The 72,089-nt window shown below is 36.5% G+C and overlaps 1 protein-coding gene and 1 long non-coding RNA gene across 2 annotated transcripts; one reads left to right on the top strand and one right to left on the bottom strand.

Annotated features, from left to right (window-relative positions):
• The first annotated feature begins 15,343 nt into the window (after positions 1-15,343).
• On the top strand, positions 15,344-48,669 carry LOC117666109 (uncharacterized). The gene is made up of 3 exons (XR_004591624.3): positions 15,344-15,647; positions 15,771-15,885; positions 47,995-48,669. It is a non-coding gene; the product is annotated as an uncharacterized LOC117666109 (long non-coding RNA).
• On the bottom strand, positions 20,467-25,607 carry LOC148116420 (uncharacterized). Its single transcript, XM_087892755.1, has 4 exons — positions 25,496-25,607; positions 24,755-24,805; positions 24,111-24,117; positions 20,467-21,226 (listed from the first exon to the last, which is right to left on the bottom strand). Exons 1-4 carry the CDS (start codon positions 25,605-25,607, stop codon positions 20,467-20,469), a joined length of 930 nt encoding a protein of 309 aa, XP_087748881.1.
• Positions 48,670-72,089: the final 23,420 nt, after the last annotated feature.

Genomic DNA, 72,089 nt, shown 5'->3' on the forward strand with positions numbered 1-72,089 from the left:
AAAGGTGGTCCCTATTTTTCTACTTGCATTTTTTATGTGCTTTCGAACTGCTAGGTTGGCAGAAGTTGGGACAAATAACAGGAGCTCACTCCATTACACAGCACTAGGGATTCAAATTGCTGACCTGTCGATCAACAAGCTCAGTGTCTTAGCCACTGAGCCACCATGGCCCTCTGGCCTCATGTAGTTACATTCAATATACTCTTGTTGTACATTCTCAGAATCCTTCATTTGTCCCTCCCAGGAAATCCCTTTTGCTATGATGAAGCAGCATGAGAGGACAGCATGATAAATGTACCATCTACCAATTAGTCATATTTTGAAAATGGAACCCAAATACCGTGCTTCCCTATCATTCACTGCCTTTCTATATAAAACACAATTGCTCTGAACTGTTATGAATTGTAGAAAGTTTGTATAGATTGATGTACAAAAAGGACAAATTTTATATTATGATGTCACAATACTGTATCAGTGAGATGAATGGCATAACAATTTAATAAATAAATAAATGCACATTATGATATTTGCCTCCTGTTGTCTTCTCATGGACATTGATGAATAGAAGATGAGGAAATGTTATGATATTTGATGCAAGACAGGTTTATGTGTTTCTATGGATAGAAGTGGGCATAGATATCTGATGAAAATAGATTGATCCATAAGGAAGGGAGTTAATCAGCTGAAAACATTTTTTTTTCCAAGTTATAGTGTGTGTGATACAGATGGTCTTGGCAAAACAAGATCAAGGCCCAGGAAGGATTTATACAGTGTCCTATGGAAGTCATCATAAACTTTTCCCAGGTGGGGAAAGTCACTCTGATCATGATATAAGAAGGATTGGACCTGCTAGTTTAATTCTTTGTTAGCTTCAACTCATCCTGAACTTAAGTATTTTTACCATTAGCAATACAATGCTGCTAAAATCACTTTTCCAAAATGATCTTCCTTTCACCTCCCATATGGTTTGTTTTCAAAACAGATTTCTAGTTTTCTAAGTTAATCTTTTTTGAGCAGCCATTCTGGCTTCCTACACAGTCTTTCATTTTGCCTTCTTACTGAAATGCTTTGAGCATTTCTCCCTGCCATGGGAGATGGTAGGAATGCACAACAGTGGTGGTATCCAGCTGGTTCAAACCGGTTCAGGCGAATTGGTAGCGGAGATTGTGGGTGGGCCTGCCCACCCACCCCAGTGCTATGCTGTCCTATTTAGCCACATATTTTAGGCTGGAAGCATGTGCAGAAGGCATGCGTGAGAGCAAAAAACATGTGTGGAAGGCGTGTGCGTGCATGAAGCGAGTGTGCACGTGTGGGGCAAACCGGTGGTAAAAATATGTGAACCCCACCTCTGATATACAACCATCTTGAACTCCTTTTCCTACCAGCTTCTTCTGTCATGGAATTTTATTTATTATTACTCTGAGAATATTGAAAATTATTTCTTTGATATTTGAAATTATTTTTTAACTACAGTCTACATTAGCCTCCTTGAAAATTTTCAGCATCATATAACCAGTTTCTCAATTTTATTGCTACCCCCTCTGTGTCACAAATTCATAAACAATGTCATTGCCCTCTAGAGTCAACTTACCGTTGTGACTAGAAGGTTGACTTTTTCAAGCTATATTCTGCAGTTGGTCACCACCTGTTGACCCTACTGTAAAAGTGTTTATTTTATATCTCTAATAGTTTAAATGCAAGCTTATCATAACATATACCAATAAGCAGGCACCAAAACTGCTTGCTGATTGTAATTCTTACTTTCATTGAATTCTAGTGAGCCTCTCTCTACAGTTTCCATGGTAATGGCTACTTAATAGCCTGTGGAGTGTTGAGCCTTGCTACATTCAGTGTTTCTTTTTTAAATCTGGTTATGCATTTTCTGTACATTAATAGGGGCAGTCTCCCCTAACTCCATGTCCAGATTTGTTCTTATTGGAAAATCATTCATATAATTCCCTCATTCATTGCTATATTAGTCTCTTTTCATTTAGGGCCATTTCACACCTTACATTCCCAAAGCACCTTTCACTTCAATTTTTCAGGGCTATTAGGCTCTAAGGACTGTAATTTTCTGGTCCTCCCCTTAAATCTCTTTTAAAACATTTGCTGTTACATTGACTATCTTATTATCTCCTGGTGAGGAGGTTGACTTAGTGACAAGTTGCATACTTTTGCTAAAAGAGAGATACAAATTCCTTCTTTATCATTTCAGTTTTATGTATATACTTTATAGAAAACCCAAAACTGGTATAAAAGAGAAAGGGCTTTAATCTTAACCACCCCAGAAAGTTGTTTCATTCCCTATTCTGGCACTGTCTATGGTGCACTATAAAATAAGGCTAAATCAGTCTGAAATCGAAAAACGGTTGAAGGGTCCATCTCATTTTTCTTCAGTCTCATTACAATCCTGGTAGCATGTTCCTCCTCTGTTTCCAGTAAGAAAAGTTCTGATAGGATCATAGGTGAAAAGAAATCAAACTGGAAAGTGATCTTAAGAATGAGTTACTGTATCTTTTATTAATTGCAAATCAAAGTATGGTCTCAATGTTAGCTTCATACAAAGACATTATGTTCTTCAACTACCAACATAATTTGCATGTTAAAATAAACTTTGTTATCCCAAATCCCAATACTTATTTTATCCATTAGCATTTAAAGTTAGATTTTAGAAACATATAACTTGAGACTTCTAAGTATCATTTAAAAAACAATGCATCTGGATTTTTTCCCCATTGGTCGGGTTTTATGATTGGCTACAGATTTCCAGTGTCTGCTATTTATCTACATTTTCTAAATAAAAATCTGCATAATTTTGGCCCAGTTTTTCCCAGTAAGTATTTTGTTCTTTATTATGTTATAATTTCAAATTCGTTTATAAATAGATAGATATAATAATGTATTGGATTAATAAAAATATTTTTTAAAAGATCTGTAAAATTGTCATAAATATAACAATCCAACATTTTGACTAAATTACTTAAAGTTCTGTTCCTTGCCCTATTAAGTATAAATACTACATACATTCGTACATACATATGTCGTTACTGTAAATAGTTAATAAATGTTGGCAACCCACATACATTAGCAATTTACTGCTACAAATTAATATGCATTTATCTTTTTATAATTCAGGAGAATTATAATAATTCTTTTGGCCATCCCCCTATATCATAGCTTCATCGGATCTCAGTTTAGAGGAAAGAGGGGAAATTGGAATCTGAACCATTTTACAGGGAGGGCGCAGTCCCCTCCAAATGAGTGGAGAGTCCAGGGGCTGAGGACAAGGCAGTCCCAATGCCATTGGGCAGTGTGGGGGGGATGGCTGACTGGACAGAGAGCCACCTGATGGAGCCATCTGCAAAGGGCCAGCAGAGATAATAGGTTCCAGACCACCTCTGACAAGGGACAGCTGCCTCTCCTACTCAATCCATGGGTGAAGTGAGCAGAGTGGAGGGAGGCAGAGGCCCAGAGAAGATCAGCAAGGCTGCTTGCAAGGAAGCATCCCCGCCTCTCCTCACAAAGAACAGCTGGGAAGGGTGATTTAATCAGATGCTGGAGAAGATGTGTTTATTGGGAACACCTGCTGGTTTTGATGGCTTCCTGGATCCTGTTTCTTGAATTTTTGCTGTGTTTATGGACTACAAACCTTAGACTTTGCTTGTGGACTTTGAAATTGCCTCTTGGACTCTGCTTTGGAACTCTGGACTTGTGGGTATTATTATTTCCCTCTTTGCCTCATGGGTCAACTAGGTTGTGGAGCTGGGGAATCTAGACTGAGGGAAAACTGAGAGCTGGAGTGGAGCTTCACTTGGACCTTTGGTGGGTCATTTGACACGGTGAACAATAAACAGAACCTACTTAACCTCCGCCTTGCCAGCATGACTTTGGTCAGAACACCCAATGTATCAAAACTTCCCATTTTTTGATAGCTTGAAATATTTAAAATACTATTATTCTAAGTTCAGGTTAACGATCCTGTTAAATTTTGATTCACAATGTGGTATTAATAAGAGGAATTAATGTTTCTGAATCAGACTACAATTAAATGTTGTATTTAAAGATTTACATTAACTAAGATAGTCTTCCCAGCTAATATTTAATTTCATTGAATTCTTTCAACTTCTTAGAAAATGAACTTGTTGCTTAGGAACTACTAAGATGTGTGAAACTGAGAAGACCAATAAGTTCAGGACCAAATAATTTTGATAAGGGACTTTTAGACGTTTTCAGTCTGCAGAGCTCATTAATACATTTTTTATCAGAACCCATAATCAAGAGGCAAAGTTCTAGGGATAAAAATCTTGATGCATTCAAGTAGATTTTTTTTTTTTGGTGGGAGAAGCTTATTTTTCATGGACCTCCATCAAGTTCTTGCAGAACCTTGCAGTTCCACAAGGCAGAGTTTGAAAAGGTTTGGTGGAATAATGAATGTTTAATTTGGATTAATTGCCAGGAAGAATTCTGCATTACATTTTAGTTTTAAAATTTCTAACATTTAACATCTTTTGAAGTAAGATGGGGGAAGTAGCATCTGCAGTCTTGCTACTTGCTCCAGAGTCCTCTGCAGTTGCAATCTTACCATTTTCTCAACAACAAGGTTTTCTAAAAAGGGTGAGGTTGGAGACAGATCAAAATGCCCACCCCTGTTGGGCCCAACAGTGTTTGTGGATATCATAATTTTATGATTCTATTAAAAAAATGGCCTTGATGGAGATTGTTGTTTGTTAAAAAGAGAGTATAGTTTTCTTTTTTCTACTTAATCAGTTGAAAACAAAGTGACTTTTGCTAGTCAAAAGACTAATTTAATGTGGCATTTAGTTGTTTAGATAAACAGCAATGCCATGTGCAGGTCAATCAAAAGCAATAAGTGAGATCCAATCTGAAACAATTGGTTAGACTGGAGCAGATCAAAGTCAATCCCTTCAAAGCAGATGTTGATTTAAACAGGGGAACACTAGAAATTGTATATCTGTTTGTGGTGGAATGCATGCATTGCTCTATTAAACAATTGAGGGCAGGGTGGTATAATAGTTAAGATGTTGGACCAGGTATTGGAAGGCAAATTCAAGATCCTTCTCAGAGTTATTGTTATGAGAATAAAATGAAGAGAGATCCCTTCATAAGCTACTGGAGTAAAAGTGGGATATACAATAAATAGAACTAGCACTTAGACTTATACACCACTTCATAATGTTTTATAGCCCTCTCTAAGCAGTTTACAGAGTCAGGATATTGCCCCCAGCTATCTGGATCTTCATTTTACTGACCTTGAAAGGCTGTAACGCTGAGTCAACCTTGTGCCAGTTGGGACTGAACTCCTGGCCATTAGCAGAATTAGCCGGTAATACTGTATTATTCTAACCACTGCACCAACACGGCTCTTATCGCTTTTTAAAAAATATATATATATAAACACTGAAATCACATGAAGAAATCTTATCTGTCTAGGAATTCCCTCCTCTAAGCATTACTCCTATAAAAATTAAGTCAAAAATTAAGTGCATTTTAAAGTTGGGGGACAGCTACATTTATAAGACCCTTCTGGGAAGGCTGTTTGGTCTCTCAATCTCAAGAAATAAAGGCATCTTTTGAAGCACAGAGTATTCTGTGATAAAGTTGTTAGGACTTCCTCTTTGAAACAAATTATATCAATATTCTTCTGAGAACAAATGAAACTTCCAGTGTTAAAAGAGTTGCCAAGTCTATACTTCTTATAATTCCCATCCAGTATCTGGAAGGCAAAACTGCCAAAGAAAAACCATACACAGATAGTATTATTGAGTCCAAAATTTCTGTTGCTAAATGAGACTTTGTTAAGTGATTTTTGCTTCATTTTATGACTTTTCTTGCCACATTTCTTAAGTAAATCACTGCATTTCTTCACTTAGTAACGATTGTTAAGTGCTCCAAAGGTGCTTTTTCAAGAAGCAACTGGATTTTCTGGTTCTTCTTTGAAGATGTTTCATTTCTTATCCAAGAAGCTTCTTCAGCTCTGATTGGATGGTGGGGAATGGAAGGATTTATACTCCTTGCAAACAGCTGGACATTTGCATTATTTTAGTGAGTCATTAAGGTCACCTGGAGATTTATCTGTGTCATCAGGGTCACCTGAGTGGTGCAAATGGGTGTGGAGCCTTCTTGGAACTGTTGAAAGGACTGTGTTGTAGATTGGAGATAGATGATGTTGCATCTCTGCCCCTCTGTTGAGAGAGGCCTGTTTAATTTTGACATAGATGGCCTCTTTGACCCCTCTTTCTTCTCTATCCAAAATGTGGACTTTGCTGTCTTCAAATGAGTGGCCTGTGCTTTTTAAATGCAGATGGACTGCTGAATTTAGTCCTGATGTATTTGTTCCCCTATGTTGTGCCATGCACTTATGAAGTGGTTGTTTTGTTTCCCCAATGTACAGATCTGCAGATGGCTTGCTGTATTGTACTGCATTTACCATGTTGCTCAGTTTATGTCTGGTGTTTTATCTTTGGAATGGACAAGCTTCTGCCTTAGAGTAATCTTGGGTTTGAAGTGTGGACATATGTTACATTGGCTGAAGATCCTCCTGTACTTTTCCAATATGCCTGTAACGTACGGAATGACAATGTTGCTTCGTTTATTGTTTTCTTCATTATCTGTTGTGGAGGAGCTCCTGTAGGGTCTTTTTTGAGATTTGATGAAGGCCCACTTGGTAAAGTGAATCTGGCTTCCCTGTTGACTTTGCTTGTCAGAAGGTCGCAAAAGGTGATCACTTGACCCCAGGACACTGCAACACTCATAAATATGAGTCAAATACCAAGCATATGAATTTTGATCATATGACCATGGGCACGCTGCAATGGTCATAATTGTGAAAAAAGGTCATAAGTCACTTTTTCAGTGCCATTGTAACTTTGAACAGTCACTAAATGAACCCTTGTAAATTGAGGAATACCTATACACCATTATGAGTGTTACCGAGAAGATAGTCCCCTTGAATTGTGCCAAGTTTTGCATTTAACTTTGGGAATAATTTTGTTGCAAGTTTTATACATCTTATATTACAAGCTAATTGAAAGCATTGGTTTAATAGGTGGTTATGGAAAATGATTTGTTGGTGTTCTACATAGAAACCACAATATTTACTAGCAATGGAGGCTGTAGTTAGGAAAATTAAATGAGCTAAATGTCCTCGTGCATTAACAAATATTCATCACTGTCTTGTATGCTTTCCAAATGTTTTAGAGTATAACTTTCTCTTTTTCCAGATGATATGACAATGATTCCGGTGGATGTTTGAAGACTAAGACTAAGTTCTATAAACATTAGGCTGAAGAATGTAATAAGAGCTATGTTTCAAGGTTGCCTCTGATTATTCCTAATTAATGAAGAACTAAAGAATCTGGCCTTTGTTTCAAAATGTGATCTAGTTTGTGGCCTTTCCCACAATTTTTCTCCCTTTTTACACCAGAAGCAGAAATATTCAATAGTCATGGAGGTATATCGTTCATTAAAACCATACTGGTTTAAAAATAGCCAGAAGGGTAGACTCTATTGATTAAATGTTTTGAAAGAAACATTTAATTTCTTATTTTTATTGATTCCAGAGTAATATATGAGTGATACTATTGATACATGCATGCTGCCTCTAAGCAGTAATTACTCTACGTTACTCATTGAAAGGGTGTTTTTAAGCAGATATATGGAATCCAAACTAATAAAAATGACTTTCAGTGATATACCTAACAACTTTCTCAATAACATTTTGAAACAATCTTAAACAATTAAACACCATTTGTTTAATCAACAGTATACCCCCTTCTGACGGCTGTATTTATGTATGTGTTTGTTTATTTAACTTAATTAATTTAGAAGGTTTATGTGGCCACCCATCTTAAGAAATATAACTCTGGGCATCTCACAATAGCAATAAAAACCAAAAACAGTAAAAAAAAAAAAAGTAAAAACCTGGTGCCTCAGCCAACCTCCTCCAAGTCATCCAAGAAAACTATCCCCAGGATCCAACTTCATTCAGTCCGGCAAAGGTTTTGAAGGTTTGCATTTAAGAATACTAAGATGATGGAGGCTGCCAGAACTCAGGAACAGAGGGTTAATGAAGGTTCCACAGGGAAGAAGTTGTCAATGGAAAAGGTCACACTAGATGGCAACATTTTAGGGAAGGGTTCTAGAGCAGTGGTACCCAACCTTACCAGGGACCAGTTCCATAAAGAGAGGTTTTTCCACGGACTGGAGGGGATGTAGTTTCACATGCTGCCTGCATTCTACAGATGGGGCTTCACTTATCTGCGTGGTACATTTTCTGGCATGCCATGGACCGATACCAATCCATGCACTGGGGGCTGGAGACCCCTATTCTGGAGTGTGCCTACACTATCGAATCTGATGGAATTAACAGATATCTTCTGGAGAGATGGTTCCACAAATAATATGCCCTATGCCATCTAGGGCTTAAAGGTGGAAAACAGTGCTTTGATTTTCATCCAGGAGGAGATTGGGAGCAATTGCAGCTCACATAACAGCATGTGAAATGATCCTGGAAGCAGCAGCAGCAGCAACAACAACAAAACCACCAATCTTTGATGAAAAATAACAAAAAAGAAAAGAAGAAGGGAAAAAAATTGAGTCAACTATTCATAAGATCAAATTCTTTTTTATGCGAATTAACCAGAAAAAGTCATAGAATTAATTTTGATATGAGAGATATTTGATTTCAGCTTTTCATTATTTTCATTATGAGAATAATAATTTCATTATAAAAATAATTATTTTCACAATTATTTCAAGAGCAAAGACACTATTTGGTTTTGCACCATGGACCCATTTACAAATCCAGACTCTGAAATACTACCCATGAAAGATAGTTGGCTTTTATAACTTTATCCGATATTATCCATCTATGCACTGCTTTTTTTAATGAAAAAGAAGCCCATTATCCATTGTTGCCTCCTTTTTTCTCTTCTTCTGATTTTTAGCAGCTAGTGAAGTTTGCATCTTTGCCCAAAAATTACAGAGTCCTCTGGTGCAGAAACCAGATTGAATTTCATTTCTGTATAGAGTAAGAATGATGTGATCAGTAGGCTATATAATGAGCAGTCTCATTCTGCAAGACCTAACCATAACTGAGCCTTGAAGAACAGAATCCAGAGTGTCTGATGCTTTGCTATGACACTGAGAGGATCCTATAGAAGATTGCTAGGCCTCATAAATTGCTAGGCTTTGCAGACGGAATGGGACAACTTGCCACAGCCAACTCACTGTGGCCAACTCCCCACAGCCAATTTACCGCGGCCAACTCAACTCAGTCAACTTGCAAGTGGGACAATTTAACAATTCACTTTAATTATTTAAAATAAATAAAAAATATTTTATTTTATGTCATTCATATTTCATTCTGTCCCTCTTTTTGTATCTTTTCTTTAATGATTCTATTTCACCATTTCTTTGATATTAGTGTAACTCTTGTCTTGCAGTGAGTTGTCCCATGGCAAGTTGGCTGTGATGAGTTGGCCACAGCGAGTTGGCTGTGGCAATTTACCCAAAGCCAGAATATCCCACCACCTGCAAGATAGATCACTTAGGAAAGGGGAAATGTGATTTTAATTCCTTCTTCTTACAAGTTCACTTGTGCTGAAATTGCTGAAGCATAAGGAGGAAACTGCATGTGAATATCTCTGTGCATTTGACCTTGATTCAGCATTTTGTGTCATCCTTAGGGCCAACACATTTTCCCATCCCTCCTCTGGGATTTCAAGAAAAGATATTTCAGCTTGCCTCTCAGTCAGAATCTCTTAAGGATGAAATACCATATAACTTTATTTTTATTATTCCAATATTAAGGGATCTTTTTCTGGCTATGAAAAGCAATTAAGTTACCTACTCCTTGGAAACTAGGGCACTGAGCAAGAAATATTGAACTATTAACTGATCTAAAAGGACAGTAAGTTGAATGAAAGCCAAGAGATCTGTACTTATCTCCCAGCTGTGACTTAATCATATACGTTTGTCCTTCTTGTCACAAAATGGAGACTTTGAAGTTTAAAAAAATGTAAAAGCCTGAAAGCAAAGCTAGAACTTGCACTACTTTATTGCACACTATGGTTTGATGTCGAAGGTGACTTACATTTCTGTCAGTCAAATATGTGAAGTGAAATATAGGTGCCCTGTATCAGGAAAAAACAGAGAAATATCTATGACATCTTTTGCAACTAAAATAATTGCCCATGGCTTGCAGATAGCTTGACTTTAACCTGTGAAGGAACATGAGAAATAGAGAGAGGGAAAGAGAAGAAGAGAGAGAAAGAGAAGGGCAGGCAGGCAGGCAGACAGACAGTCAGGCAGACAACATTTCTCGGGTGAACAAAGACCTTTAGCAATCTCTTGGTCAGTCCCAGGATAAGTTCTGGAGACAAATGATGCAACAAGTTTGCTAAAAGCAAAAAAGGAGACCATACTGGAAAACAGCCTAGAGTGTTTCACTGGAAAAAGACAGATTGAAAATTAATGGTAACTTTGCCAATTTACTAAGATTTTATCTCAGCATCAACTATTTTTTATTTCCTTTTTATCACTTGCTACCTTCTTTTGCCCTTTCTTTTAAAAATAATAATCAGTTAAAAACTCCACATAGTAAAAACTTTACTAGATAAAGTCTAGTGCTAGTTAGTAAATTAGTTTTCTGATCAACTCTCTTAAAATAGAGAACAAATTTGTTTAGATTTCATAACACAAGCTTTAAATGGAATTTTAAAGTTTTCATCATCCATTTCATATCTTATGGTCAAATGCTCTTGTATTCTTAAAAAATATTCTCAATAAGATTAAAACATTAAATTAATATAATGCAATTAATAGTTAATAATAATTTTTCAGTCTTGGATTCATTTAATGCTGAAGATATACAAATCAAGAACTTTTTTTAAAGTGGTATTTTGTTCATACAATAAACTTTCCAAACCAGCTTTCTATTTGATAACAGTAGCAATCTCCATTTATAACAATAAAAACTAATATTCCTGTCTTTGAGGAATGGAGTAATTGGAAACTAATTTCGGCAGTGAATCTTTTACAATCCCATTTTGAACAAGGAATATGAGGAAATAGTTACTCATTATGACCACTATACGGAAGCTGTGCTTATTTACTTTTTGTCATGAAAACAGAAACCTTTGTTAAATTCTCCTCCATACAGTCTAATGGCATCAGATAGTTTTCAAAAACTCCTGGGAATGAAGAAACAGAGCCTTTAAACAGCAGCAACAACAAAATGCTTTCTTTGAATTCCACATCTGTGTTTGTCACTTTCCAAATTGACATTATATGTTAATTAGAGAAAATTCAATAGTAGTTTTTTATATTGTTCAGCCATGGAGAAAATCTTCTCAATATTTAATTTATTTTACAATCAGCTTATTTGCCATCATGCTAAAATATATGATTGCATGTAGCAGATAAAAGTTTTGCTGATCCCATATTTCGCCAAAGGAAACAAATATCAGGTTGGTACACAATATGAAAAGCTGCTTAGAAAGTTGTTGGAAGGCAAAATACATAATTCTGTGCTAGACAGACAAAGAGTACGAGACAACAGCACTTTCATCACCCAGGATGTTTATAGTCCTTTAGTTCTATGTGTTATTCTTCTCTTTAAAAAATGAGTCAGCCAAGCACCTGCAGATCACTGATGTTTTAGAGGTACGACAACTTCCTTCAATTCATAAAACAAATGCTATTTGACTCTATTTATTCAGGAAGTTTGTGGATTTTATTAGTTCTGATTGGATCTTGCAATTTCATTCTGGCTATAATAACTGAATATTTCATATTTCCATATTTGTGTCTAAATAGATTTCTTCAGAGAATCCTTCCTAAAGAAAATTAGTCTTCAGTATTTTTTTTCTTGGCACCAAAGGAAATGTATTCTGAATGTGTTCAGTGACACTTCCTTAATTATTCTTTGTATTGCTTTTGTTAGGCTGAGCTCTGCCATTGAAAATATTGATGTGAGAAAACCTGAATGCAATTTCAGAGCTGTTCTGGACGGCAGCCTTCAATTGTAAGTCTCCCATGCATAAACTGTCTGGAAATGAATCTGCTTTAAGAGATAATTTTCTGGGTTTCAATGTCTTGCTTCATTTTGGCCACTGTGAGGTTGGTCTAGATTGCAGTTAACCTGGTTTTAAAATGGTGGACTCTTACGATTCTTTCTTCCCACATCCATGTTGGGAAAGGAAGAGCCTGTTGCTTCCTTTTCTGTAAGATGTTTTGGAGACCGTCTTACAGTTGTTCTTGCCACTTGGCGTAGAAGGGGAAAAGGAATGAAGGGAAGGCAAGCCATCACTGGAGGTTATAAGAAGAGATTGAACAGCCATTTGTCTGAAATGGTATTGGCTGCAGGACTGTCAAACTGGTGGCCCATGGGCTAGATGGATCACATGCAGCCCACACCGACCCCAGCTCCGCAAAGGCAAAAAATGTCACGATATATCACGATCTGGCCTGTGATGCAATCACATTTGACACCTGTGGTACAGGGTCTTCTGCTTGAGCAGGGGTTTGGAGCAGGCCAAGTTCCCTTCTTATTCTGTTATTCAATGTTTCACCTTTCTCTGCTGAAGCTTACAAAATACAAATAAATGGAAAACATTTAACTGTTCCACTACTGAATCTGAAAGAGGGAAAAATGCAGCCTTTTAAGGCAAGCAGCCTAGCAACTGATAGTAGAGTGTATTTGTAGTTCAGGGTTGAACTGTAGAGTCCTTGGTGGTATCTGGGTTTGGCTGTTTTCTTGCAGATGTTTTATTACCAAGCTAGGTAACATCATCAGTGCACTGATGATGTTATTTAGTTTGGTAATGAAATGTCTACAAGAAAAGACCAGCCAAGGAGTCCACAGTCCAGAAATTCAGTAATAAATAGTCATTAAAGACAGAGCGCAGGGACTAGGGCAGGGGGGCAGTGTCTGCCAGGGTAGAAACCAGCCATTTGGAATGAAAGAATTTGTGAATGAATAAAGTGCAGTAGGTAGATTGGATTGCCTTGTTTATACCAGAGAAGTACTAATTCTTCTTTGGATGCCAAGAAAGAAAGCTCAGTTGGTGATCAACTTCCCAGAAGATTAAGGGAGCAAGCATGGGTGTGGATCCCACATAAACTACTTGAAGAAAGGTTCAGTATTAATAAGTTTATAGTTCCTAGTCAAAGCAAATAGCATTTAGCACTTAGACATATATACAGTGTTTTACAGCCCTCTCTAAGCGGTTTACAGAGTCAGCATATTGCCCCCAACAATCTGGGTCCTCATTTTACCAACATCTGCAGAATGGAAGGCTGAGTCAACTTTGAGCTGGTGAGACTTGAACTGCTGGCAGTCAGCAGAATTAGCCTGCAAAACTGCATTCTAACCACTGTGTCACCACAACTCTTAATCCTTCTGTTTAAACTTCAAATTCATATTCTTTTCTTTAAAAAATCCCAATTACACGGTCACTTTATGCACAAGGCAGATAAATTCCAAATATAGGTACATTCTGGTACCTTATCTTCTAAGACAGTATCCTAAGAGTGAAAACATCATTCTAGTTGAGAACTAATCTATCATAACTGCCTCTTGTAACCACATAGATTTTTTAAAAGTAACATGCTGTCCTTAAGTTTATCTTCAACCAAGTCATTAATAATTATCAAGAAATTGGGAGTGAAAATACAGTTTGTCTTGATGTTAATGCACTATCTTGACCCACACTTGCAGTGATAGAGTTGTTGCCATATCATATAATTTTGCTATATCACTCTGTATTCCAACTGCCTCAAGGTCAGAAGGAAGATACAATAATGAAAAAGTAGAACAAACAATAGCTAATGGATGGAGCATTTTATAAAAAGCTGCAATGGCAATTCCACAAAGAATAAGATAGCAAAGGAATGCAGTTTTTAAACTGAACACTCCTTGACAGATTCAATAATCAGGGGAAAGCCTTAATTGATGACACTTCATTAGCATAATGAGTTGAAGCTGGGAAAAGAGAGTCCCTTATTAATTAATCAAGCAAAGCACGGACTGTTTCAGTCTCCTACACTCTGCCATTTTCTATTAATCAAGAGAATGTGTATAAAACTCATTTGAATTCACTGTGTGTTGAATATCAGTCTGGGGGAAAATTGTTGGCAATGAAGTATGCTCAACTGAACCCACTTACGTAGAAACCATGCACGTCAGCCATTCACATCCAGGAACCTAAATTACCATCACACAGGGCATCATGATAATATTTCAAGAAGTCTGGCTCTCAATAGCTTCAGGAAGGCAAACAGAAATGACTTCACTTTCATCTTCAAATCTGTTACCTTGCTGGAGGTGATTTCTCCTATCAAATTGGACAGAGTGCAAGAGGGAGATTGAGAAGGCATTTGCCATTCGATGTCAGAATAACCTTTTAATGGCTATGACATTGTTTTGCTAAAAGTCACGTTGCTGGCTAAACTCATATTTAAGCATTATTAAGGCAAAGATAAAGTCTGCACCGGCTGTCCTTTGAAAGAGGAGCTCTAAATCTAAACCTGCAAAGAAAATCTCTTTTTTTAGAATAAACCGATTTCTCAGTGAATTTCTGTATCCAGATACAGATACAACTTGTCACGAAGAAAGATGCCCCAACTTTTCCAAATTCCCTTTCATTTAACTGTATTTACAAAATCTTTAGCTGTTGTCAACAGGCAGGAGGGAGATGAAGCAGATGTGAGTTATGCATTTCCTCTTGCAAGCTTGTGATAGTACTTTTTTCATATTATTTCATATATGGAATTGTATTTTCTTTGTTTAGGAACACAAATGCTAAAGAAAAACGCTTCGTACCTAAAACCAGTCCGTTGCTGGGTATTTTCAGAATGTATTTTTATGCATATGATATGGATAAGGAGCTAACCAATTCCATTCTCCCTCTTATGTACACAGGGATTCATTAAACAGATAGTAAATGGCTGCAGTGTGTAAGGTGTGTGAAAACAGCTGCAATGCATATTGCTTGACATTGAGAGGAGTCGCAATTATCAAGTCCAAAGATCACTATGGCAACTCACCTAGCTGCTGCCACAGCAATCACATTCTGTAAGAATCAATTTAAAGTAGAGATGTCAGTGAACTTTATAATACTTGGCTCAGAGTATGGACAATCAGAACTTATAATAATGCTGGCCATAAAAATTCAGGTTCCATTTTCTTTTTTGACTCCGATTTTAATCCAGGCCAGAGAGAAAAGCTTCCCTCTTCTTCTTCTCTTTTTTTTCACTTTCCATGTCATCTCCCTCCCTTATTACTATTCCTACTTCATCTGCTCCTTCTCTGAGATCAGTAGCAGAGAACTACAGTAATAATTCTCTCTTACTTTCTTTTCTTCCTCACCCTTGCTATCTTCTTTTTTTTTTCTGTGTCTCCTTTCCATTCTTCCTGTTGTTATTTTACTGGATTTGCTGAGGAAATTGGGTGATAAACTGGGGTGGGGACAGACAGTAAGGAGAAAAAGTAGGAGAAGCTAGAAGAAGAGGGAAAGAAAAGCATATTTCCTTTATGCTACAGAAGCCATCACAGAAACTGGGGAGAAAAGAAGGAAAGGAAAATATGTGGCCATTCAAGAATCAAAGATTTGGTAGGATCACAGGTATTTCAGTTATGACTAAATTTTAAAAAGCAAATGATAGAAGCTACTATCTTTTTTCAGTGTCTAACTTTTGTTGTTAATGCAATAATCATAAATATACCTATTTATTTTATTTCTATAAAGCAGAGGTTTCCAAATTTGAGAACTTTGAGACTTGTGGACTTCAACTCCCTGAATTCTTCAGCCAGCAAACAACAACATACATTTTGCTGAAAGTTGTAAATATAGACTGAACCTGGTAAATATATACCTTGAGTAATGCAATATTTTAAAAAATCATGGATTTTATGATATTTTGCTTATGTTTATTCTAATGTATTGTTCTAAACAACATTGCTTCTACAATCATTTTCTGATTACCATGGGTATGATGAGATAAGTTTACAATGCAGGATACCCTTTCCGTGAGATTTCTGTAGAATTGGGTGAAGCTATCCTTAAAAAAATAGATCTTAACTTCAGTTTAAATTATCAATTGTTTCATTAGTGGGATGCAGGGAATGTAATAATCAACCAATTTGGTAACAATAAAAAAGGACTTATAACTTCAAGGAGACTGCCAACTTTGTTATTGGCATTTGAAACTGTTAATATTGACTGTTCAAGCAATAAAAGCCCAGGAACAGAGAAGCTGGAAAAATACTGACATTTTTGTACACTTTATATTTCATTTTATGCCTGAGCAAGAGCCTTCAAATTAACTTTGAATTTCTTTTCAGTGAAATTTGATGGTTATCTAAAGATGCAGTTAAAGCTAAACTTTCCTAAACAATTCCAGTGGTCTTATTGAAACTTTTTATACTGGACATAGTACTTTGAGATTCACTGTAAGTTTCCCTTTAGATAAAACTTATGAACAACTCCATTCAGGATAAATCCATACTGAAAACTGAAATTCAATTTTGGTAGAATAGTTACTGCTGTAACTGAGCCGTAGTGGCACAGTGGTTAGAATGCAATATTGCAGGCTAATTCTGCCAACTGTCAGCAGTTCAATCCTGACCAGCTCAAGGTTGACTCAGCCTTCCATCCTTCTGAGGTTGCTAAATGAGGACCCAGATTGTTGGGGACAATATGCTGACTCTGTAAACCACTTAGAGAGGGCTGTAAAACACTATGAAGCAGTATATAAGTCTAAGTGCTATTGGTATTGTAAATGTATTCTTTCTTTTTTTATATATGTAGAACATGCTGTACTCAAGGCATGTGTAGAATAGAAATATCCCTAGAGAAATGTCTCCTCCATTTTAAAAAGTTATTCTTTTGTTGACATTTTCTGTCACATTAAATTAAATATGCCTGCCTAGTATGTTGAAAGATACATTTACCTTCAGAAATGTTCAGCATATTGTTAATGATCTCACACTCACCAGCAGGAAAAACCTGTTTCAATTATCAATTTATTTACATCCATTCTAAAATAAATGAAGGTTGATGCTAATAGAGAAAATGGAAAATGATCATGTACAATTCACATTACTACTGTCATGTCTGAGTCAAATAACTCACAGAGAAATGTTTGAGATCATGAATTCATTCAACTTCTGTACTATTAAAATAATAGAGCTGTCCTTAAAAGTAGTCCAGAGGTTTCACTGCTGGGACAAAATGCTTTCTGCTCAGTTATTGAGCAAATTGCAATGCCGGAGTCATATTATACTACGTATATTTGCACTGGCTACCCAGTTACCTTCAAGCCCACTTTGATGTTTGTTCTTAACTTAGAAGTTCCTAAGCCTAAAGCATTTGCTGAAATATCTCTCCTGATATATATCAGCCTGGCCTGCTAACATTTGGGAAGCAGGGATAATAGTGCTGAGTCCCATTTACACAATAAAGGTTCTTCTCAGTTTTGCACTTCCTTTAATATGTACCTCCATCCTTTAGAAGTGTATCTGTTATCTTCAATATTGCAGTATTGACCATTTTTTTTAAAAAAAAAAAACATCCTTTTACCAATTTGTTATCATAGGTCTTACCTTATTTTTGATATATATTTTTTTAATGATGGGTCTTATCTAAAAATAACAACCATGGTTATAATATCAAAATAGCTAGCAGTAATAGCACATCATTTAGAGGGAAGGGAGTTGGAAAGGAGACTGAGAATAGCTGCCATAATCATCACCACTACTTCAAAAGTGGTGTCAGCAGGACTGGCTGGCATGTCAGGTGCTACTAATCCCAACATCATTTGTAACAGGCAATGAAATCATTGCTGGCAGAATGCCTATTGGCTTTCTGCCTCTCCTGGGTTGGCAGTAGAGAGAGCAGTGGTAGCTATTTGTAGTAGAAATCAATCAAGAAATGCCATTAAAGGCAATGATTCTGGCTTGATTCATATGATATTTAGCAGAAAATATCTCTCTCTCTCTCTCTCTCTCTCTCCCTCCCTCCCTCCCTCCTTCCCTCCCTCCCTCCCTCCCTCCCTCTCTCTCTCTCTCTCTCTCTCCCCTCTCTCTCCCCTCTCTCTCCCTCCCTCCCTCTCTCATCGGAAATCAGGACTAGAACCTAATCCTGGGCAAAGCCAGTTTGGTTACAAACTGCCTGCTTCACAATAAGGAGTTGCAAATCCAAATGTATACAAACCATAGTTGTATCCCTTTACAGAAAGTGTCACCCAGAGTCAATGTTGAAATCAGGATCAACTGAGATGACTTACCCCAAAAATCATCCAAAAAATCTTCTTGGGATTTAATTTGAGGTTAGTTAGATCCCTCCAACCTTCAAATAACTTTGAGAACATTCCTTGTTCAAAGTCTGGTCCAGCTGGGGGCAGCAATGTCCAATTGAATATCATCAGTGTGCTTCATCATAAACCAATATATGCTTCCTGGTGGTTTTATGTAGAAGTTATTTATTTATTTATATTTATTTATTTGTCAAGAACGTATTAGGTAATAAGTAGAAACATGGATTGGATACATAAAATAGATACAAATAGAGGAAACATTAGGACAGGGACGGTAGGCACGCTGGTGCTCTTATGCATGCCCCTTACAGACCTCTTAGGAATGGGGTGAGGTCAGACAGTGTTAGGTTAAAATTTAGGGGGTTTTGGGGTGAAACCACAGAGTCAGGTAGTGTATTCCAGGCATTAACAACTCTGTTGCTGAAGTCATATTTTCTGCAATCGAGTTTGGAGCGGATCACTTTAAATTTGTATCTATTGTGTGCTTGTGTATTGTTGTGGTTGAAGCTGAAGTAGTCATTGACAGGTAGGATATTGTAGCAAATAATTTTATGAGCTACACTTAGGTCATACCAAAGGCGGCGTAGTTCTAAGTTTTCTAAGCCCAGAATTTCAAGTCTGGTGTCATAAGGTATTTTGGTGCGAGCAGAGGAGTGGAGGACTCTTCTTGTGAAATATTTCTGGACACATTCAATTGTATTAATGTCCATTATGTAGTGCGGGTTCCAGACAGATGAGCTGTATTTGAGAATTGGCCTAGCAAATGTTTTGTAAGCTCTGGTTAGTAGTGTGATATTACCAGAGAAGAAGCTACGCAAGATTAGGTTAACAACTCTTAATGCCTTTTGGGCAATGTTGTTACAGTGGGCTTTGGCACTTAGATCATTAGATAGGAGTACTCCAAGGTCCTTGACAAGGCCATCTACAAGGTCATGTCCACTCAGCTTGTATTTTGTGTTCTGGTTCTTTTTGCCAATGTGTTAGACATTTTTTGGTTGAGATTTGAAATTGCCAATTATTTGACCATTCTGACACAAAGTCAAGGTCTTTTTGAAGGGTAGCAGCATTGTCTGTGGTGTTAAATATTTTTACATCATTGGTGAAGAAAACACAGTTGCTTATAATATGATCTCAAAGGTCATTTATGTATAGTATGAAGAGTGTTGGTCCTAGAACGCTGCTTTGGGAAACACCACTATTAACAGATGCAGGATTTGATAGGGTGCTCCCTATTTTGACCACTTGTTGTCTGTTTGACAGGAATGCAGCTATCCATAATAGATCCCTATTATGTAGGGATCTGGAGATGCCATAGGATTTTAGTTTTAGAAGTAGTTTATCATGTACCACTGAATCAAAGACTTTACAGAAATCTATGTAAATTGTGTCTATTGCTTTGCCCTGATTGAGATTTGTAATCCATATGTTCTTGCAGTGTAGAAGTTGTAGATTACAGGATAATTTTTTTCTGAAACCAAATTGTTTATTGAAGAGTAGGTTGTTTATTCCTAGGCGGAGGATAATGGAATGGTTAATGATTGATTCCATGACTTTGCAGGTGATGCAGCATAAAGAGATTGGTCTGAAATTTTCAACTAGGCTGGGGTTTCCCTTTTTGACCAGATGACCATGGCTAGTGACCATAGTTTGGGTAAGGACTGGTCCTGAAGGATTTTTCAAAGATTATGCTTAGGGGTTCTACTATAGCAGTGGAAAGCATTTTTAAGACGTATGCACATAGTCCATCAGGTCTGATAGATAGAGATGGTTTTAGTCTGCATAGTGCCTTTTCAACATTTTGTTCTGTGAAATCTATTTGTGTTAGATCGTTGTAGTTATTTGTGGTACTACTAGGGAATGTTGGGCATGAGCCATTGCTGTTTACAAAGACTGAGCCGAAGAATGTGTTGAAGAGGTTTGCTTTAACTGCTTCATCATTGCATTTTTTACCATTAGGTCCTTTTAGGGGTGGGATGGATCTTGAGTCTTTAAGTTTGTTGTTTACAAAATTACAGAAGGCGCAGTTGGATTTTGTGCGCAGGAGGTTCTCTTCTTGTTTGGTGTGGTAATTGGTGCTTTCAGTCTTTATTTGGTGGCATATATTTTTGTAGTGGCTTTTAAAGTTAGCTACATAGCCAGTTTTGTTTTTTCGCCAGAGGGATTTTTTGGGGGGGATTGGAGCTTTCTTATTGAAATGGGTAATTTGTTTTTCCTGGTATTGGTGGTGATTAGTGGTACATATAGTTTAATAACTCTATTGATTTCGAGCAAGAAAATGTTATAATGGTCTTCAGTAGTATTACAGCCAGAGAAAAGAATTTGCCAATCAAGAGATAAGAGGTTGGTGTCTATGAGATCATAGTTCGCTTTTTTGAAGTTGTAGTTGGGTATTCCATTATTTTGGTGATTTTTGTAAGGGCGTATATTGAGACAAAAATCAATTATGTTGTGGTCACTGTTGGAAAAGGGTTCTTTTATTTGTAGTCCATAAATTGAGTTTAAGCTGTTGCAGAAGATGAGGTCAAGGCAGTTGTTGAGTCTAGTATTGTTAGTTACTAGTTGATCTAGACCTAGATTTGTAACAGCATTGTATAGGGTTGTATGGATGGGTTGTTGTACATTTTTTATTGTCCAATTAATAAGAGGTAGGTTGAGGTCAACAAGAAAGATGAGAGGGTATGCGTAGGAGGCTGCCCACATTAGTAGTGAAGTTAATTTGTTCACATGTGCGATATCGTAGTCAGGGACTCTGTAGCATAGTAAGAAGTGAAGTGTGGTGTTTAAGGACAGTTCACAGATGATAGTTTCTGGAAGAGTCAGTTCATGTGCAACTTGAATATTTTTTAGGTTTAGTGACTTTTTGTAGAAGATAGCTACTCCAGCCCCTCTGTGGTTTCGTGATCAGACCGGTAAACATGATAGTCTCTTACTGTGATAATGGAGTCAGGGAGGGATGCGTTTAGCCATGTTTCACAGTCAAATAGGATGTCAAATGTAGCAGTATTTAATAAGAGGAGGAGTTTGGGCATTTTATTTACGATGCTTTTTGCGTTTATTAGTTTGCATTTGAGGTTAGTAGTGGTTGATATTGAGGAAGTAAGGGGTGTGTGTACCAAGTTTTGGATGTTGGGTAGATGTCTTGGATGATGGAGGGTTGGGTGTTGGGGGATTAATTGTGGGTCTTACTTTTTATGCAATCAGCACAGTAGTTGATGTATAGATTTGTGTCACCTAGGTGTTGGCATCTTTTGAGTTCTGCACAAGTTCATGGGAGCGGATCCATTGTAGTAAAGATAGGTCAGGCCCTGATCAAAGTTTGCTGTGGTTATGGTTGGATCTGGCAATTGAATTTATAGTGTAAATGAACTTTCATTTGATGGCCTCATTTTTGCAGATAACTCTACAGAATTGTGGGGCCACTGAGCCATCACTGTTCTTATATTCTGGGCCATCTCTGGAGATTTCAATGATTTCGTCGGGGGAGATAATAAAGATAAATATCCATATATTTTGGGGCTAGATGTAGAAATAAAATGCACCATGGCTAAAGCGTGCTTTAGATTTACATTAAGATGTTGTTATCTGTTAAATGTAAGGTTTAAATCTAAGAATAAATTTACTAATAAATATATGAACAACTTGTGAAATTACTGTAGATGGTAATCTTAATTAACCTTGGCAGACCTCAAAAAAGATAAACAGAAATATCTGCAGGAATTGTATATATGGAAGTTGAAAAACTATCCCAGAAATAGGAAATGGCAACTCACTTCAGTATTGTTGCCAAGAAACCTTCATAGTCATTTCCACGGATTCATCAGAAGTTGAACTCAGCTCAAGATGGTATTTGTATTTGTTATGAAACAAACATATCTAAATTCCAATATAAGAAGCAATTGTTTTCTTAATTTCTCTAACGACTTGTATAAAAATAAATGTTTTGGCTGATATCTCTGCAGGCTGGATAACTGATCAGAGACTGCCATTTTTATTTTTTTTATTATTTTTCTTTGGTCCTGGAGTGAAAAATAAGGAAGCAAGAAACTTGATTTGAGTTCCCATTGTTTCCTGTAGCTGGAATAATTGAAATGTTTTGAGTTTTGTACTGACACTCAAGCTGTTTCAAGTTTTGTTTCATTGGAATGCAACCAACCTGGAATGTTCCAACAGAATGTTCCAATTTGGTTGTTATTCTGATTTTGAAACAAATTCAAAATCACATTTAAAGATTTGTACACACCCCTACTGTGAAGCTAATTAGATTAACCTCATTAAGTTTCTACTAGTAGTTATCATACTAAATATAAACATGTAATCAGAAAGTAGGCAGAGAGAGAGAGAGAGAGAGAGAAATTAAAGTTGCCATATAAGAGAATAAGGACTGTACAAATTATTGGAGAGCCAATCTGATGTAGCATTAAGGCATCAGGCTAGAAACCTGGAGACCATGAGTTCTAATCCTATCTTAGTTACAGAGCTAGCTCCCGGACCCAGGAAGGATATACAGGTAGTCCTTGACTTACAATAGTTCATTTAGTGACCATTCAAAGTTACAATGGCACTGAAAAAAGTTACTTATGACTATTTTTCACACTTACAACCATTGCAACATCCCCATGGTTGTGTTGATTTGGATGCTTGGCATCGCATTTATGACAGTTGCAGTGTCCCGAGGTCATATTATCATATGATCACCTTCTACAACCTTCTGACAACAAAGTCAATGGGGAAGCCAGATTCATTTAACAGCCATGTCACTAATTTAACAACTGCAGGGATTCACTTAACAAATATGGCAAGAAAAGTCATAAAATGGGGCAAAACTCACTTAACAATTTTCTCGTTTAGCAACACAAATTTTGTGGTCAATTGTGGTTATAAGTCAAGGACTACCTGTAATAGCAAAACATTTTCCAAAAACCTTGTCAAGGGAAACTGTAGGAATTAATCCAGGCAGTTGCCAAAATTGACCTTATGGTATTAAAACAAATAAACAAAAACCAATATTAAGTCAGAAAATTTCAGAGAGCTATGTCACACTATTTTATTACATTAGACTATCAAGGACCAGCTTTCTTTCTTTCTTACTTACTAACTTACCTATGTACCTACCTACCTACTTACTTACTTATAAGAAAAAGTCAGTTTGGTGTAGTGGTTAGGATAACAGGATAGAAATCTTAGGAAGCCTTAGGAAGAAGGCAATAGTAAACTACTTCCAAAAACTTGCCAAGAAAACTGCATGGATTTGTCCAAGTGTTTACTAGGCATCAACATTGACTTCAAGACTTCCCCCTACAAAAAAACATTGAAAGTTGTTGTTAGAGGTCTACATGCTACCTCAAAAGTATCTTTAATTGTGACATTCAACAATGTAATGAAGAAAAATGCTAGTAAATAATTTGGAGATTGAGGGGAAAGGGCGGCAAAGAAAGAGCTCAAATAGCTATCCAGCCCAGAATTTAAAGCAATACAATTAAGAAGCTGGGGATTTTGTGGGCCTCGGTCCTATGTTCCAGGGTTGTCCTGGGATTTTACAGCATGAATTGGAAGGTTGCATAGTCTGTGAAGGCATTGTTAATCTTTTTATATTGTAAAGGCTTGTCTTCAAAAACTCGGGAGAAAGCACTAAATGATAATTTCCTTGGAGATTCTGAGTAGACTGATGATGTAACAAATGTAGATACAGGAAAAAGAAAGTATATGAACAGAATGAAGAGAATTGTTGTGAACAGGTAATATTCTGAACCAAGATCATCTCTCTCACTCACTCCACTTCTAGAAAGAAAGAAAAAAACATTCTTCAATATCACAAAGAAAAAGACCCACAATTTATATCCACTGGTAAAAGGAAAGTTCTCTGTAAAAGCAGGTATGGGAGTCCTCATCTGGAAATTGTGTGAAAACATTGGCTGAAAAGTATTTTCCTAACCTTAGTGGCTATAAAGATGTGTCTGAGATATATTTCAAAAAGTAGGAATGCAGCTAAAATGGCTTATAACAGTGTTTCGTTTAAAATTTAATACAGCCTCTGTAATTCCCTTGACTGCTGTAGAGGCATGAGTTTTATCAATATGTCTGCTTTTGATTGAACCATGAGGTACTCACTGAATAACCTTTCAGGAAAAAAAAAACCTTTGCAAATATCCCATATAGCATCCTCCAGAAAAATAATAGACATTAAAATGTCAGGAAATGGCATTATTATTGAGATTCTTTCATTAATCCTTGCATTGTGCAATAACTCCAATCATTTCTCACCACATCACTATATATATATATATATATATATATATATATATATATATATATATATATATATATATATATATATATATAATTTCCCAAAGATACATGCTTGCTTTATTAATTTTGTAAGATATATCTATAGTTAGTATAGCTGGCGTATTATTACCAAGTGATACCAAGTGAGAAATGTTGCTTTCCATTTGCCACATCCATTCACCTGTATGTAAATAAAAGTATTAATTAAAGTTTTCATTAACTGTCCCTGATTTGTGAAAGAAATTCAAAATCATAGTTCAAAATACATTACCAAAGATAAATGAACATTAATATTAGGTAGAAAAATGCTTTAATTTTCAAATATAGACTTATGCCCTTTCCCCCTGTAATACTACCCACCTATCTTTGAGTTGGCAGAAAATAAAACTGCAAAAGCAAAATAACAACAAACAATAACATTTGCCAATGCATTTCTTGTCTCTCTTGCCTTTATTTCTAGTGACTGCTATTTCCTACCAGCGTAATGGATAGTAAGCCTAACAGATTTTCAATACCTTGAGGCTGTCCTTGGATAAGGACTGAACAAAGGGGAAGACACTGATTTAACATTGGTAGTACAATCCTGATGGGGCTTAACGTTGACTCAACCTTCTATTTTTCTGAGGTTGGTAAAATGAGAACCCAGATTGTTGGGAGCAATATGCAATAATGCTTAAAAATTGTAAATTGCCCAGAGAGTACTATAAAGTGCTATGGGATGGTATATAAACCTAAATTCTAATGCTAATGCTAAAATGGACCCTTTAAGATAATTTGTGTGACGTAGTTAATTCAATTGTATTTTTTGACAATTATGGATATATATTGATGTAGACATTTAAAAGGAAGTTAAGCCTTTTAATCAGAATACCCCTAGAGGAGAGTGATGGATCTTTATGTGGAGATCTCCTACCCATGAACTGCAGGAACTGCAGGAACTGCAGTTTGACCTCCAGAAAACTCTCAATCTCATTTTTGCTCATGGTGCAGCAGGAAAAGGGAAAGCTATGTACCATATTTTTCGCTCCATAAGATGCACTCCCCCCCCCCCAAATAAAAAGTGGGTGGAAATGTCTGTGTGTCTTAAGGAGTGAATATTGTGTCAATGCCGCCTGGAACAGCTAATTGGTGGTATTCCGGGAGGGCAATCCAACCACTGATCAGCTGCTCGGCAGCGAAGGCTCCAGCATTCCCCGGCGGAGGCAGCAGACATGGAGGAGGCAGCAATGGCAGTGTTTCCAGTCGGACAGTCTGCTGATCGGTGGGGCTATGGGAGGCCGGGATCCAGCCATCGCTCAGCTGACCAGTGGTGGACGCAACAGAGCAGAATTTTTTTTCTTGTTTTCCTCTTAGGTGCGTCTTATGGTCAGGAGCATCTTATGGAGCGAAAAATACAGTATTTCTTTTCTGACTTAGGAAAATCATTCTGGAATAATTGTTTACCCTTATGTGCAGCATAATTTTGTGGAAATAAATTGTTAAATTTATTTATTTATTTATTTATTAGTTCAATTTATATGCAGCCCTTCTCCGGAGACTCAGGGCGGCTTACAATGCATTAAGCAATAGCCTTCATACTTTTGTATATACCAGCTTAGTAGGGCTTTTTGGCACCCCCAAGCGGTGTTCTATTTTATACAAAGTCATTTTATTGCCCCCACAAACTGGGTCCTCATTTTACCTACCTCGAAAGGATGGAAGGCTGAGTCAACCTTGAGCCTGGTGAGAATTGAACTCGCAGTAATTGCAGGCAGCTGGCAGCTAAGTGCTACTTTAACAGCAGCAGTTTAGTCTGCTGCACCACCAAGGCTCCTTAAATGATTCTCCATTTTTAACAGCTTTTTCCGGAGAAGATGACAAGTTCCTAGTTATCTAGTTATCTTCTTCCTCATAATCAGTGCTATGATGTCAGTCCTACTCTGGTTCATATGATAAATAGGCTGGGAGTGAAACAAATGCCAGCTCACCAAAGGCAATGGTTGTCAATGTTTCCTCCCCAATTGGCAGAGAGCACCCTGATCTAATGCTAAGAAGTTTGCTAGCTTAATTCTCTCTTATAATCCATCTAGTTATGGGTAAAAAACAGCTGTTATGTGATCATGACCTGGAAGCTTGCCATAGGAAGGCATCAAGTTTAAATCCCAATTCATCTCCTAGTAGAAAGATCCAGTCTATGTAGGACAGGGGAATAACCTGTTAAAGAATTTTGTTGGGAAAGAAGGTAAATTCTAACATTAAGGATTCCTATGCCTTTAGAAATGATTTTTCAATCCAGTTTTCTAACAGCACAACCCCACAATTTTTTAGTGCTGATTTGATTTAGAGTTTCCTTGGCAAGTGACAACTATTGCATATTCATATCTATTTATTTGTAAAATTTAGGTACTTCTCATTTCAATGACAGAATGGGCCTAAAAATCATATTAAAAACACAATATATGACTAAAAGAAGCCAGATATAAACAAGAGTAAAATAACAGTAAAAAGTAGGGAGAGGGCAATCAAGGCCACAGCCAACCCCAAGGCTGCCTGTTGCCCAGGTCTTCAAACTCTTCAAAAGGCCAGGAAAATGGGGGCCCACATCTCCTCTGGAAAGAGAATATTCCAGACAGTAAGAGCAATGGCAGATAAAGCTGTCTTCTAGTTTACAGTCATGTAGATGAAAAACTCAAAATAGGAAGTTTAGGTAACATTCCGACAGAACAGATGGCCTAATCCGATCTGGTACTATTCAGGACTGAATGTTGCCCATTTAATTTCACAGGGAAGGCAGAAGTAATTCATAAAAAGGAATAATTGCCATTGGGATTGGGTCTTTTTTGTTTTTTATTTTGATTTTGGAGTGGGGGAGGGAAGGGAACTCAAAATCCATAGCTGGGTCCAAATATTAGATGAGATCTTAAGTGTGAAATCTGCTATTCAAAATCAAATTCAAAACTGCAATTTGAATATATCAAGTAGTGGGCAGTTGCATAAGTTATTGATAGAAAAAGCCCCAATTCCTGAGAGATGCTGAGTACCCAAGCATGTTTTCCACTAGCATCTGTGCAATCAGCTGATCATCAGGAAAACAGATGGCATTTTGTACAAACTGATCAGTGTAATTAGGCAAATACCAGATTATGGTTTTCTGATGGTAGCTGCTTCTTTCATCTGCTCAATGACAGTGCTTAAGCAAAATCATTTTTTGAGATACAAAAGAAACTTAGACCCACTCCTTCCTATCAATCCTAACAGTGATCTGGGCTACCAACTGTTTCTAGCAAACCTGCACTCAGCAATTTACAAGTGCCTTCTCCCCAGAGATCCTGCTCTAATCATCAGCAGGAAACAATGGGAAGTTATACGGTTTGTTTTTCCTCCCAGTGACCTCCCAGACCTTCATTCTACTGGGGTGTTGGGAGGAAGAGTAAAACTACAAGGTACAAAACTCCACATACAATGGGCTGTTTTATGCAGAGCTTCAGATACTTGTGAAAGGCAGCTACAGTAATGAAAGCAGATTTTCCTGCAGTTTAGAATGACAGGTTGGAATGGTATCTTACGTTCACCCTGCAACATTGATATAGCTGACATTCATATTAATATATACTTTTCTACTTCCTTCCCACCCCAAAAAATTAACTAGTAATCACCAATGAGAAGAGAGGACTCATTGGAAAAGACCCTGATGGTGGGAAAGATTGATGGCAAAAAGAGGAGACAGCAGAGGATGAGATGGTTAGGTAGGAGCATCAATGCAATGAATATGAATTTGGGCAAATTCTAGGACATAGTGGAGGATGGAGGGCTGACATACTATGGTCCATGGAACTGCCAAGAGTCAGACATGAATTAGTGAGTGAACAACAACATATTTTGCCATTCTGAGAATATCCCATGCTCTAAAAAAGAATCATCATTCAGTATCTTCACCACTACTAACAAATCACAGAAAAAATATAAAGACTGCTCTGTATTTAAAAAGAAAGCAAAAGAAAACCCTCAAAAAATGTAAAATCTAAACCCACCAGATGTATATAGTGATAACGATAGCACTTAGATTTATATACCACTTCACAATGCTTTTACAGCCCTCTCTAAGCAGTCAGCACATTTTCCCCAACATTCTGGGTCCTCATTTTAGTGACCTCAGAAGGATGGAAAGCTGAGTCAACCTTGAGCCGGTCAGGATCGAACTGCTGGAAATCAACAGAGTTAGCCTGCAATATAGCATTCTAACCACTGTGCCATATGGTATAATTCTGAATGCAAATATTTTTCTTGAGTCATTTCTTTAATGAATATACAGAATGACTTCCAGATTTCTTGACTCTTATCCCTAGAGCTAAAGATCTATACACTTAGTAAATCAACACATAAACTGGGTACAGAGTCATTATAACCACACTCAAAATTCAACAGCTGTATGGAGCAGTAGCTCTTTTTTTCCATATAAAGAAAAGAATGTGTGGAAACAATTAATGCATTTCTATAGGGAACAAAACAAAAGAAATGTATGACCAGTTATTCAATAAAAAATAGGAATTAATATTTACATAAAACATACTGGTTCCAGTTATCTGCTTACTTTTTCACCAGCTACCTCAATGACTAATCTTCCAACTTAATATTTCTTTTCTAAATTGTCTCTTTATGTACAAGAACTAATTTATGTACACTGAGAGCATATGCACCAAGACAAATTCCTTGTGTGTCCAATCACACTTGGCCAATAAAAAAAAAATCTGTTCTATTCTATTCTATTCTATTCTATTCTATTCTATTCTATTCTATTCTATTCTATTCTATTCTATTCTATTCTATTCTATTCTATTCTATCCTAGTATGGAAACAAGAATATACTGATTTGTTGTCTGTAGTCATCTTAACTGGAATAAGGCTGGTAACCTAGTCTGAAACTTCTGTTTTATAAAAAGTGTTATGTGTCTGGCTAGCCCAAAGATAATATGGATGCTGGAGGTCAATATAAATGGAAAAATCAGTTGATGGCTTTCCTAGGTTGGTAGTAATTACATGGTATGTTTTAGTCAATGGAAGAGGCAGAACAGAGTTTTGAGAAAAAAATAAAATAAAATTCTTAATGAATATGATTCATAGGAAAAATGTGCTTGGTAATATGAGTGATATCACTAAAGGAATAGAATGAGATGAAGGAATACAGCAAAAGTGACTGAGTCATTTGGAAACCCAGCAATGAATGGGAATTGTGGCAATTTCATGAATATCAGCTTAACTCTCAGTTATAATCCATCTAGTTATGGAAGAAAACAGATGTTATGTGATCGTGACCTGGAAGCTTGCCATAGGAAGGCATCAAGTTAAAATCCCAATTCAAGCTAAATGCTAAAAATGTTGGGAAAGAAGGTAAATTATACATTAAGCATTCCTGTACCCATCCTGGGTACCACAGGGCACCCACAAGGATGATCAGTCCTTATCATATCTCAGAAATCTGAAATCTGAATGAAAAGGTTCTAAGATAATCCATTTTCTTCAGAACCCTGTGTAATTGTAACTCAATGCTTTCTCAATGACCTTTCCTAAAAAGGGAAGGTTGGTGACTGGGTGAAAGTCCTCTATCTTGGTTGGATCCACAGAAGGCCCCTTGAGAAGAGGATATAGAACATTTCCCTCAAGATCGATAAGACCATCCCCTTTCTCAAAGAGGTCAACCCCATCACAACTGGACACAACTGTCTGTTCCATACTATGTGGTCTTAACCAACCAGGAGTGACAGGATTTTAATATACAGATGACTCATCAAACAAGATCCTATTTACTTCCTCAGGAGTCAGAATCTCAAACTCTTCCCAGATAACCAAAGTTTAAGCATAAGGTATACATAAATTCATATGGAAAAAATAAATCAAAGTATGACTGATTTGATTTTTTATATTTGATTGTCTATGGGAGACTCTGTAAATGACATAAGAGTTTCTGAATGTTGGAGGACTTCCGGTGGCACCGTAGGCGTTGAAGATGCTCCTTTGTGAGCGCCAGCCCCGTGATCGCGTAAAGCCGCTAGAACAGCGCAAATCAGCTGTCTAGCGGCTTGGAAACTTTCTCCCCATGAAAAGGGGAGGAAGAGAGCAGACGGGTATAGGTAGAGCTCTCCAAGAAGCCCCAGGAACAATTCTGGGGCTCGAAGGGTGAGAGCTCCCTGGAAGCCCAACAGAGCTCCGGATCCGGGACATTTCTGCTTTAAGCAGAACAAGACGCCATGACCATCCCTGCAAACAATGCTTTGAATAAAACATTGGATTTGGAAGCAGGCTGAGCAAAGCCAGGAGAGATCAGATTTGCAACTACTAAACTTTAACTCTAAATGTGTATTACTTCCTTCTGAGTTATTAAGGGAAGAAAGTGAAAACAAGATGGCGATTGAGTTCTGATGGGGCATGGAAAGTGAAAGTTAAAGGAAAGTTTCATTTAGCGCTGGCAGCCCCTGTCTAAAACTAGAGATTTTTGCTTTGAAAGAAAGAAGATTTAAAGGCTAAAAAGACTATAGTAGTGATTTTAAATGATTGATATTGTCTAAGGACTGGAAATTTTTGGACCTGGTGGATTTGTTGTTCTGGTTGCTGAATAAATTTAAATTGAAAACTAAAAATGGCTTCAAAACAAATAAAGACTGTTGTCCCTAAAAGTGCTGGGAGTTCGCCAGCTCAAATGTCCAAATTGCAGTCCCTCTCTGCTCCAACAGAACAACGAATATTAACACTTGAAATGCTGCAGGAAGCCCTTAAAACACAAGCCTCTGTTACAGAGAAAAAAATTATTTCTGTGCTTGAGGATAAAATTCGAGATGTCGCTGATGAGATGGCTGGATTTAAAGAGTTTATTCAAATTCTAAATCAGGAAATTAGAGAAGATATTGTCATGGCAGTTCAAGGTCTGGCAAGCCATATTGAATCATTAGATGAAAAAGTGGAAGAAATTAAGCAGTCTAATGTGAATTTGGAAAATAAAATGGGAGAGGTTCAGAATAAGATGGAAAGAGCAGAGGCCGACATAATAATGATACAATATAGAGACATGGAATTTGCTCTGAGAATAAGAGATCTGAAGGAAAATAAGCAAGAGAATTTGAGAGAGATTTTTGCAGAAGCATTTGCACAGATAATGGGAGAACAAAAAGCAAATTTTGAATGGCAAATTGACAAAATCTATCGTGTCAATTCATGGGTTGCCAGACAGAAACATTTACCAGGAGACATTGTAGTCTATTTTACTACAAGGAGGATACACAATGAAATTTTACAAGCCACTTTTAAAAATAAACTTCAAGTGGAGGGGCAGGAGGTTTTAATATTGAAAGAAATCCCCCCCCCAAAAAATGTTGAGAGCCAGAAGGGATTTTATGCCTTTCTGGTGGAAGAATTGAGACACTGTCAGAAACAGTACAGATGGGAGGTTCCAGCTGGACTAGTGGTGAACTATTCAGGAGAAAGATATCATCTTAATTCAGTGTGGAAGGCAAGAGATTTTTACACCAATGTACTAAAGGCTGGATGCCCACAGTCCCCAGAAGCTAGAAGGAAGACAGACACAGAGGGGTAAGAAAGGGGGAGAAGGAAGAATCGCTGGCACAGGCCGAAAGGGGAGCTTTGATTATTCAAGAAGATTTAATACAACTTTCGACTACTGCTCAAGCCTTGGATGTATTTGAAAAAATAGAAGAACCTAAGGATCAAAGACAGACTCGAGCGGCAGCCAAGCATAAAGAAGAATTAAGAGTGCAGCAACTCCAGATGGCAACTCAAGAAACTACAAAAACAGAAGCAGTGGGAGGAGCAAGGCCAAAAAGCAAAATGCATGGAGATTTCCAGCAGATGCTCCAGAAGCTTTAGGGTGCCAAGAATGGCAAATAGATTTTTGACTTGGAATGTTAATGGCCTAAATTCACCACAAAAGAGGAGGATAATATTTCATTATTTGAAACAGTTTAAAAATGAAGTAATCTGTCTACAAGAGACTCATATTAGAATGAAAGATCAAAAATATTTAATAAATGCAAGGTTAGGTACACATTTTGTTGCATCGGCTCCAGAGAAGAAGAATGGTATAGTTATATACCTAAAAAAAGACTTAATTGCTAAACTAATTGAAGCAGATGATCAAGGAAAATGGAGGAGGGATGGGAAAAATGGTTGTAATATTTGATAAAACTTTTTAATAATAATAATAATAATAATAAAAGAAGTTCTGAATGTTGGACCATCTAAGTTTAGTGGTGTCAAGCATGGATCTTGGGAAGCAATTAACACTGAATGGGGGGTGGGGGGAAGAGGAATTCCCAACTCAATTCATACTTAGCTGTTTCCAAGATAGTTTACAAATTTGATGAACTTATTTGGGATGAAAATGGATTGTTGGAATGAGTATCTCACAGATTAATATGTGGATATGCACCCAAAGGCCAGACAAGGAATAATGGATGAAAACTGATCAAGGAGAGATTCAACCTAGAAATAAGGAAAAATTTTCTGACAGTGAGAACAATCAACCAATGGAACAACTTACCTTCAGAAGTTATGGGAGCTTCATCATTGGAAGCTTTCAAGAAGAGATTGGACTGCCATTTGTCATAAATAGTGTAGGGTCTCCTGCTTGGGCAGGGGGTTGGACTAGATGACCTACATGGTTCCTTCTGTTAAATCTGATTATAGTGATACACTAAATAATGGAATGGAGTACCATAAATGCTAATATCCAGAATAAAGGAAGTACTATTTTGAAGACTTCACGGTACAGAGACAGATTATTGCGCAGGACCACCTGTCGCAGATCAGCTTTGATCATCTAAAAAAGATCCAAGAGAGTTAGCAAGTCTGAGTCCCATTTCTTTTTTAAAAAATCATCTTTTGGAACCCAGATGGTGTGACTTCACAGCACCTGCTCTATGAAAACCATTCCCCCAAGATATGAATAACCTCAACCCTGCCTACTTTTTATAAAACTTTACACACATGGCCTTTCCCTCAGGAACTGGGTCAGGAAGATTTGTGTTTCTTTCTAATGTGATTTTATGTTTGCAAATAGTTTGCACAAAGTATTTCTTTAATTTACCTTACTTTTTATTGTTGTAAATTGCAATCTTTAATAAAAAAAATACTACAAAAATGTATCAAAGATCAACACCGTCGTGTTTAACAAGAAAAAATGGAGTGAACTACTGCACGTTACAAATCAATTATAAAAAAAACCTGCAATGAGCAGATTGTGTATTTTGATAGAATGTTAATTAAGATATACAAATGCTGGTAGAAATGTAGTGGATATTAGATGATGTGTTGAAATGAATGGCTTCTTTGTCAAAAAAAAAAATGTCTTTGTGTTAGGGAGGTGTCCTTCAGATCTAAAGACAAAAAGATGCTTCACAACAGGATTAGTCATGCAAGGTACACATTTCAGCACTCTACAAAGAAGCTATTCCTTATTCTGGGCATTAAGATAACCAAAATAAAAAAAGGTGCTGCTAAGGTGGAGACAAAGTGCAGTGGCATAAAGATGGGCACTGGCAAAGTCTAGTGCATCCCTACTCTATATAAAAATATATTTCTCCCAAGTATTTCCTTGTTATATGGAAATAAATGGTGGCAAAGATACAGTAAATACTCCAACATTGCTGACAAAAATAAGTCTACCACCCCTGCAGTTAGCATCCAATCTGAATGAAACCTGAGCATGGCAGGAATTCCAACAAGCACATATGTGTCAAATATGGAGCTGCATATTTCTTTAAGAGGGCTGAATCTGTCAAAACAACCCCAACTGTTGCTGCTGAATTATTATTTATGGCTGTTTATCCAAAATATCTTTCAATTTTGTTAGCACATTAGTTTGCCAGGAGGCTTGGCAGAAGTTTTAATTGGACAAATATGCTTGAATATTCAAAATGCAAATACAGATAAACTCCACACTTAAGCCAGCTAATAACCTAGGATGGAAATAATGAATATGGCAGCACATTAATCTGACTTTCTAAGTGGAGGTGAAAAGGATCAGAATCTGTAAGGGGGGAAAAAAGCTGATCTTTGCCTTACCACTTATCTTATGGTAAGTTTATTTATTTATTTATTTATGAACTTTCTATATTTGTATACCATTAATTCCCGAAGCTATGGAGTTAAGCTTCTGATACAGATTGACTGTATTCTTTTCTTAAGCAGCTTACTATTGAGACAACACATTTGCTTTTATCAGCAGGTGAGCTTTCTTTTAATAGAAAGGCAAGAGAAAAAATAATTTAGTTAATAAGTAACATAACTTGCAGACAAGCTGTTCTGTCCACTACTCTCCTGACTGAGTATATCTGTAGGCATGCATGCATGTATTCACAATGAGAAATATATAAAATAAAACAATAATAATAGGGAAAAATCCATTGTTGTATTAATTGTGATTGATGCCCTCGGAGTGATGCTTTAGAACTTCCTCAATATCTAGAAATCTTGAATTAAACAGACCCGAACACCCTAATTTTATAGCACACCATCCTCCTTGGAACTTTTTATATTCTTAAACACCACCTTAATCATTTTTACACCCTTATTATTAAGCTTCCATCAGTCTAAGACCCCCTCTGTGAAATATTTGTTTTACAATAATAAAACAAATAAATGAGACTGAGAAACCTGAGAAGGAAAATAATTTCCACTCACCTCTTAGCAAATGGGGAAAGGATGGACACCTGCAGACTGGCAAGTTCAATGATTTTATAGTTGGTTAACTATTTTAATTGATATAATTAAAACTTGAAGGAAGGGCAAATGAAAGATGAGATTCGTAAGAAAGAATTGGAAAGAAATAATAGAATAATAGAAAAGAAGAAAAAGAATTAGAGAAAATGACAAAGCACCAAGATCTGAAAATTGAAATTGAAACATTATGGCATAAACAGGCCATGATGGTCCTAGTGGTAAATGACACACTATTAACAAGTCTTAGATGGCAATTAGAAAATCTACATCTTGACCAAATTTCCATCTGTTGATTGCAACATGCCATACTGCTTGGATCTGCACATATGCTACACCAATCCATTATGACTGTGGACTGCGGGCCTCTGGGGGGTTACGATGTGGTCACAGGGGGTCTGTGAAGGTTTGAAGAAATGTTATGATTTAAATCTTGAGTTAAGTCTTGGGGGTCTGAATCCATAGTCTGTGGCCACAAAAGATATTAAAAGGGGGCTCTGTGATGAAGAAAAGGTTGAAAACCCCTGCATTATAATATGAGCCTTGGTGGTGCAGTGGTTAGAGTGCAGTACTACAGGCCACTTCTTAGACTACCAGGTTCCTGCAATTTGGTAGTTCAAATCCTACCAGGCTCAGCCTTCCATCCTTCTTTTTTTTTTTTATTGAAAAAGTTTTTCAAATACAAGTTTTTCCCCCTTTTCCTCCCTTCTTCCCTAACCCCCCCTCACCACCCATCCCCCCCGTGACTTCTTCTTCACAACAATAAGCTAATTCATAATTAATTACATAATATTTTACCATGCCCTTACTCACTCCTCAAAGTACTGACCCTTAGCAAAGTATTCTTATAACTCCGCTTTTCTCCGCTTTTCACAATCTACCCTTTTTCTCCTCCCCCAAACTTGTAAAATATTATTATTATTACAACAACATAACCTTTACTTTTATATATATTATATATATTAATTTAACATTTCAAAGCAGCCTTCTCCAAATTTAACATTTGTTCAGTTCTATCCGATTCTTCCACTCCCCAAAATATGTCTTAAAAACCCTTTTTCTTAAACTAATCAATCACTAAACTAGCCTATTTCAACCCAGTTTCCTGCAAGATTACCATGCACTACAATTCTAAATATAATCCACTGCCCACTCTACTAAAATATACATATGTCTATATATACATTCCATTTTATAAAAAAAGACAATAACTTTAAATTTATAATTCATTTAGTATCTTCTTTGATGTCTTTCCACTAGATTGTTAAATCCATCATCCATAATAGGGTAACATAGCATCCTGGTGCAACAGTTTATTCAAAATCTTCAGTCATCTTCTGCCCCCATCAATAATAAATATCCTCATGTATATATAAAAATAAAAACAACCACCCGAGTGACATTATAATTATATTCCATATAGTTGTAATTGTGGTTTTCATCAGGATTATAAATCCCCATCATCTTTTTGGGTAACAGCCAGATCTTCTGCATGCCCCAACATGACTCTCTTACCTTGTAACTCAAAATAGATATAATATATTTATCGGTAAAAGAAATCCAAAATAGATAGTTCAAATCCAACAATGTAAGGCTCTTTCCACATCCCAAAATCACGGCATTGCAGAGATCTGCCACTTTCCTCAAGATAGTATTAAACAATAATTCGCCTCCAATATCTTTTCACATGTTCATTTATTTTTTTTTAAAATCCCTGGCTTCACTGTTGCTTGATTTAGAAACTACTATTTCTACGAAATCTGTTTCTTTTCTTTTTCTTTTGCGGGTTGCATTTCCATCCAGATTTCCTTCCTACAAGTTGTGTATCAGCTGATCGGTTGTCATTCTGCTTTGTAAATTGATCTTGTTGGTTTTGTTTTATTATCCCATATGTCTTTTCTTTCACTTGTATATCAACTGGTTGATTTACGCACTTGTTTGTAAGTTGATAGTTAATCACATTAGAATCAGATGACACTGCTCTCAAATTTATAGACAGTCCAGCTGGGGTATCCAAGGAGTCCAAAGACAGTTTATCTACCACAGCCTCTGTAATTTGATGTTTTCCCTTTATTTCCAACTCCTTTTGCTTGTCCTGTGTTATGCCTAAAGATGTTAAATTTATTTTTAAAATTTTTTGATAAAATTCTTCCGCTTTTTCGACAGTATCCAGTTGGTATCTTACTCCTTGGTGTCTCAATATTAAACCAACTGGGACGTCCCACCTAAATAAAATATTCCTTTTTTTTAACTCATTCACTAGAAAACCAAATTTCTTCCTCTCCATTAACATCTTGGGCGGGAGTTCCTTAAAAATCCAAATCTTTCTTCCACGAAATTGCAAAGCAGAATCATAAGAATTCTGGACAATATTATTTCTAATTTCTTTGTCTGTAAAATAAATCACCACATCTCTAGGCAATTGCCTTTGTTTTGCCAACCAGGAGTTTATTCTATAAATTCTGTCAATCCTGCAAAACACTTCATCAGGTTGAACCTTTAAAATCCCAGCCAGAATTTCAGAAGATATCTTCCTTAAATCATCTCTGTCATCTTCCTGCAAACCTCTCAGTCTAATTGCATATTCTGTAAAATTGTATTGGATCATTAAAATTTCTCTTTCAATCCTCTGTTGTACATTTTCTTCAATAACAGTCTTTTGATCAGCCTCCATTTTAAGTTTGTCTTCTGAACTATTATCCTGAATGTTTGCCAAATCCTTTTTAATTTTTTGGATCTTGTCATCCAAATTCTCCTCAGTTTCTTTCATTTTAGAGTTAGTATTTGCTTCCAACTGAGTCATAAAGTCTGCTAAGCCATTAGCTACTTTTAAAATCTTTCGATCCAGAAAACCAAACTTAGATTTCACCAATTCACCAATTTCTTTGATTTCCAACTTAAATTTTTCAAGTTGCTGATTCACAATCTCATCCCTTCTTACAATCTCCTCAAGAAGAAATTCTATTATATTAAAGTCAGGTTTATGTGACTGGAGAGTTAAAACTTGTTGATGTAATTTATTAATGGGGGAATCCCCCCCCACTGCCTGTTTGTCTAGTTTTATAAGTCTCAGTGCCATTTTTCCACGCAGACAAAATTTACTGGAAAAGAGAGAAAAAAAAACTTTTTTCCAACCAAGATCAATATCAGATCCTCAAAGAGAAAGAAAAAAAAAAAGAAAGAAAAAAAAAACCAAAATGAGAGTGAGATTTTGCCTTCAGTTACAGCCAAAAGTATTCATTCCGCTACTTTGTAATTAAAAACGGAAGGAGTTTCCCTTTCAGCCTCTCTTCAAGCCGCAGCAGCAATCGCCATTTTAAAAAAAACTTTTTTTCCCCTTCACTTCACTTCTTAGGCAAAATAGAATAAAAAGAATACTTGCACTTCAGGATCAGAGGTCCAGCTCATATCTTCTTTAATTAATTTATTTGACAGATTTACAGGCTTGCTTTTGCCCCCTAGCTCTGCGTGTAGCAGAGGTTTCCCAGAGCCCGGAGCATCGGCTGGGGATACGGGGAGTCTCTTCCGCTCCCTCCCAAAAGTAAATAAAAAACTTTTGGGATTAGGCAGAGGACTCTACCCACCCCAGCCGGCTCTATCTCCGTTTCCTAATGGAAACGGAGTTTTTTCGAACCGCCATTCTGCTGAAAAAGGCGGCTCTTACAGGCAGTGGGTTCGACAATCCCGAAGGAGTGTCCAGCGGGGACAAGCAGCAAACCGGAAGTCCAGCCTTCCATCCTTCTGAGGTGGGTAAAATGAGGACCCAGATTGTTGGGGACAATATGCTGACTCTGTAAACTGCTTAGAGAGGGCTGTAAAGCACTATAAAGCAGTATATAAGTCTAAGTGCTATTGTTATTGCTATCCTAGATTCTTTGAAAAAACTTAATCCATATGAAGGAACTGGTAGCTGTAACTTCACATTGTTGTGAACTTCACATTGTTGTGAACCAAGAATAATTAATAATAATAAAATATAATAGACCAAAATTCATTTCTTGGTTTGAACTGGCATTAGTTCTCTCTATTATCTTGTATTACTTTTTACAAGGAGCCTTCTTTTTCTGCTATTTATAACAGATTACAAAAATGATACATTTTACCATCCGAAAGTACATCAAGATCAATTATATTACATTTTTGTAATGATGCCGTTTTGAACTACTTATGCTACCCAAGCATTTTCAACACACCATTAGGCATCTTCACAAAGGAGTCATACCAGGAGAATGCTCTCTTCTTTGCTACTAAACAGTTACATTACAGCTAGATGAAAACAGCATATAACTTTTGTGGTAAGAAATAATCCACAGTAGATTAGAAACGTATATAATTTACTTTTATATAACACCTTTTATACTGAAATTATCCCTAAGTATATTATAAAAGGATTAGTTAGATCATGGTAATGAGAATAAACAAAGATAAACAGAACAGCTATTAAATGTTAAAACTCTATCCCACAGAGTTTTGGGGTTTGACACTTTAATATAGCATATTCTATTAGTAGCAGTAACTCCAGGAAAAGTTTTGGTGCTTGAAATCGTTTAGAAAATGCATAGTGCTAAGATAGTTGAGAGTCTATAGATTTTATTAAACTTTGTTTACTGAAAGAAGGGATATTCAATTATAGGCCAATTTAATAGTGTAATTGTAATCACTTTGATTGCAATTGCTTTTACAGATCATAAAAAAAAATAATAATAACACAGGTCCATTAAACATATCAATTCCCACTGCAGAATTACTTTGAATCTCCATTCCTCTTTTCTGTATTGTTGCTTTGTTTTTCTAAAGGAGTGCAAATTCTGAGGCAATCTCTCACACGAGAAGAGAAGCATCCCCTTGCTGTTGCTTCTAGCTTTGGTACCTTCCAGAGGAGGCTAAGAACCTACCAAGCTGTTTCAGTAGCAAATTCTCCCTTTGCTCTGACAAAGCATATCCTATTGCTTTTATAGTGGAGCATGCCAGTAGTGGGTTTCAAATCCCAGCACTACCTGTTTGCTATCGGTAGCATGTGAGCGTGCGGCACTTATGTGCATGCGCAGAGTGTTTTTGATGATATCTGGGCAGGTGGGTGGAGCCTCCCGCCACTATTGGTTCGCTCGAACCGGGGCGAACCGGGAGCAACCCCACCACTGGAACATGCCCTGTAAAAATAATTCAAAGCTGTCTTCCCATATTTTTCTTCTTCTTTGTTTTGAGAATAGATCTGATGGGGCCATTTTGAAGTACAAAATGTCTGGAGTTCTTTCTTTTATAACCATCATAGAGTCATGGCAATATATATTTTCTCTTACTGTATTAGGAAATCTTGAAACATACAGAGTACTTGCTGCAGGTGGTCTACACAATCCTTCCCCATTTTTTAAAGGGGGAGGGGTATTTTGCACTTTCTGAATACTTGCAGCAAAGAAAATTTCATATCTTTCATATGAACTTTCATATCCTTGGATCACATGGGAAGTAGCATTGATGAAGTTCACTCCCAGATACTGGGAGTGAAAACATGAATTTATGCAGGACAAATATGGGAGTGGAGCAAAGTTGCCAGGGGTCAGGATATTGCAAAGTATTGTTGATTCTCCTGTTCCAGGGAATGGACAATAGGTGGACTATGTGGAGTAGATCCCACCTTCAGTACTATTGGAATGCTGGTAATATCCATTTGTGACATCTTCATCCTGCCCTGCTTTTCTCTTCTTTCTTGAAGAGAAGAATAGGGCTGAGGCACAACATAATTGGGCAGCTGACAATGTAGGAAAAGAATGTTTCAGGAAAGGGTTCATGTTTTAGGTCCAAGAGGCCGGAATAGAATTGTCATAGCTCAAGCAAAATGGTTAGAACATTATGTGCTAATTTTGGCTAATTGTGATATTGTCTGCTGTAGTCCATAACTGCTTTGTTCCTATGGAAATATTCTGATCTAATACCTACCATATTTTTTGGAGTATAAGATGCACCTTTTTCCCCCCTAAAAGAGGGTGAAAATTTGGGTGCATTTTATACACTGAATACACAGCCTTGCCCAGCCTCTGAAATGGAGGTTTAAAAAAAGCCTCTGAAACAGAGGTTTCAGAGGCTGAAAAAAAGCCTCTAAAAGGGAGGTTTCAGAGGCTGGAAAAAAAAAACTCTGAAAGGGAGGTTTCAGAGACTGAAAAAAAAGCAAGGTGCAGAGCTCAGAACCAACAAACCTGTTGCTAAAGTTCACCTCTGGGAACAGCTGATTGGGAGTATTCTGGGAGGCCGATCCACCCGCCAATCAGCTTTTTTCTTATTTTCCTCCCCAAAAACTAAGATGTGTCTTATACACCGGTGCATCTTATAGTCCGAAAAATAAGGTATGTATGTTCAAAGATAAAGATGCTTCAAAGTGTGTGGGTCCATGGACATAGCACCTGCACGGAACACTGTATATCAGTGTTTTTTAAACTTGGCAGCAAAACATATTTTCAGATGTAAAGTTTTGCAAGCCCTACTGTTTTCTCCCAACAACATTGGGTATACAATTCCAGTGAAACTGAATAAATCACTAAATGTAGGGTGTCAATGGACTGGGGTTTATGTGCTAGCCTATTGGTATATCTGAAGGCTGTGGGGAAGGAAGCCCCTTACCTGTAATATATCTGCAGAGGTCAGGGAAGGTTAGGCTGCAGTTTACTGTATCTGCTCCTCCTACAGATGTGAACTCTACTCTCAAAGCACCCATAATTACCCTTGCTAATTCAGATGTAGTCTTTTTTTGCAGATTGGCTCTGATAACCATGAAGGCAGAACCCATTTATCTACATAATCCCATGCTTTTGCAGCCTTCAGTGGCAAAAGCTGTAAGCAGCCTGATTTTTTTTTCTGCCTTAATGGAAGAAGATTACTTTTCTTAACCTTCCTCTTCCCCATCACACCCTCCCACAAGCATATTTTATCCTATTATTTAAAACAGGGCAGATGAACATTATTCTCAGAAAAAGGGAATGACCAATTTGGGGAAAATGCTCTATTACTTTTAGGCAGTGAAGCAGACTGATGATATTTTTAGGTTTGCATGTTTATAACTGACTTCTCACTCATTATTTTCCAGAGGTGACCTTGGTCTAATACCTTCGGTACCCAAATAGGAGCCAAAGCCTCTCCTAAAATATCCTTGATCTGAAACAAGTGTGAAGTAACGTTAAGCATTCCTTCTTCAAAGTGTCTGCTAATTTGATTGCAGTGAGGATAGAAAGCTTTTCATTACATATCACAAACTTCATTTATGTGGGATGACTCATCGGCCCTCTGAAAAGCCAAATGAGTACCCAATCTCTAATGCTGCCCTTAGCAGTAACATCAATTCTCTCTAGTTCGATTCATCTTTTATCAATTATGCTGAGTTTCTTTTTTCTGGGGGAAGGGGCAGGGGAGGTATAGAAAAAAATATATCAATCTTGTAATTATAAAATGATGTTGCTCCTTGGTCAAAACAGGATTGATCCATACTTTCATCTAAGCCACAAAGGAATTCAATTTTTATACTCGAATCTTAATTAAACTAAACTACGTAAATCAAGTAATTCTGAATTGTTGGCTGCCTGCTGACTTGACAAACATTTGTCTCCTAGGTTCACATAAAAGCCAATAGCCATATCAGATCCATTTGAAGCTAGGATTATTATAATAACAGGAAAAATAGTAGGAAATTTCAAGAGACACATCATAGTACATGATGATGTGTTGAGAAATGTTGCCCTAGCTTTGTGAGCAAGTTTGGGGAGACCATCTTATCTCACGTTAACACATTGTTTTTAATGCATGACAACCAGACCTCAGGCCTGGGAACCAAATTTTCTTGTTCTCCTGTTTGCTCTCCTTCTCTGGATAGACCTCTTGCTTCTCTCATGATATGAGTTTCTCCCCGAACACGTATAATTCAGTCTGGATGTACTGCTTGAAAGAAATGTCAAAAAAGCATTTAATCTATATGAACTGCCACTGTATCTTTTCTTTTCAATGCATGCTGACCATCAAGAAATCTGACTGGACAAAACACAGATTGACTGGGAACAAAATACTGTTTTAAAGTAGAGATAAGTAACAGCGAAGCTTGAAAGTTTATGAATGCTATCTCTGCCTCTTGAATGTCATGGAAGAGATGAATAGTTGATTTTTGCATCACAGTACCATTTATTTATTTGCAAATGTCACTATGGTTTTTTTTTTTTTTTTTTTTTGTTCCTGATAAAAGCATGTCATTACAAAATTCACTGGCAGGAAAAAAAAGATGAACCTTGAGACTAGAACTTTAAAATGGACTTTCTGAATAATTTAGCATAGTTCTGTTTCTTGTGTGCTCTGGAATATTCCTGTTTACAAACAGCTGCCTTACTGCTTATATTCATGTATGAATTTGTTGCATTGTTTGTTAATTTGATAGTACAAGAAATTGTCTAATCAGTCCTATTTGGAAAAGATAACTTTCCCAATTTTAAAATGGGGTGCATGGTAATTGGCACATCCAGTGAAAAACCCAGTCTCCACATCCAAACATTGCTTTTTCCCTTGAAGTGAATGGGAAACAGATTGAGAAATGATATTCTGTAGATATGATGAGACTACGTAAACTTTTTTCTTGGATATAGGGGTAGAATTTGTTTCGGTCTTTTTTCTGGAATCAAAAAGTGAAGTCTCTAAATTGAGAGCTTGGATCCTGGTGAGTTCATAGAAATGTCTGTAGTTTAACACTGACTTCTTTCAGGACTTCCCCCCACACACACACCCAACAACACACTTTAACCCTTCCAAATCCTGCTTTAGCTTCCAAGATCATTAAAAGTTGGCGTTCCTAGCTACCTGGATGCACCAGGAATTAATAAATTCCTCAATGCTCCCTTCTCTTGATGGTTGACACTTCCACAGGCCATGATTTGAAGGATCTAGCAAAACTTACTAGTATACAAAAATATATAGAATAGCAGAGTTGGAAGGGATCTTGGAGGTCTTCTAGTCCAACCCCCTGCTCAGGCAGGAAACTTTATACTATTTCAGACAAATGATTGTCTACTCTCTTCTTAAAAATTTCCAATGTTGGAGTTTTCACAACTTCTGGAGGCAAGTTGTTCCACTGATTAATTGTTCTGTCAGGAAATTTCTTCTTAGTTCTAGGTTGCTACTCTCCTTGATTAGTTTCCATCCATTGCTTCTTGTCCTGCCTTCAGGTACTTTAGAGAATAGCTTGACTCCCTCTTCTTTATGACAACCCCTGAGATATTGAAACACTGCTATCATGTCACCTCATTAAACTAGACATACCCAATGCCAGCAACCGTTCTTTATATTTTTCAACTTCTAGCCCCCTAATCATCTTTGCTGCTCTTCTCTGCACGCTTTCTAGAGTCTCAATATCTTTTTTTTATATCTTTTTTTAAAAAAATAATGTTTATTCAACATTTATATCTTTAACATCCTTGTTTCATTTTTACAGCTTTCCGATACCGGCATCTTTGATAATATCTATAACGAACTATATATACATACATATATACATACATTTACTTTTTATATATCTTTGTGACCAAAATTGGATGCAGTATTCCAAGTGTGATCTTACCAAGACATTATAAAGTGGTATTAATACTTCATGTGATCTTTTTTCTATCCCTGTTAATGCAGTCTAGTAGTGTTTTGACTTTTTTGGCAGCTACAGCACACTGCTGGCTAATATTTAAATGATTGTCCACTAGGACTCCAAGATCCCTCTCACAGTTACTACTATTGTATCTTTTCTTTTTATATACACTGAGAGCATATGCACCAAAGACAAATTCCTTGTGTGTCCAATCACACTTGGCCAATAAAGAATTCTATATCTATATCTATATTGAGTCAGATACCAGCTATATTATATCTGTGCATTTGGGTTTGTTGTTTTTTTGTCTAAATGTAGAACCTTACTTTTTTCACCATTGAATTTCATTTTGTTAGATAGGGCCCAATGTTCAAGTCTGTCAAGATCCTTCTGTATCTTAAGCCTATCTTCTGGAGTGTTGGCTATTCCTGCCAGCTTGGTGTCATTTGCAAATTTGATGCTAGATACATAGTTAATTTGATAAGAAGAGAGAGAGGGAGAATGAGAGAAAGGCTGAGACTAAGACTAGTTAAACACTAATCACAAAACAGTAATTTTTGCACCAGTAATTTGGAGTGTCTTCTACCATTGTTCAGCCATCTTTTGTGCCATAATAATAAATAGCAATAAGGATGTGCTTTATATTACTTCAATAGTGACAGCGTGAAGCTATGAAATGATGTGAGTCACTAGCATGGAAATAACCAGGCACAGAAATATTTTCACAGCTCAACAGAATGCCAACAAAAACAAAGTTGACATACTTTTGCCAGGTATATTCTTGCTATATACAGTTCTGACAATGGAAGGACACTTAGGAGAACCTCATCGATGGAATTCAGCACCAGAGCAAATTCCTATTGGACAATAAAGACAATTTATCACCTATCCAGCTTCTGAAAGCTTCCCTGCCTCCTCTCCCAAATGAGCACTTTGAATGATGATACCAGATCATCACATTGCTTTGACATTGCTGCTAGAACAATATAGGGTATCAATTAGTTACAGTAGGCTAAGCTGCACTGAAGCAGTGGCTACCTTAGCCAGGCCATCAGATTCTCTAGGACACTGTAAGTAGTTCTGTTATAGAACTTGACCATATTAGTGGGAGGTTTTATCTCTCAGGTGGGAGAGCTTACCGGGGAATTTGTAGCCATTTTATACAGCAGATGCAAGGCAGACTCTCTTTTGTGTGCAGAGAATCTAACACTTCATGCATAAGTGGCATCTGTTATCCTGGCACCTGCTAAATAATAGCTCTATTGAGCAATGTGTACATTACAAAAGTTTAACTTTTCTAGTGCAAATTAGGCTTCCCTATTACTTATCACTAAACAGAAATTAAGACTTTGAGTGGGAAAAACTGTCTCTGTGAAGATTAGCATATAAATGGCCATTCATTGACTATTGAAGCATAGAGCTAAAAAAGAAGCAGAAAATGGGATATCACTCTTTAGAGTTATGCTGTTTGATTCCACTTTTAAGCAACTATTTTGATAATTTGCATTTGATTAGAGTGGTTTTTGATTCCTGGCCATAATCATTTTGTTGCCAGTCAGCTACATTATGATTGTTTTGTTTTCTGATTATCTTCTTTTTCATCGAACACCATTATTACTTATTAGGTCTTATTGAAATACCCCAATGTTTATATTTCTGGGCATATCCCATAATTACTCAATAACTACAGTATTGATTGTACTTCTTGCTGGCATGCCAGGTTGTTAAAAACAGTGGCAGACTGACTGGCCTTTAATGTACTTCCAAACCAGAAGTCAGTGAAAGTAGATTTAAAGTTTTATCGCCTTGTGTGATGCCAAAGAACTCTGGAGTTGCTATGCTACGATTTTATTCTTTAAACAGATTTGAACTTGCAATGCACGCAGCAACCCTCAAGCTTCTTGAAGCTTTGGTGGATACCTGCCGAGCCCAATGTGAGTAAAGGCATATCAGAGGTGGCATAGGCCCTTTAAATAATGCATATTCAGTGTATTACCAAGATGTCATATTGTGAGACATCAGAATCCTGTGAAGAGGTCCCAGAGTAAAACATCACACAAGCATGGTCAGTGTGCTGGCAATGTTCTCAGCATCTCATTTGCAAAGCTGTTTTATCTTTTGCCTCCTGTCTCAAAGTTTCTCTTTAGCAATGCCTCCCACAGCAAACAAACACTTTTTTTTAATGAACTCAAAACTATTCAGCAGTCACATGTCATTGGATGTGGGGTGGCTTTCGAAAAGTATCATCTACCTGATTGCCAAATATTTCTAAGTAAAACAGAATACATTCGAAGAGAGAGAGAGAGAAAAAATTGCTTATGAAACCTGCTGCCAAAAGTATTTTTTTTTTCTTGTTAAGTGGAAAGTAGGTATCTCTTGATACTATCTGAGAAACTGTTTAACTACTGATGAACAACTCCAGAGAGAGAAAGCCATTCTAATGCATGTCCTTTGCTATTTATAAAGTGCCCTTGCTGGCTATATTCATTTCTGATTTGGACCTCTTTCTTTCTGAATGGGTTATTGAGTGACAGTCCCTGGCAGCTGCACAATGCAGGATTTGCGTGCAAAATCAATTGGGAAGGCTGGAATGACCCAGTGTAAAGCTACCTGAAAATGATGCCCCCTCCCCTCAGAACTTGTTGGCTGCTCTGTATTGTTTGGGTAAGATAGATCCGCTGGGTGACTCAGCTGTGTCAGTTTCCAAACAAAGAGCCCTCCAGTCCAATAGTCCTTACTCTGAAAATCTCTGCATCTTAGCCGAGTTTTAGGGCTCTGTGAGCTTCCTAATTAGAAGGTGCTTTCAGAATGCGTTTGGCACAGCATGGTTTAAGAATTAAGAGGATCTAGATTTGCATTTGTTTTGTTTTCTCTTTTATTTTTAAATCAAGACCATTGTATGTGGCAGGGCAGAAATAACTGAAGATTCAAATTAAGGCAGAAAGGCATGAATAAGCTCTCCTGCTATGAGATTTCAGCTTTGGAGTCCTGGCCAGTTTTGCTTCATAAAATTATTTATTTCTGATATTTATTATCTGTTTTTGTTTTGTTTTTCATTTTCACAGGAATCTACATACAGCCAAAGTACACAGCAAGAAGTAACAATCTCCTGTGCAACAGTATGAACAGGAAAAATAGCGCTCAGCAGCAGTTAATCAATAAGGTAGTACAATATACATAAACAAGGTTACAAAATACCACTGTTAAAAGCTCGTGCAAAGAGGGTGGATTCATGAGGTGCCAAACTTATATTAAGAGTAGTGATATCAGAACAAGTAGCTCTCCAATACCAGAATTAAAGGCCATCTCAGAAAAAAAAGAGCCATAAAGTGGGCCTCTAAGAGAGAGTCGGCAGATTCAGTGAAAATAAAAGACCCTGATGAAACAGTGATCACATCCTTTGGAATTGCTCAATGATTATGGGACTATATTTTTTAACTTCTTTAGACTATTGTTGTCTAGAATCAGTTCCTCATGATTCCTGACAGCTCCACAAGAAATAATAAAACAAAAAGCAAAATAACAATAACAATAACAATAATAATAATTCCTCAACATCAGAAAAACGAGCTAGATCAGTTGACCACCTGATTAGTGGGTGCAGCAAAATTTCACAAACTAACTACCTACAACCATGACCGCATTGCTAAGATCATTCACTGGAAATTGTGCCAGAAGTTTGGATTTGAGTACAGCAAAAACCACTGGGAACATCAGGTTGAGAAAGTTTTAGAGAATGAGAAACTCAAGATCTTGTAGGACTTCAGGATTCAGACTGACAGGCACTTGGTCCACAACACACCTGACATAACAATAGTTGAAAAGAAAAAAGTATGATTCATTGACATTGCAATACCTGGTGGTGCACGGATTGAAGATAAGCAGCAAGAAAAAATCACAAAGTACCGGGACTTTCAAATTGAAGTTGAGCGACTGTGGAAAAAGAAATCGTGTGTTGTCCCGATTGTAATTGGAGCCCTTGGAGCAATACCCAAAGGGCTACCCCACTATTTAGAAATTCAAAATTTACCGGACTTGAACATTTTGACTCTACAAAAAACCACCTTATTCGGAACAGCTTACATCCTCCGACGATACCTTAACAGTTCCTAGGTCCTTGGTTAGGACTCGAGCTGCTGAGCTATTAACCAGCCTCAAAGGCTGTGAATCTCACTAAAGATTAACCAATAATAATAATTCCTCAACATCAGAAAAATGAGCTAGATTGGATCAAAAAATTATGAGCACCTTCTTTCAAACAAGAGACACATCTGGCTTTTGAGCTATATTTTATGAAGGCCAACATCTGGAGGAGCACCCATAACTTTAGGAGACCAAATATAACCTGTGGCCACAGACTGTGTCTCTTCACTCTTGTGGCAGTGTTTTCTTTTTTACTGAGGGCCAATACAGTCATTTTCATATCTTGAACTTTACATATTTATTTTGCTATCCTGTGAATTTGCAACATATTTCAAAGTATATTTTGAGTTTTATTCATAGCTGATCCTCTTAAATAAAAATGTATCATTCAAAAAGATTTTAAATATAAGACTTTATGTACAAGAGATTTACTTGATGATCTAAAGCAGAACTGTCAAACTCCCAGCCTACGGGCTGGATGCGTCATGCACGGGCCACGCCCATGCCCAGTTTAGCAAAGGGAGAAAAAGTCCTGATATATCACATGATGCTGCTGCGTCGATGTGAGTTTGACACCCCTGATCTAAAGCAACAAGGAGGCAGTTGGCTGCTTACTGGTTTCTCTCTCTCTCTCATTCTCTCTAATAAATTATTACTAAAAGTTTCATGAAAAAGTATTGAACATTTAAACCTCTGAGGAAAAATTGGTGAACTGAATATGGCTCCAATGAGAGCAAATATGATGATCACGGTGGAATGAAGAGCCAACAAATGAATCAGCTGTTTGGAATTCCTCTCAGAACAAGAAGAGGACTTTGGATCCACATGTCCTCCAAACAGTTGATCCTTGTGAAGAAATTATAAGATAGTAATCTCTGATGGGTTTAGAGCTCTGGGAAATGAGGGAATAGCCATCTTGCTCAAGCTATATTTGGCACCTTTAAAAGGACACTGGGTTCACATGCTACTTTTCTAATCACTTTTGCAAATAGCTTATCAACTGCTTTAACTGTTAACTGTTTTAGAAACCTTTGGATTAACAAATTGTACAAGTTTCGAATGTGAATTTACTTCAATCCTGTCAGAATATTCATGAACTGGAATAGGGCATAGTAACAAGGTCAGCCAATGAATAGGCATGGCAGCAGATCAGCCAATGAGGACTGTTTGGAAACTGAAACAGGAAGGAGCCTGGGCGTGGCTCTGTAGCTCTGAGTCTGTCTGCTGAATTGAAACTGAAACTCATCTCTGCTGTTCTCTCCCCTGCCTGTGTCTTTTGTCTGTAACTCTCTACCAAGTTGGAAGAATCTGCTGTTGGTATTGTATGTGTTATGATGTATATAAAGAGAAGTTAATGAATCCTGCTGAATCAGTTATCTGTGTGTGCTTTCTGGATGTGATTTCTGCAACAAACTCTGACAAATCCTTTCTGAAAGGAATATTAAATAAAAGTTGAAGGACTGACATTTTTTTTATAAACTGCAAAAGAGTGATTAGAACATTGATTTAGGAAAGTTACATATTGACTAAGGGACGAGATTGATTTTAAACAAGATTTTGAAATTATAAGCATCTGTCCTGTAGGAAAATGCTGTCATTACACTTTTTTTAAAATGATAGAATAGGACTTTGAAGTTTGGACCTTCCCCTAGATGGAACTGGAATGAACTAATGGAGAAGAACACTTAAATTTGACTTATTAATACAGAATGGAGCAAAATACTTTAATACTGGACATATTGATAAATATTTGTGAACAGTGAGCCCAGAAGTTAATTTTAAGAGTGGCTGCCATTATACATAGACGGTGATTAAAAATGTTATGGAAGAGGAACAAGTTTTATCAAATAAGATTAAGACTGACTTGAAAGTGGATTTAGAAATGTCAGACTATCAATCAACTAGGAGCCCTGGTAGCGCAGCAGACTAAAGCACTGTTATTAACATCAGCTGCCTGCAATTACTGCAAGTTCAAATCTCACCAGGCTCAAGGTTGACTCAGCCTTCCATCCTTTCTAAGGTAGGTAAAATGAAGACCCAGATTGTGGGGGCAATAAACTGACTTTGTATAAATATACAAAAGTATGAAGGCTATTGCTTAACGCATTGTAAGCCACCCTGAGTCTTCGGAGAAGGGCGGCATATAAATCATTTTTTTAAAAAAAAACCCTCTATATTTGGTAATATACCAGCATGTTAAAAATGACAGATCACAAGAGGCATATGTAAAATGATGCTGCATTGAATATACAAATAAAAGTGGCGGATGTGTTAATAATTAAAAGGAATTTGTGAGAAGCTGGGGGGGCAGAGAAATCTGAGTAACTTTTTTATATTGGAGAAAATATCTGAGACTTGTTAAAGTTTTTAAGAATTTTGTGAGAAGGGACAAAGGAAAAATAAAATTTTATCAAGATCTAGGACATTATTTGAAGGGAGTAAAAAAATTAAGATAATTATTGGAAGCAAAAGGAAGGAATATAAGGTTGCTTTATTTTATCAAGGTTAAAATAGATAACCCTTTGTGGTAACCCTTGATTGACTTTTGCTGACTAGGGCTGAATGACAAGCTTTTATGAATTTGTTTATAGATAATAATATATAAAATATGGAAAAATATATCATTTGCTATATTTTAAGAGAAGGTGCTAAATTACTAAAATTATTTATACTTGTGATGAAGGAGAAAATCATTTCATTATATGGTCCCTTTCTTTTTCTTTACTATATTCTTATTTTTCTTTTTTCCTATTTTTTTTTATTTTTCATACTTTCTATTTTTTTCTTTTCTTTTTCTTAGTTTGTATAAGTTTTTATCATTTTAATGTCTAAAAAATACTATAAAACTATTGAGAATTAAAAATGCTCACAGCATTTGAGTTCTTTAATAATGCATCTTTTCTGAAGATTTCTTTGATTTTACATGGAGTGCACTAATAATCAGGAATTTTGATCTTATAAATCTCAACAATTTGGTGACAGTTCTGCAATGTATCCAAGATTCCTTGATAGTATCTCTCATAGCAAAAATCAATTATACATTAAAAATTATATTGATCATTTCAGAGTTCAAAACAAAGAGGCTGGATATTGAAAGAAATCCAATAAATATTTGTGAAAGGCAATAATGCAACTGGTCAGCCAGCAGAATTTCTAAATTTATAATAGAAAATATACTTTATTTAAATAATTGGATATGTGATGGACAGATCCTATAGATGACATGAATCAGGAGCCGCAACCATGACTTGGTGCTGTCCTTTTTGTTAATCCTTTTTCTTCAGTACTTGAGCACTAGAAGAAAGTAACAAGTTCTTTGCAGAATGAGAGGAGTGTGATATCATAGATAGATAGATAGATAGATAGATAGATAGATAGATAGATAGATAGATAGATGATAGATAGATAGATAGATAGATAGATAGATAGATAGATAGATAGATAGATGATATTAACAATATTGACATCCCCATGGGGACGGGGGCAGTGGGACCAGGATTTCAAGCCTTTTATTTTGTCGTCACTGAGATTTATTCTGTTTTTGTTTTGTTTTTTCCATTTACAGTGGAATAAAGCTAACAGAATTTTACTAAACATTTCCTCTTAATTTGTATTCAGAATATTCCACCTTGAATTCTCTCTTTTTCCAGCTGAGATGGGAGAGGGAGTGGAACTGAGGAACATAAGGGGCAACGGTGGCATCCAAGGACCAAAAGCAAAGGATAGGAAAATGTGTGCATTTTCATAATTATTGTTGCAGATGAAATGCATCTGGATTGATCCAAGCTCATATGGAAAGAAGAAATAAATCTGCCATTTTCTGAAGGCTAGTGTGAAAAGTCAAAATTTGATAGAGAGTTATCCAAAATCTCTCACAACAATGGGTGGGATTTCCTGCTACTGCTGCTGAACAGTAGGGCCTCTGGAAGAAGAAACAACTTCTTCTGAAGAATAATGCGTTGCCTGAAGTTACTGTAAAAATTGGGTTGTCTTAGGAATGGGGAAGAAGAGATAGAGTGTAGTAATCGGCATAGGTGGTAGAAATAAGACACCTGAAAAGTGATAAGTGAGTAGAAAATTTAATTGTTAGATGCAAATTCAGCCATAGGTCAATTGTTTTGCTAATGGTTCATATAACAATGAATATATTATAGGCACTGTCCTTCTCTTGACTAACAAGACAAAATGCTATAGAATGTATTCCTACCACCAAGAAGGCTTCAATAAGTAACTTTACTGTAGCAAAATTATGAAACCATTATATTCATCCACTGCTGAATATAATACGCATGTTGAATTCTTGGAAGGTTTAGAGTTCAATCCTAGGTAGCAGGAGATGTTACTCTCTGAAGGCACAAAGAAAAAAAAATATCTGCTGCAAACTCCACATAGGCATCAGGAAAGGCATCCTGCCAGTAAATGCTCAGCTGCATCCAGTTGTCTTGACTCTACCCCAAATTAAGGGATTCAAAGTTCATAAAAAGGGAGGGTATTTTTTTTTACATACATTCCTTATTTTGGTAATGGTCTGGTCTAATGTACTATCAGCCTGGTTATTTTTGTCTATAAGGAACTTTTACAGCAAGTTGGACTTTCGATCTGTTCCTTTTTTGAGGCTTACTTTTGTAATCATGGGTTCTCCTTCGATATTTTGTGCGACATTTGCAAAGTTGTTTCTAGTTAATAAAATTTTATTCAAGTGTGTTAATTTATTTTGTTCATTTCAAGTGTGAGCTAACAAAGAATGATCAAGATTACCAGTTGACAATGAATTTCAGTAAACAACAGTTAAATAGCTTTTTTTAAAAAAATTACTCACCTTTCAACCTGAAAGATAGAAACACCTTATTTTGTTTTAGGAAGAATTATTTAATTTAACATCAGCATAAGTCTCACATTAGTGCTTTGCTATCTCAGTTCCTGATTTGTAGTTCACAGAATACAGAAGACTGTAAATAGTAAGAATAGAAGAGGAGATTGATTAACACAATAAATTTGTCTTATTTCTTATTGTGTTATTTTAGGTTATTTCTTATTGACCGTTGGAAATATTCCATAAAGCTATGTTGCTTTTTCTTGACACTTCACTTGGTGTATTTAGTATTTTTTTGTTCTGTAACATTGAGAAAGAAATGTTTTATTTGATATTAAAATGAAGATCAGTCTAAGCAAAGTATTCAATAAAGCTCTGAGTATATGTGTTTGAGCAAGGTTTCCAAGCTTTACCATAGGATTCCAATCAGGATATTTGTGAGAAATATAGAAAAAAATGAAAATCCAAAACTTATAACTCTTACAGAAGCTTGAGACTCTTGTATTAAGCTCCAAAATATTGCTTTTATCTCTTCATATGTTATAGGACTGAGCTAAAATGGGGGGAAATCCTAGAATGAGGGCCACCAAAAATCTGATGACCCCTAAATGACAAGAAAGATAAAAAAGTTATTTTTTTGCTGCCATTAAAGGGCCACCTGGAACTTTGCAGTCCAGAGCTGGTAGACCTATTCTATGTTTAATGTTGAATATATATTAAATCCACCCAGGTTTCAAGTTTGCTATTCACATTGTGCCCTATAATAAAACAGCAAAAATAAATGGAATTTGTATTGTCAATATAGTCTGACACACCAGGCTCTTGATTCAACCTAGTTTCCAGTGAATTTGTATTCACTAATGAGTTTGCTGCTCCAATTCCATTTTTTGTTTCTTATCATCATTGCAATAGTCATCACAATATCCTACTGTGCCAATTTGGCTACCATTCAGTTGTGCTGAATCAAAACTCTTCTGGGGATGATCTGGGGAAATAGCAAAACTAAAAGAATAGTGAAAAACGGTGAGCAAAATATGCCAGATTCAATAGATATACCTAACAGGGCTATGCAAAGTTCCAGTATGGTTCTTTGATTGAATACCCATCAAAGCAGGTTCACAAAGCAATGCAGAACTTTTACTTAGAGAATTTATCAAACTAATAATGTTATTTTAGGAACCTTGGTGTTCTCTGAGCTTGGTTGTTTTTTTGCAGATGTTTCATTTTATTTCATTTCATTTCAGCACTGATGATGTTACGAAGTCAGGGGTAGTATTCACTTACCTTTGATACCGGTTCGCAAATGGGAGAGCATGCGCAGAGCCTCAAAAACGGGACGTGATGATGTCCAGGCAGGTGGTGGAGCATCCTGCAGCTGTCACTACAGGTTCACCCAAACCAGATAGAACCGCTGAATACCACCACTGTACCAAGTATGGGTAATGAAATGTTTGCAAGAAAACAAGCAAGCTCAGAGAGCACCAAGGACCTCTCCTTTCAACCCTGAGCTACAAATATACTCTGTTATTAATGCTATTTTACTTTTAGTGTTTTGGTGGCCCTGTTCGGTTATCTTAGCCTCAAAGCCAAGTAGCCAGCTATGGAGGATTGGGCTTACCTTAATGTTTTGCTAAGTGTGACATCTAATTAGATACAGCCTGAAGCAGACAAAACACAGAGGCACCAACCTGTAACAGTGTCAGCAGAAGCAATTTCAGTTAGGAATGCTGAGAGTTGTTTTTCTTACATTTACCTGTGAATAGCTCACACTGAACTCAGTAAATCATGCTTCTGAAACCTGAGCAGACATATACAGGTTGTTTTGTGAACTTTTCGTCTTGGTTCACAGCTAAGAATGTCAAGCAGAGTAATCTGAATATGGTTGAACTAGAACAAGGTTCCAAAGTGGTACAATGATCGGTTCAGTAAATTTGTAGTGGTCGTAGGGTTGCTGCTTTTTAACATCATTGCCATGATTAGTTTTTAATATTTTACTTCTGGCTGACAAATATGGTATCATTTTCCAGCCTTTCCTGAAAACCTGATAAGAAACAATATATCTTGGAACTTTCCCAAATTATCCTCAACACAATTCTTTTTTGCTTTGTTCCTTCTCTTTCAGATGGGAAGATCAAGATGGTGGCTCTGACCAAAGAGATCACCTTGACCTTTTTAATTCTCATTCCCTCTCTCTCTCTCTCTCTCTCTCTCTCTCTCTCTCTCTCTCTCTCTCTCTCTCTCTCTCTCTGGTTGGGCAGGAAATAGATGAAAAAAAATCATTGCCCCATGGATGGGCCACTATACCTTCTACCAGGAACACTGCTGGATTTATCCATACATTCATCGGGTATTCCAGATGAAACAACACTTGGACAAAATTATTTGAATTGTCAAGATTTTTTTTAATTTGTATTGTTTTTCTGGGAAAATAAACATATACTGTAATATGAATAATGCTCAAGTACAAAATATATCTGTACAAAATATATCTGCAGACAGACCAATATACCACAACTTGAAACTTCATATTTGCATTTTCCCCTGTTCCTCAGCTGAAATAGCATACTTTAGTGAATCCTATTAAACTAAATGCAAATGATCAGCCTGTCCACATGTGCAATAATAATAAGAAATATATTCAAGCTGTTTGCTTATCTTTATTGTCTTAGGTCAGAATAAACAATTTTCTTGTTTAAAAGGGGATTTTTTTCCTATCTGAGATACCAAAACATAACGTAACAAAGCAGTCTTCCACAGTTGTCAGATATTTTTAAGCAGATTTCTCTCTCTCTCTCTCTCTCTCTCTCTCTCTCTCTCTCCCTCCCTCCCTCCCTCTCTCTCTCTCTCTCTCTCTCTCCGTCTCTCTCTCTCTTTCTTTCTTTCTTCCTGCATTGCAGCAGTGCTTAAATAATGTTATTCTCCCTCTTTGAAAAAGAAAGAAATAGATTCTAGTTTTTTGTGGTGGCAGAAAGAATTAAGATAGATGGTTTAGGGGACCAGTTACCCATAACAATTTGCACTGCAGCTTATAAAACCTGAGATTTGTTGTCCACAGTATAGATTTAGAAAGCAAAGGGGGATGCAAGGCAGTGAATACCTCATTCACTAGACAGATTTAATTTGGGTTCTAGACAGCTCTTCATGAGTTCAATTTTCTTTATCAGAATAACAATTGGGATTATTTATTTATTTATTGTAAGGGCAAAGTTCTGAACACTGTTAAGTGATTAAGAAGAATATTCAAAGTTTGTTGGCTCCAGAGAACAGCCAAGGAGCACTTTGGAAAGCTTAGGAAGCTTCAAATTGCTCTTGATCCCCAGATATATTGTTTATTTGTATAATTTGTTTATTTATTACCTTTGACTCTTCCTTTCCCTTTAACATCTCAAGGTAATGGATACAGGGACTTCTTTTCATTTTACTCTCAGAACCAAATCATGTGACCAGGTGGGCTGAAATGCAGTGAGTAAATTCAAAGTAATCCAGTACACTTCATGGCTCAGTGGAGACTTGAACTTGGCTATCCCTACAAGTATGCACCATCCTATCTACAGATTTATTTATCATGTTTCTACTCTGCCCATTACACTTAAATGACTCTGGTCAATTTACAATAAAAATATACTGTAGAATAAATAAAAATGTAGTTAAAGCAGAACTAAAAACAAAGTTGAACACTGAGATATTAAATAGTTAGAGGCAGAGACAGTTCAACATTTAACTTCAAAATGCCTCTGCAAATGATATATTCAGATATCTCATAAGCAGGGGTGAAATGCTCCCAGTTCGGACCGGATTGCCCTATCCGGTAGCAATGGCAGCGGATGGTTTGGAGAAGCCAAAAATCCCTGCGCACCCCCCCACCACCATGCCCAGCTGAGCCACATGATCATCAGAGGCTTTTTTTTTTACTTTTAAAAGCATTTTTTCTACAACCTCTTCCGATGAAAAAATGCTTTTAAAAGTAAAAAAAAAAAAAGCCTCTGATGATTGCGCGGCTCAGCTGGGACCATCAGAGGTTTTTCAAAGCATTTTTTTCTGCAACCTCTTGACCCAAGAGGTGGTAAGAGAAATGCTTTGAAAAGTCTCTGACGATCCCGGCTGAGTTGCCTGATCGGCAGAGAGGTATTTTTTAAAAAGCTTCTCTGACGATCCCAGCTGAATTGCCTGATCGGCAGAGGCTTTTCAAAGCATTAGAAAAAATGCTTTGAAAAGTTTTTTTTTTTAAAAAAAATTGGCCACGCCCACCCAGTCACATTACCCCACCACCACCACCACCACCAAGCCATGCCCACAGAACAGGTAGTAACAAATTTTACATTTCACCCCTGGCTCATAACAATCCTTAATTATATCCTTTCTACAGCTTGTTGCTTTGGACAAAATGAAGAAGAGGGAGGTGGACCCCACAGTTTGGGAAATTTTAATCTAATGTAAACTAACACCATAGCCTCTGTACTGTCTGCTTTCTTTTTCATATTCTTAACTTTCTTCATTGTTTTTCACTTTTTGCTATCATTATTATTATTATGAGATATACTGTATATTCTGCAATTCCTGCAATAGAATATATGCGACCTACATGAAACTCCTGGCCTCATTTTTTTCCTCCGTAGAATAAGAACCTTGTGAGGTAAATTGGGCTGAAAGTGAATGAGTGGTGAAGACAGTAAAGCCGTATGGTTGACTCAAATCCAGAAACTTCCTTTTCTAAGTCCAACATTTTAATCATTACAATATATTGGTGTTCCATACTAATGGGTATTTAATGGGGCAGAGAAAAGGATTGATTGTGATTATTTGTACCTAGAAAAGTTTAGGCTAGGTTTTTTTTTAATGTGGAAAAAAGGAAAGTGAATGATGATGGACAAATGAAGGAGACTTTTTCTTATTATGCACTGTACAAGAATTATAATTATGCACGGTTTAATTCCTTTGCAAAACACATATAAATTGCTGCAGCTTAATCCAATTCTTTTCCCTCTTACTGCCATTATTGCAGCTATTGAGAAGCAGGAAAAAATTCCCTCAAAATGTCCAACTTTAAGATAGAAGAAATGGACTGATATTTATTTAATTCCTCTCCCAATCTGGTGAGGAAGCAGCAATTTTTGTTTAAATGAAAAACTTCACTAAAGAGGAGAAATTGACAAAATCCTATTCAGAATTCCCATAGCAGAGAACATTGTGTCTAATTGGAAGGTAAGATTATATACCTCAACTAGAACACCCCAGAATACAATAAAATGATTTTGGGAGAGACTGTTTCATTCCATTTACTTCTATTTTTTCCCTATGGAAAAGTAATAATTCTACATTTTCTCTTTGTTTTATTTTACTATAAAGATGAAATCACAAAAAGTTGACTGCTGACTCTCCTGGGTGTTTTCCCACTGCCTGTGAGCTTAAGAGAAAAAAATCGAAGAGAAAATGTGTTGCTTTTTGATATCTCATTGATTGGTATTAAGCATGTCCTTTTGCAGATTTCAAAGGAGTTCATTCAACCAACCAACCAACCAGCCAGCCAGCCAGCCAGCCAGCCAGCCAACCAACCAAACAAACAAACAACCAACCAACCAAACAAACAAACAACTAAAATATCAGTCTTCCAGGCATACTTTTTAATGCCTGTTCTCAATGACAAATAAGAGGTACTTCTCCATTATCTTATGTCACAAATGAGGTAATGAATAGTATATACATACCTCAGGTTATTTGAGGATGGGGAATTGACTGATCAACATGCATGCACGCACGCACGCACACACACACACACACACACGGAACAAAATCCTTTTGTATGTGTAGAAAAAATGAATTAATCGTATAAAACAAAAGCAGACATTAAGCCGATGAGTATGTATGCTTATAAATACTGTAGCAATTACAATGCAGGTATCTGCTTCTTTATTCAACAATAATCAGATCCAACAATTGTTGCACAATAAACATGTCTCTTTTATCTGTTCACCTCTTTTACTCATTGGGTTCAGAGTTGTTATTCCCTAACATCAGCCACTGATGCTGCATTTTCTGGTGTTACCACTAGGGGGGAAATCCATATACACCGTCCTTCACCTAATCAAAAACAATGAACACCTGCCTTCATCCCCAACTCTCCCCCAATAAGTTAAAGGCTCTTACCTTGATACTACTAAAGATACTCCAAGTCAGGTTGAATCCGCTCTCTTTTGCCTCCTTTCTTCTCCCCTTTCCATGCCTTGGTTATAGTTAGTTTACCTTCCCTTATTTTAGATCCCCTCTAAATGTGTTACTATCCTAGAATTCTTCACATCCCAGAATTCAAAGCCAGTGTGGTCAATCATCACCTCTGAAAAAACGGGGTGGGGGGGAGTCTCTTTCTCCACTGATGAACAGGTCTTTCACTTTTTCTGAGACAAAATATAAGTGCAATATATGTTATAGACAAAAAAAAAACAAAAAAAAAACTGCTTCCTTTTCAAATATTCTAAAAGCCCTGAACTGATGGACAAGCCCAAACGAAGGGGCAGGTGCCTGACATTTTGTTTATTGGTATCATCAGAAACATTTTCTTTGTAACCCAAGAGAAGCTTAATAGCAAAAATAAAATAAAATAAAATGGAACATCTTAATATTTTAACACAATGCTGACAGTTGTTGGAACATTCTGCGGGATAGAAAAAAGTTGTTCCTGTAGGCAATTCTAACCCAAAAAAAAAACCCCCCACACAGTTCTGTGACAGACAGTGATATAAACTTAGGGACAAAAGATATTGCTTCAGCTGAAAGATATTAAGGTAATGAAGCATCAGACTGTTGCTTGTTCACCATGACATATGGGCAAATGGTCACCGTGGCATAATCGCAGAGGTTGACTCAAGTGTTATATATTTCCTATTTCTTCTCCGAAGGAAAGACAAAAGCGAAGCTCATGCATAAAGGAGACTGTACTTGATGCAGAGAAAAAAAAATAGTGATGCATGTACTGAAATCAAAGTCCAATAGCTCAGGTGCAGGTTCACCTTCAAGCACTAAGTGGTTTTGTTGAAAGCTAAACAATGAGGAATGTTTAACTCTAATAAATCTTTATGGTAGATCAGCACAAAAAGGTTTTAGCACAGGTGATTCGTTAATTATAATTTATTACAAAAAATTAGCAGTGTTTAATGATCCTGAAACATTTATGTCCACCTGTGTGATGTGCTTGACTAGCATTGGGGAATTAAAACTTGTTAGACAGAAAATCCAGATTTCAATGTAACACTTTTTTTCCCCTCTAAGGAAGAATATCTGCAGAACACAAGTGAAAAATGTAGAGCACAAATGGTTTTTGCAAGAATGATCTGTGAGCATAAAACTAGGCTTATACTCATGAATCTTTCTTGCAAAGTCCAGTGAATGTTCCATTCTGGAATAATAATTTTCTCTGAAGTACATCTAGGAAGAAGTTCTAATTTTTCATTTAATATACTCATATGTATTGTACTAAACATACTGGACAGGTCTTACTTTAACAAAAAGTAACTATTAATTAAACTGTATACAACATACACACACACACACACATACACACTGTATATATTTTATTCTCTTTTCGTAGGTCTTTATGTGTATTTTTCTCTCAGCCAGGTTTTTCCTACGTAAATCAAGATCTTTATACAGCCATAGTTCTGTGAAATCTCATTCACTAGTTTCTAGGCTTTATCAGACATAAACCAGCATTAAGTCTCACAACAGACAGCAAAATGCTGGTTTGATGTCTGATAAAGCCTAGAAACTAGTGAATGAGATTTCACTGAACTATGGCTGTATAAAGATCTTGATTTACGTAGGAAAAACCTGGCTGATATATATATATGTGTGTGTGTGTGTGTGTGTCTTTGGTTATTCAGGTTTTCTCCCACGTAAAATTGGAAGTGTCTTGGCGATGTTTCGATGAAGTCTCATTTGTCATCTTCAGGCTGGTGTTTTCGGCTTCGTGCTTCTAGGAGCAATGTGTGATTGCAGCTGTTTCTTCCTTTTAACTGCCAGTGGGGGTGTGAACTGATTGGGTGGGAGCTTGGCTGTGTTCTGATTGGATGGGGGGGTTGGCTGTGCTCTGATTGGCTGGGGGTGTGTTCTGTTTGGGTGTGGACTTGGTTGTGCTCAGGTTAGTCTGAGTTGCAGGGGGATTTGAGCTGGTGAGCTCCATTGCTGTTGTTTGGCTTCGTGTTCATGGTCGTGCCACATCTTCAAGATGGGTGTCAGTTTGCTTCATGTATGGATTGGAGGGGTTTAAAGTGGCTAATAATAAATAATCATTAATGATAATGATAAAGTTAAAGCAACTGAGGGTCAGTTTCAAACTGGGTTATGATGGAGTGAAAGGGAAAAAATGGGGAGAAAAACACTGATAGTCTGGAAGGCCATGAGAATATTTTTTTCCCTTCTCTGAAGATCCTTCATAAATTCAAAACTTTAGAATATGCATTCCTAATCAGATCATATTATTTGTTATTAACTCCTTCAAAGTCTTCCCTCCCAACTGAAAAATTAATGTTAGATTTAATTTAATGTCTAATTTGTAGTAATAGCAATGCATTTATTATGTATTAACACTGTAATTTATAGGTATGAACATGATTTCACCCTGGAACCTGGAAAGTGCTTGAATATGAGCAACTTTAATAAAAGATGCAGCTAGAGGATAGCAAAATCTCAGCACGGCTATCCTCATCACTTTGTAGAAGAGGAACATCACTTTATTCCTAGCCTCTTCCAGGAAAATAGCCTAAAATTTGTTCCCAGTATTTCTCTTTCACTTGGGTATCATGTACACAAGAATATGAACGGTACTTTCAGAGGGAAAAAATGATTACTTCTATTAGTAACAAAAGAAAACTCCAGTAGACTATCTCAAGTCCAGGTGAGTGATTGAACATGTAGTCCCTGTAGTTTTCTTGGCAATGTTTTTTGGGTGGTATGTCATTGCCTGCTTTGTCGGACTGAGAGGGAGTGCCTGGCCTAAGTCACCCAGCTGGCTTCGTACCTAAGGCCAGAGTAGAACTCCTGCTATATAAATATTTTAAATAAATAAATAGTCTGATGCCTTTACACTACACTGGTTCAAATCTGGAAAGTAAGGTAGGGAAAATGTGATGGTTGGAAACTTGTTGCTCTCAACTAAAAATATCTGATTTTCCCTCTGAATAATCTGGAGTTTCCACTAAATCCAATCCAAAATGGCAAACTATTACCTACTAATAACTGTATTAAGACATATTATGGAAAATAATTTTGTTTTTATCTTACAGGAGTACTGCTATAGATCTCAGTGGATTTATTTCCACAAAATTTCAGAAGGAGTTGTTTTCATTATCTCCTCAGGATTCTTCCTCAGCTCACTGTAAAAGCACTGTGTACACACCTTCTTGATGATCGGTTTCTTTTGGGAATTCCCTACTCCCTTGAGCTCCACAAACTCATTTTTAAATTCAAACAGGTGGCCCAATTTTGGAATCCAAGGTTTAATACATTCTTACCCTAGCCATTATATTGGTCTTTAAGATCACTTGAGGTATTAGTGCTCACAGAACCTGTATTTTTGGTACATTTTCCTATTGTCTCAAATTACATTTTATACATGCATGCATGCATGCATACATACATACATACATACATACATACATACATACATACATACCTATAAGTTTGAATATCAAAGCCTTCAGCTTGTACATTCTGTCCTTACTACTGTCTCTCATTAACAGGAAGAACTTGTAGAAATTAGAGGAAAAGTTCTAACTGCATTATACATATTAATTTCATAAATACCGAACAAATTGACATTGCTACAGCTTTCATTTTAGATTTTATTCAGTAATGTTTTATTCATGTAAAAATATTGATTCTAGTGTATTTTAATTGGCAATAGTGATGTTAATGAAATAGAATGACCTAGATTCCTTTTTAGAAGCCCAACAAGAATACTCAATTCCAAGAACCCTAACCAATATATCTATCTATCTATCTATCTATCTATCTATCTATCTATCTATCTATCTATCTATCTATCTATCTATCTATCTATATATATATATATATATATATATATATATATACAGTATATAAAGACTATATTTCAAGTTGCATGCTATGGTTTTCTGTCATAATAAACCAGAATAATAAATCTCTTTGAAGTCTAATATAGTATGACAAAAGAAATTTCTGACATCAGAGAGAAGATATTTTTCCCCTTCACATTTTGAAGAATAACATTTTAATGGCTGTCTTGCGGCTTCCTGACAAGCAGTATGTGACTCCAATAATTCTATGAAATATCTAAGCGGATTCGATATATTCTGCTGATTAAGAATTAAATGGTTATAGTTCCTTTGTTCACTTTGCGCTCTATAGGAACTGAGAACAGAGTTTTCATTTGTTTTCCTTTCAATGAAGCAGTTACATCTAGGCATATATTTTTTGAACTATTATTATAATAGATTTCAAGAAGAATCGCTGTATTGGTCTGCTGCTATGAAAACAAATCTCATGGTAATGCATAATAAATTGCTTAACCTTTAATATAGATAAAACTCTTCATTGTTTTTTAAAGGTACCTCTTCACTTGAATTAAAGAGACGACTGATATGGCATTGAGATTATAATTTCAAAAAGTGTTATCAGAGATAATAAGTGCCTACGTGAGAGAGTAGGAGACTCTGTTAGCAAGAAGAACTGAAGTTTAACTTCTCTAATTTAAACTACATTCCTTGTCTCCAGCAGTTTCTTTCCCAGTATCCCTCCCTATCCAGTTGCTTGGCAACAGAAAGAATATCATTTACTTTTGAAGAGGAAACAGTAACAAAAAGGGAAAAAATCCACAAAGCAGGCAGCATTGCAAATTCTCATACAATTTGTGGATGAGCAAAGATCAGCATCTAATGAAGTTGTTTAGATTCAGGTGCTGACTTGGATATCTGTTCAGACTACAGGATCAGTTGTTCCAATGAATCAAAAGAAAATTGCATACAAACAGCCCACTGTAATTCTTTCTGTAGTCTTTTTTATTGCTTTGATACACATGTTTAAATAATCTAATAAAATTAAGATGTTTGGCTTTCCTAAAGTTATTTTTATTTTAATATTCAATATCATTTATTTCTGGAAGGCTGCTTGCTATATTCTGGAACAGACATTTACAAATTATTATTTGTTATGGCTTGTCAGATAGTCAGCCAGATGTTTAGATTGGATTTGGCATTTGGACCTGTCAAGTCCTTCCCAAGGATCTGAGATGGGCAGGTGTTTTTTTTTTTTTTTTTTTGATGATGATATTAAAGCAGCAGTGAAATCCTGCCGGTTCTGTCCAGCTGACGTGGACCAGTAGTGGTGGCAGTGTGTGGATCAGTGAACCGGTAGCGGCAGCAGCGTGAGGCTCCGACCACCCGCCCAGACGTTAAAACCAGGAAGTAACCTGTTTTTGATCCTCTGCGCGCAGAGGGTCAAAAATCGGACGTGACATGGTACACATTTTTCCAAGTAAAGCTGCCTTTTGTAATTGACTGATAGTGATTCTGTCAATGCCGATAGTATTCAAATGGTATTTCACCTAACAGATTACACCTAAAATGCCTATTACCAATACACCTAATACTATATTTGTTTTCTCTTTCTACAGGCATTTCATTTTTATTTGCAGGTCTTTGTATTTTGTGATTTTTTTCCAGTTTTTTTCTCTTCTCTTCTGCTGTCTCCAGGTACTGCCTACAGTATCACTATCCAGGTATTTTTTAAAAAATCATTCTCATTAAAATTATGAAATCTAGAGTTATCTGGCAGGTGCTTGTCTGTTTGAATTGTAAAACCTCAGAGCACATTACTTCTTCATTTCCTATCACATTGTTTATTTTGTGGTCTGACTAGTTCTTATTTGCAGGCAAATAGTATTTCTTGCACATATTCCAATACACCATTGCTTCTACTTTTCATGCTGTTATTTGTAGACAGTCTGTATGACCTTCTTACAGCAGCTACATATGTACTTCGACAGCAGTACATATGTCCATATCATGCTATCAATACATCAAAATTACAATGTGAAAATGATATTGAAATTCAACACACTTAATGACCATCTCTTAATTTGTTGGTCTTGCCACCTGCTATCATATATACAAAGGATGATATTTATAACTTCCCATAAGACGACTATGTCAAAAATATCTAGACTAAATATTTTTCTTTTTTTTTCTTAATCTTCCTCACTTCTCTTCCCCGTCTTCTTCCTCACCATTTTCTTATTTACCTTTGTATTTTGTATCTTATTTTATCTTATAATTCAATAAAAATGTTAAACCAAAAAAATATCTACACTAAATAACAAACTGGGTGAGAGCAAACATTCTTACGGAAACTGAAATTGTTAGGCTAAGTTGTCCCTTCTGTTCCAATAATGATTTCTATTTTCTATTTCTATTGTCTATTATTTTTACTTATAAATCTATGGAATAGATTGGAGTGCTCAAAAGTCTGTACCTCTGCTATCTGAAATGAATAAATAAAGCTTATTTAATTTTCTCATTTTAGTTCACTTCCTTTTTTTTGTCCCATTTGTAATCTGTTTTCCTGTCCTATTTCATGTATGCCTATTTGTCCCAAAGTATTAGCTCCTTGTTTGTTTATTTGTTTTTAACATTTTCTTTATTGAACTTGATTGGAAATAATCTTTGCTGGTCTTTTAAGAGGTCCCTCGTAATATTCTAGGAATTGTTTTGCAAGTCTCTTGTTCTTTTCCTCCTCTGGAAAAATAATTTTCAGTCTTACAGGGCCCTGAATGAGGTCATTTTGTTATTCAATAGATCATAAAACTCCCATTCATATTTTGGGTGGGGTTCATTTTCTGTCTGTTAATGTTTTATTTTTTGTAACAGTATTATATAGCATACATCATAAGTTCTGAACCTTAATTCTCTAGCTAATTCTCCAGCAATATCATATGTGTGTTCTTCATGTATTTATATACATCATTGGATAACCCAGTGGCCAATAACTGTATATTGCATTTACACTTCTAAACTGAAGTTGAGTCTTTAACCAAAGGCTAGAAGTGAAATGGAATTGGCAAAAAGAGTTATTAGAAAACATGAAGCAACTCTGTGCTTTGCAAAGACAATTCTGCAGTGTCTTTTCTAGAAAAAAAACAACAAAAGACACTTGAGCATTTTTCCCCCTGTTAGATTTTTTGAAACTTCTAGAAGTCTTAACTCATGTTCTGAAAGAACTGTAACATGTTCTGGCAGCACAAGGTAAAGGAACAACTATCCAAAATCACAGGATTGCTTAATAAATCATCCATTCAAACAGTCATAATAATATTACAACATAAAACACCCTCATTATTTTTAGATATGTTAACTAAAAAGGACATGCATCAATTATTGCAACACAGAAATGGCTATGGAAATTGGCTGTTAAACAGTGAGAATGAGGCAATGGATGTTTTTGTGAAAAAGTTTGATAAAGACATTTATCTTGCTTGAAATTTGTTTGGCAATGCATTCATGTAATTCTGGGTCTCGTGAGATGAAAATAACTATTGGTTTATGCAATTTACATGTAGAAAAGATAAATAAAAACTGTTTTAGATTGTAAGTGACTTCTGTTCTTGTGACCAATAACCTATTGTGAGAAGTGTTTATCACTGGAAAAGATTCATCAACTAGCTTTGGAATTTTAATTTGCCTCTTTTTTTTTAGCGGTTTTAATTTGCTTTCCTACTATAATGAACATTCCTTTATTTAGAATATTTCCTTCTTCCTTTTTTTTTTACTGCATTTTGCATCGTCTATAAATAAAGAATATTACACTTCAAATCAGAGTACAATCTGTTCCCTCTTTCCTTTTAGGTATTTTATAGATAGTTGCCCTATAATTAACTAATTACCAAAATCTAATTAATTATATGTATCCATAAGTACTTTTGGAGTATTTATAAATCTTTCTTAATAAATAGTAAATAAAAGTTAAGGCAAAATTAAAATAAATTCATAAAGCAACTTGATTAGAATCTGTGAGTGGTTTTAGGAGCAATCAATGCCAAGGTTATAAAATAAACTCTAAAATTAAATAAAATGTGAAGACTGATTGTCTGTCTTTCTGTCTGTCTGTCTGTCCGACTGACTGACTGACTGAAATACCCTCCTCAATGAGTGGCAAAGCTACTTCAAATCACTGAGCTGCTATATGGATTAATAATTTCATATGAAGATAGAGACTAGACACATACCACAAGCCTGGGTACACTTAATCCCAGCCCCAGAGGACAATGTCATAAATCCCCTGGCTTCTGCACAGGCTGTTCAGCTGAGCATCGGTAGTGCAAATACTACTCTTCTAGTCAGTTAATGTAGCTTAGCCATGACCTGAAGAGACTTCGGTGGCTGATGGGGTAGCTTAATTTTCATGCCAATTCAATCTTTGGCCTCTGCACTGAGGCTGCCAACAAGGGTGTGAATTAACACCAATTATTCTGGTGTTTTATGAACTAGACTGAAAGTATCAACTCATTTTACACAGGTCACTGAACAACTGTCAGATGTTAATGACTTTGGGTTCCCACCTACTGACCTGCTTCGGGTTAGCAAAAAGGCTCATAGTGGAAGGGGTTTGTATCTCATTAATAAAAGGCTGACCCACTCGGTCCCTCAATTATTCCCTTTCACAAAACCACATAGGTATTTCTTTCGCTGTCAAATATATAACAAAAGGGCAAATGCTCTGTTGCTGATTGGTTTCAGGTCAGCTTAGAAATAAGCTCATTGGTTTCAGTTTCCTTGCAACAATGTGGCAGGTAAAGCCAAGAACTGGTATGTTTAAATATTAATCCATGAGTTACGAGCAAAGAAATTGCAAATAATGCATTTAACCTGCAGGGCATTTACATTGGAATACTGAGGGAGGTAGAATGCAACTGTTTGCAAATAATGTGAGCCAAATATTCACATCACACCTAAAAAGACAGAGAAACACCGAACTTGCTGCTCCCTTCCGATTCCCCAGTCATTGGGGACAAATGACATCTGTTTGAGGGTTCTGGGATTTGTAGCCCCAATACATCTGGAGGGGAAGCCTTATTTGGCTAATGGCTGTTTTTATTCAGAGAGCGCTTTGTATAATTATCCGTTCTTTCGGGAGAACACAGGGAAAAATTTCATCACAGACGCTGCCAGACTTCACTGAATTTAAATACTGCATGTTAATGACAGGCAAGTTTCCCAGCCCCTAGCTTACTCAGAATAGCATCACTCAGATTTCTTTAAAAATGTTTTTGCTGAAGTTCAAGATTATTATTATTATTATTATTATTATTATTATTATTATTATTATTATTATTATTATTATTTTTGGAGGGTGGTGGTCTTAGTAAGCTGAAAAAAAATGAAAGCTGGGAGAAACTAGAATCCAGTCTTTTGTACCAATCTCTGCCACCACACACATTTTATACATAGAGCATGCAAAGTGGGAGGAGAGCTAATAGCAAAAAGAGGACAGTATGATGACAGCTGAAGCTAGACTTCATCCTAAATGGATATTCTTGAAGCTATTGGAACATGCACAGAAATGGTAATGAATCAAGTACTGAGGCCTGGGAAAAGATGTTTCTTGTGCTTCCCCATCACTTGACTGTGAACTTAATAATGAGGCTTAGAAGATCTCTGCTGTCATGTGTTAGCCTTCCTCACTGTTCATTTTCTATCACCTGCATTGGGTGCATACTTTAGGAATTCACTAGCGACAATATGATATTTCTCCCCCGAGCTATACAGCTGGAAATGATGTCCAAGAATCTAGTAATGCAGATCTAAGATATAAAGGAAAACTAAATGATCTTTTTACCCATTCACTAGGTAGACTGCACCAGAGAAAAGAAGTATGAATCACCTTCCCATTTTATTTAATATCTTCTGCATTCAAGTTTGGTACCTGTATTAGAGCCTAAAATAGATCTGCCATCGGGTAGCTTAATTTTGGGTTCTGCTTAAAAGAGCCCATCTGAAAAGTTCTTCATCTGAAAAGAAAAGGAATGATTTTGCTCATGGATTTCTCTTTCCAGGTTCTGTATCCTGTCCGAAACATCAGCAGACTGGATAACTAATAGGAAAAGTTTGAGATTTAATCCAAGTTTGTTACTTTTCTTTTCAGTTTTTTAGGAAATCCTCTGGCATCTCTTGGAGGCAACCTCAGTTTTCCAACCTAATGCAAATTCTATGATAATTCATCTTAGAAGCAGACATTTCAGAATGTTTGCCTGATGTTTAATGAGTGAATATATGAAAGCACACTGGAGAAGTGTGTGCCTATTAATCCTAGGTAAAGCCCTTCCCAAACTGAAAGAGAGATCATGCTGCTTATGCCTTAGAAAATTATCTTCAGGTGTTTGCCTTTGTTTCCAGGGCTTCTAGTTGCAATCAAAATGATCCCCAACACATTTTTTTTAAGAATTGGAAAGAATGAGTAAATAGCTATCTTTCTCTCATGTTGCCATATGATGTATAATTTTGTACACCTCTTAAAAGCTGAAACAATTCTTTAGTTTATACATCTAGAAGTAGACTTTCATATTTTGAGGGGGGAAAAAACAGAAGAATTAACATATCTTATTCTGTGACACAAGAGAATTCACAGTAACCACTTTTATCCAGAGGATCTCTCATCAGAACAAACCTTTTCAGCTGCAAAAAAAAATCTGGAGGACCATTACAGATAATTCTAATTTGTAATTTAATTTGGGTCATCTAATGTAGGGTTTTTGAAACTGGGAGTACTTGGTGGTTTCATAAAATACTAAAGAAAATACTAAAGAAAAAAAAGCATTCATCCAATTTTCTATCACTAAAATTTTGCCTCTTGATCAGTTGTCTGGGAATTTTTTTTTTAAATGACTAAACTTCATAACTTGAAAAACTTTGAAAAGCCTTAATTTAGTAGTCACTTCCAGATAAATGTAAGAAAAAATAATGAACCTTGCCATCAGGATCAATCTGTATCCCTATGTTCCAGTATGTAAAAGTTTGCTGCAGATTTTAATCTTTTTTTCTTTTCCTGGATAATCACAAAAAAAATAGACAAACCAAAGAATTACAGTTTTATCTGTAGAATAAACATTAGAGGAAGGAAGGAAGGAAAGAAGGGAGGGAGGGAGGAGAAGGCAAGGGGAGGGGAGGGGAAGGGAGGAAAGGGAGGAAGTATGCTTACAAATATCTGACAGCTCTGTGTATAATCTCTTCCTGATTATCCATCTATGTGATTACTAGGAGTCAATAATAACTTGATGATACATATTTCATATTTTAAAGAAATGTACATAGGGAGAACTCTTGCCCCAGCTCTGGGCCCTTTTTAACCCTCACTTTTTAATTGGCCTGCTATTGCACCACTATTTCCTCACTAATATTAAAATTAAGTCTCCTGACAGCAGACCGTTTTCCCCTCTTTTGATATATCTGGCTTAGCTTTCCTTTTAACAAAACTTTTTACTAGCCTAAACCTCCTGGCATGGCTTGTCCACTGGCGCCTTATAGGAGACAATATCCTTCTAGCTAGGCCCAAACTACAGTATGAATCAAGAGAAGCTTTTTTTTTAGAACAAAAAAGAAAAGGCTTTAATGAACATGTACTCATAGCAAGCAACAGTACAAGAGATGTCAGTACACCATCACAACATTAATTAGAAAAAAATAATTATTCCCAAAAAGCAATCAGATCTTATGGGAGGTGGAAGGAAAGAAAAAAAATCTCTTTTTAATTAAAAGGTAGGGGATTTTAAAAAACCATACACACAAGAGAATGGGATGTCGGGTGGGTAGATCCTTCTCTTTTTCTACCTAACTAAAACCAATTGCTCTGAACTAAAAGTGAAAGCAAAATGAACTAAGAGAATAGAATAGAGCAGAACTATAAAAAGATTGATGTTGTGGAATTTACTTCATAGGCAGGCGAGCAAACAGAAGTTCCAGTCTTACAATAATCCCTCACAGCAATTTCAGATCAGGATGGGTCCTTAAAGTGCTAAGTGTTCCTTAAATCTACTCAGATTATTCCTCTCTAATCCAACCTACTCCAAAAGGAGTCAGGAGATGACCAATCTTTGATATCATATGGGCCGAGGCTGTGAATACAAGGGATAGTGGCTCAATACTTGACCTTTCCACACCATCTGAATTTTGGATCCAATCAGAATAG

The sequence above is a fragment of the Pantherophis guttatus genome, chromosome 1 (assembly GCF_059756535.1).
Source record: "Pantherophis guttatus breed Tessera chromosome 1, ASM5975653v1, whole genome shotgun sequence".
Taxonomy (NCBI): domain Eukaryota; kingdom Metazoa; phylum Chordata; class Lepidosauria; order Squamata; family Colubridae; genus Pantherophis; species Pantherophis guttatus.

Bases quoted from the DNA above. Each gene is read 5' to 3' on its own strand.
- LOC148116420 (XM_087892755.1), bottom strand. From the start codon at position 25,607: ATGAGCAAAAATGAGATTGAGAGTTTTCTGGAGGTCAAACTGCAGTTC. The intron at 24,806-25,495 runs GTATTCTGATTA...ATTTACATACAG, and splicing joins TCCATCACTCTCCTCTAGGG to GTGAATGGATGTGGCAAATG.